This window comes from Fistularia commersonii, chromosome 3 (assembly GCF_037954325.1).
Source record: "Fistularia commersonii isolate RoL2024-O1a breed Wild chromosome 3, RoL_Fcom_v1.0, whole genome shotgun sequence".
NCBI classification, from domain to species: domain Eukaryota; kingdom Metazoa; phylum Chordata; class Actinopteri; order Syngnathiformes; family Fistulariidae; genus Fistularia; species Fistularia commersonii.
In genome coordinates, this window is record NC_141286.1 from 17,936,248 (window position 1) to 17,997,195 (window position 60,948).

At 39.0% G+C, this 60,948-nt stretch overlaps 1 protein-coding gene across 1 annotated transcript; it reads right to left on the reverse strand.

Moving 5' to 3' along the window:
* Positions 1-9,983: 9,983 nt before the first annotated feature.
* Positions 9,984-60,663, reverse strand: otog (otogelin). The gene is made up of 56 exons (XM_086143954.1): positions 60,518-60,663; positions 60,277-60,337; positions 59,520-59,574; positions 57,349-58,132; positions 56,878-56,976; positions 56,554-56,711; positions 56,218-56,339; positions 55,499-55,707; positions 53,330-53,460; positions 52,922-53,028; positions 52,707-52,816; positions 51,743-51,868; positions 51,339-51,447; positions 50,616-50,662; positions 49,709-49,854; positions 47,938-48,070; positions 47,330-47,507; positions 46,287-46,411; positions 45,722-45,934; positions 45,453-45,618; positions 44,430-44,504; positions 42,651-42,694; positions 42,219-42,384; positions 37,893-38,000; positions 37,142-37,280; positions 36,635-36,769; positions 36,321-36,467; positions 35,510-35,629; positions 34,986-35,102; positions 34,237-34,393; positions 33,962-33,988; positions 32,997-33,167; positions 29,138-29,416; positions 26,577-26,694; positions 25,865-25,944; positions 22,732-25,463; positions 22,422-22,599; positions 22,113-22,264; positions 21,938-22,027; positions 21,646-21,832; positions 20,943-21,163; positions 20,451-20,589; positions 19,488-19,676; positions 19,154-19,363; positions 18,941-19,045; positions 17,971-18,075; positions 17,774-17,875; positions 17,529-17,627; positions 17,009-17,088; positions 16,813-16,888; positions 15,317-15,495; positions 15,076-15,180; positions 14,394-14,513; positions 14,160-14,205; positions 12,259-12,338; positions 9,984-11,904 (listed from the first exon to the last, which is right to left on the reverse strand). Exons 1-56 carry the CDS (start codon positions 60,591-60,593, stop codon positions 11,704-11,706), a joined length of 10,434 nt encoding a protein of 3,477 aa, XP_086000080.1. The 5' UTR covers positions 60,594-60,663; the 3' UTR covers positions 9,984-11,703.
* Positions 60,664-60,948: the final 285 nt, after the last annotated feature.

The window sequence follows — 60,948 nt, forward strand, 5'->3', positions numbered from 1 at the left end:
ACATCCATGAAAGCTGGAATTATCCAGGAAAGTGATTCAGAAAGTGTCAGAACCTTGTGAGAGTTCAGAATTCATACTGTTCTAGCATTCTTTACTTGGAACTTGAGAGAATTGCTGCATTACATAACTAAATGCAGAGCAGAAAATGGTCCTTGAGGTTGTTTTTCACAGATTTCTTTGTTCATTTTTATTATATTTGCATGACTTGTCAGCTAGTGTTATAAAGGGGAATGACAGACATCATCTAGTCACCAACAGCTAAAGTTAAAAAATACTTTTGCCCTTGGAAATGGATTAATGATAGAGCCTTCCCAGATGATTCTGTGTCATGTATCCTCAGATTGTTTCACAGTAATTTCACCATGGTGGTCTTATTATGAGTTAATAAAAGCAACACGATTGATGCTGCTATAGTTTTTAGCTTTGTGATTCATTGCTGAACCAGTCTTGGACGCCGCTGATTAGTTGTCAAACTATGACTGGAGTCTGAGATGGACGCACTGTGACTCATGATTTAGTGTAGAAGGCAGATATTTGGCCTGGGTCTTTTGAATTGACCGTTGATAATCACTCCAACAGAGGTTGTAAAAGTAAATAAATAACATAAAGTTCCCTGTGGTTTATGACTCCTGTCTCTCTATGCATTGACTGTTCACTTGCATGCAACATGAGGCCTACTCACAGCCACTAGGTTAACACCACTTAAATTACAAATAAACAACTGCATGCCTTATAACAGCGGTAGACAGGGACCAGTTTTATGCATGAAAATATTTTTGAGGACCAATTAGAGGCGCGGGGGTTCCAATAAAAACTTTTGTCAGTTTACAGTTTTTATCTGAATACAGTGATTACACTTTATATTAGGCAATTACAATAACAAGTGTGGCAGTTAGACAAAGACAGAGACAGTCGTTTTTCAAAATAAGATCCGGAAGGTTGAATGGAAAAACTGTAATTTGAACCAAGAAAGATTTTCTTTGCACAAAATGATCCGCCTACCAGTACCGGTCTTGGGACCGGGGTTAGGTACCCTTGCCTTTTAGGATATTTTGTATTGTACTTGTATCTATTTTAAAAAGGCACTTTAATTTATCAATAGGTTGGCCACTGACTAGCAAATTTATTTTAATGTTGAAAGAGAGTTGTTTAAATATTTCCTATAACCCTCTCTGTCATTTTGTGGCAAATCTATACTCTCTGATGAAAGATGATTTCACCAACAGGAACTTAACAATGTGGGAACCAGATGATTTAAATTGGGGGAAATTAGCTGATCCCAGGTCAGTTTATAGCAGTTTATAGCTGATGTCTTTATTACACTGTTAAGCTCAGGTGTGTGCACTCCAGGCACACTCTCAATCCAGATTTGTTGTATTTAGCTTTTTTTTATTTTTTGTTAAGGGTGATATTTAAATTTTATCACATTACTGGATATTTAGATATATTTGTGTGTGTGTGTGTGTGTGTGTGTGTGTGTGTGTGTGTGTGTGTGTGTGTGTGTGTGTGTGTGTTTGAGAGTGAGAGAGAGATAGAGAGCATTTGTGTGTGTATATCTTTTTTCTTAAAACCCTTCCACATTTATTCATCTACAATTATTTGATCTCACATTTTACCTATTATTATATATGATACAAAGCTGGGATAAAATTGGTGCAGTTTGATGAAACATCATGTGAATAGTGTAGTTGCTATGGCTACAGTCACTATGATATTTTTCCTACTAATATTATCAAATGTGAGCTACTGCACAACATCCTGCTAAGGAAATCCTTTTAAGGAAATATATAAAAGCACAGTTCTGCCGGAGATGGGCGATAAGCCATCCATAAATATGTGTGAACTTTTAAGGGCTTTGTAGCTCTACTCTTATTAATATGTTTTCTTGGGTGAAGTCGTAAAATTGATATAATATAACCCTGCCCACTCTCATCAATTTTTACTTTCAGGAGTATCCACATGAAATTAAATGACAGTAAATGATCATTATTTATAAAATTGATCGAAACGCCAGAGATTTTTTTAAGGAGATCTTGATCTCCCTGTCTCCTAGCTTTGTATTCGGTTGTTTGTAGCCATAGCAGACAGAAAAACACGAGCGAAGAACTGTATGAAAGTAAGAAAACACGGCCTCAACATATTTATGTACTTCCCATGAACTGCTTCAAATCTGAAAGTACAAAATAAAATAAAAATAAGCCAACAAATTGAAAAAAAATGCATGACTTATTAAGTTGCGTTCAATACCCTTGTATTCCAGTTAAACCGCTTTAATGGTGCATTCCCAGGAAAGATTATCGTAGCACCGATGTATTCTTGTGTTATTAATGTATTACACAAATAAACCAGCCGGGAATGAGTAAGATTTGGAATTTAAATTGGAATATTCAATCCATTACCGTGATCTAGAGCTTCAACTTTTAAGCCCTACAGAAGCCTTATAGGTTTTAACTTAACAGTGGGAAAGTGTTAATCATATTCTACTATTTACTCTTTTCAAATACAGGAACTGTAAATCTTTTGGCCCGTCACCTGTCGTCAGCCACCCTGTCCAGCTCAAATGAGGAAACCATGGGAGTCATGATTCTCCGTGAGAGAACATGTTGGTACTCGCCGGTTGGACCTGGATGTGGATTCCAGATGGAGTTAGTCTCAGAGAGACAGCAGTCACCACCATTCTCGTCCTCGGTTTACGACTCCTGTTAACTGTCAGAGCAAACTGAGCACTCAGGGTTATGAGGTGTTTCACAGCCCTCATTTGTCAGCACCTTTTTTTAAGTTGAACCTTTATTCCCATTGTTTTAAAGGACATGTATTGCAATATTATCTTGTTCAACTTTAAAACTTTGATCATCTTATAGTGCCTTGTGCCTTATTTTTCATAAATCTCAGCAGCCGTTCTTCTAACCGTCCAAAGCAGACACAGAGAAACCGATGTTCAGTTGGGGAAGCAGCACCAGGCACTATTTTAATTTCTTTGTCTGTTTGTGTGTGAGCTTTGATGTCATTTTGTGACTTGACATCATTTTCCCACTTTCAAAACAATGATTAACAACATGTGTGTGCTGGAAAACCAGAAACAACAGTTCAACCCTGGTAATCTTCTGTGTACCTTTTTTTAACTACACTCACATAACGTTGCACATAAAAAGTAAATAAGTTTAAAATTTAAAAACATGGAAACACATTTGTTTGTTCCGAACTTCAAGACTAGAATTATTCTAAATCACTCTACTTAAAAAGTAACAACCGATATCATATATTTTTGTGTAGGAGTGTGAAATATGATTCTATTTAAACCGTCTTTGGTGTCATGGTCTTAGAATTTGGCACAATAGCAGCACAAATATTCAAACAAATCATATCAAATAAACTGCTGAGCATGATACAATTCGCCATGCAACATGCCTTGTTCACTACTGTTCACTACACACAACTTAAACATACCCACACACATAATGTCTTCTTTGTAAGACGTTATGGTTAATAATTCTACAAAAGTAATATTAGCAGTAGTCGCTTGCTCCCATTCCCCAAATGGTAGAAATTGGATATCTCTTACATTATCATCTTCATGGTATCACAGCTGCAAGACAATCTGCCAAACCATGTTTCTTGGCTGTTGTGGAGCAAATAAGATATAAATTCAGGGTTTATGCACGTATGTACATATATATGTATGTATGTATGTCCAGGTGCATTGCAATAAATGTCTTTAAAAATAGTTATATCCTAAAGTCAAATATGAAAAAAAATTCATAAGGACATTAACCATTCGTGAAAACTTCATCATCATTTTTATATTAATTTCTATACATTTTATAGGTGGATGGATGCATCGTTTTTTCTAATAGAATGAATGCAGAGTTGGAAAAAAATAATAAGACATGTTGGATTGTTGTCTAAAACTGACATGTACCAGCAGTGGCTGCAGGACGTACAGTTGAAACACATTTTCAAACCAGTTAAAGCAATAAGCTTTCATTCTGAAGTGTATTCAGCCCTTCAGAAAGCAATGCTGAAGCCGACAGCTGCTGGGATTTGTAGTGATGTGAAACAAGACAGCCAAGCTGAAGATGTGCAACCTGACAGGGAGAGTGATGCTACTGCTGTCTGAATTACTACTTCCTGTTGAGTGTGGTGAGGTGGTTGACCTCTGGACGCACTGGGTGGAGCGAGTGTCAAAAACTGCTGTACTGACCTGCTGAGAAGCAGCATACAAGTTGAATGATTAAATGGCCTGCATCGGTCGCTTTGTCAAAAGAAATCTGTTGAGTGCATCAGAAGATTTTATCTGCCAGTGCTCCATCTTTTTGGTGACAGATGAGAATATGATATACCAGCATTGCAGTCATAGCTATGACTCAGTGAGAGAAAAAGAGATAAATTAATTTGAAATTATGTTGCTATGTAGTTTTGTAAACTAAGTTTAAGAAACAATGACGAAGCCTCTTGGTGGACTAATTACATAATGAATACAAATTAATTCTAAAAAGAGAAATAAAAAGCAGCCTATCATTCTAAGATGTATCGCTGGAGAAAGTGAGATTTGCTTATTTTTCTTCAGATAATTATCTCCATCATTCAATATCAAAATGCATTAACACTTAATATTTGCAGTGTCATTTTTTCAATTTCAAAATATAAAAGAATGGTTTTACACAGTCAAACGTATCCATTTATCAAAGTTGAAATCCTTTCAACCGATGGCACCTAATTTTCTATATGTGCAATTTTTTTTTAGAAAATTCAGGAACAAGAGAGAGCAGTATCAATAAACTCACTTGACTAATGCACATTTGAAATACCCAAATCGATCATTTTCTGAGACAATGGAAATAAATTGTTCCTTCAGCAATGAAAATCAGTATTTCAATGAATCTATAATAGAGAGATACAAAGCTATGACTGGTGTTCCATCCGAAAAAAAACATCTCTAATGTCTGGCCTGTCTCGCTCCACTAGCTTTTGGTCTTGAGAGCAGCTCACATCCACCTCTCAGGGGTCAAAGTTTAAATCAATGCAACCTGCTCTAACTCTCTGCTCCTGCTGTGACAAAGACACCGGGTCACTTCCTGTCTTGGGGACAGATGTCCCGCACTTTCTCTCTCTTTTTGACTGGTTGTCACCTGGTCGGGGTCTGGCCTTGTCGTCAGTAGTCTCTAACATCGGGATGTTTTTCCACTCCTCCTCCTGCTCATGGATGTAAATCACAATGTCGCTGCCATGCAGTTCAAAGAGACACAAAGACAAAAGGAGCGGCGATTGAAGTGGTGAAAACGCTGACATTTTTTATGAGCTGGTGACCTGCACAGGAAGGAAGTGCTGTACCAAAATTGACTTTTCTGTCCAATATCTCATTTTCTTCAGCCAAATAAGTGTGAGTGACACATATCAGGAAAAGCAGAAGTTTGAGCCACAGACTAGACAGTAGCTCACTTCTATCCAAATCAAGGCTCTCATTGTGGTTGGTTAGTTAGTTAGTTATCAAGAATTTCGATTTTTTTTTGTTCTAATTTTCCTTTTTTTAATAATGTCATTGTCCAATTTTCTCGTGCATATTTTGGACATTTTTGGTACCTGAAAATGTGTCCATAAGAGATTATGGGTGATGAATTACGAGTTGATCAGATAATACAGGAAGAAATAGATGCATGGAGCTTCAAAATCAGTGTATTGTCTACAGGAATATATACACCAAGGAAGGGCTGGAGGTCCAAGGATCGAGGTGGAAGAGACCCCCAAAGATGATCCAGAACTTTGAAGCCAAGATCTAGTTGGACCTCCAGTTCCAGATGGATGAACTGGGAGGAGTTGCGGAAGATGTGAGGGATGACGGCAAAAGTGATCCCAGTGTGTGATCGGCTCACTCGGAGCAGTAGCTCCTAAACTGGGGGAACAGTTCCAGCAGATTCTAGGAATAGAGATCACTGTCAAGAAAAGCACTTTACTTGGAACAGCAAGAATCCCGTGCCTGAGCTGGGGTCCTGGAAGATACCATACAGCCCAGATACAGTGAGAAGTGGATTTAAAATACATTTTGAAATATATGAAAATATATATTACATTTTCGGTGAATACAGCATTTCATATAAAGGAAGGAAGATGTAATCAGTTAAGTTGTGTATTCTGAAAACACTTTCGTATTTTGAGTCTTTCTTTTTTACCACATTGGTTTTGTTTTGCTACATGACACATGCTAAACCGATCATCCTCAAAGCATTTACTTACACAACTTTCTGCTGATGACGATGATGGAAAGACAGTTTGAAGCGTCCCCCTTCCCGCACACACGCATACACACACATACACACACGCATACACACACATACACACACGCACACATACACACACATGAACACAGCCCACTTCACACCATGCTCAACTCACACACATCGACACGAGAGCAGCAAGTGTGTTTCTGCAGCTGCTCAGAGCTCGTCAAGCTGCCCATCACTTTTTCACTGACGTCACCACGGACCCAGGAGCATGCCTGGCCTAGCCAGGCCGGGCGGCGCAGCAACGGGCTCCACGGAGGATTTGAGTTTGGTAAGTGTGAGGGAAGCTGTTGTCTGCGAGTAAATCCTACTATATTTTTTATTAGCTGCATTTTTCTCATCCAACCCTGAAGGAAACAAGAGCCTTGAATCCAAAGCCCTTTGAATATGTTTTAGTGTCACCTCGACACTATTTAATGTCAAACCCAGGCACAACTCATTCTGTTTATATCTTTACCCAACACTGTGTTATTTCAGGAATGAATTAATTATACTTTCATTATTAAATTAGAATTAGAATAGCTCTCAGGAAAATATGACTCAAATGTCAATGGATAGACCTTGGTATGGCTATCAGAGGTTTCAGTTAGCGCACTGAAACAACGGAAATTGAGCCAATGGTTTGAAAGAACTGGTTTTCTACAGCGGTTCTCGAAATTATCCTACAGAAAAAAAGCAGTTAAATATCCACGAATGACTAAAAGGAACACAATCATGTCAACACGCTGGTTATGACTCTACATCCGGATCATTTATGAAGAAAGCATTTTAGTGCTGCAACATTGGCTGTTGACTTAATAAAAGCAAAGAAATAGCTGTTAAGTGATGGAGGGGGAGGGGAGTTAGATGTGCAGCTGTTGTGGCAGGATTATCTGGCAGAATGACCCCTCAAAGCCTCAAGCCCCCCACCCATAACACAATCTGGTCTTCAACACCATCGCACACAAGTGGAACATGGAAGCTTGAAATAACTTACTTTACCTGTTTTCTTGTGTGTGCGTGTATGTGTTTCAACTATTCACCTTCATAATGAAAAAGCACATTCTACTTCAGTAAACTTATACAGTCACTACAACTTCAAGAAGCGCATTGAAACTGCTCATAAAGGAATAGCTGTTACTTTTTATACACATAAAACCTGAGGGAGATTAACCCTGAGAGGGCATGACTGAGTTCTTGCTCACTGGTAGATTTTGAGTGATCCTGCACAATCAGACAAAAAACTGGCATTGCAGCCAAAGCATTACAATTTTTTGTTCTGGAGTAGAAGCACTAGATAGATAGATAGATAGATAGATAGATAGATAGATAGATAGATAGATAGATAGATAGATAGATAGATAGATAGATAGATAGATAGATAGATAGATAGACAGACAGACAGACAGACAGACAGACAGACAGACAGACAGACAGACAGACAGACAGACAGACAGACAGACACATACATACATACATACATACATACATACATACATACATACATACATAGATAGATAGATAGAATTTGTCATATATCCCTATGTTATACAACAAATGCATGAGGAATTTTTTACATTACAATATATCTTTACTAATACCTAGAAATCATGTGACTGAATGACAACAGGGAAGTCTGTTGGAATTCTGTGTTCTTTCCTTCCAGTTTTGTCCATTTTACTCTATAAATTAAATGAAAAAATATATTAAATGCCTGTTTTTTGGTATATCTTCAGAATATTCTTGTTAATTTTGATGCAGTAATTATTATTGATAATATAATTGTAATAGTGTGTGCCACTTTTCGCTGCACTGCAGTTGTCTTTGCCTTGCCCTAATGAATTCTTCTTTACATCTTTCTTTGGCCTCATGACACTCTCCATGGAGGTCAGAGAAAAGTGGTCATCAGACAATGCCACCAAAGCTGATTTATTTTTGTCTTTTGAGCTCAGCCATGTTCCACAGTTGTGACCTGTAAAGCCCGCTAACTAATGTTCCTCGATATGGAAGTCGAAAATTGCATTTAAGTTCTACATGCTGGGATTTGTATTTACAACTAACCCTTTGTAATTGAATGTGAAAACATTCCAAAGTATCTTGATCTACTGATAACTGCTATTTTGACTCCAACCAAGCAACTATTATGACTCAATTTTTTTAATACTGCCATTTTGTTGTGGACTGGCAGGTCCTCTGTCTCAGGACAGTCCCTTATATTCTATCGTGGCCAGTCTTACACAACTCCTATGAACTGTTAGTCCCAAGATTTGGTGGGTTTATAGCTGAGTATCATTTTCCCGCTTGCCCGTGCCAGCAGAATGTGGCATGTAATCTGCCCTATGCTCAAACCAGCCAGCGAGTCTGGTGTCTGAGGCTGTGAATGGCAATGCGACGGGAAGAGAAGATTTACTGGCCTTACTTCCTCTGAATATCCATCTTTACACATGTGGTTTAGCACTCGGTTGATACTGGACCCTCTGAAATTAAAGACGAGATTGTAAGGTTCACATGTGCTGTTCCAAAACTTGTTTTGGTCTCTAGTGTGAACAGAGAATAAAGTTTTTATCATCAATGCACACATGTGACCATGAAGACAGTAAATAAAAAAAAATCAGATTCAAACTTGACAGCACAATATTATTTGAAAACAAAACCTTTTCTTTCGCTAAGAGGGCAACCTCATCATACAACTGTCCTGCAAATGGCCAACATCCCACTAAGGAGAAACTTCCCATGTTATGGAACCAATCAGAAGGAACCAGACTGCCCAACCTAGGTCTAGATCTCAGCATTCCCCTGACCAATGAGTAACAATCCAAGTTTCCCAGGTGACACAAGTCCCCACATGGAAGATCCAGACTCTCCGTTGTACAAGAGTCGCTGCTCTGCTGTCCCTAGAGCTCTTTCTCTATGTCATCCTGCCGGGATTTTGTCAGTCACAGTGGCAAGCGCAGGTGAACTCACAGGAGGAGATCACTGCCTGCTCAGACAGGCCTCCACAGCATGGTACTAGCCAAACCCAGGCATGTGCGCTGGTTAGTCATCAACTCGGACCCAATTAGCATGCATGCCATAGCATTAGTAGTCGTATCTCTACCATGGTTGGCTTTCTAGATCATATGAATCATGGGTGATGACAAAGTCTGTGTCTGCGTTGAACGATTTGTAGGTGAAACTTAGATGGGAACATTTCCAGTACTCGCCTCAGTGGGCGTAAACACCATCTCGATTCAAGCAGTTTAATCAATCAGTTATTCAATGGTGGAACTTTTTCTTTGGGTCTAAAGGCACAATTTGAGGGGGGTGTACATGTGTATGGTGAAAATTTGTGTGAGTAAACTATTTCCATGAGGAGTGGTTATACATAACCCTTAAATTTTTGGAGTACCCAAAAACCACAGGTGTCATTACATTAGCATAAAGAGGTGTTGGCCCTTTTTTTTTAAATATATACAAACAAGTACTATTTCATGTAAACAGTTCACACTATGTATTCAAGTTTGAATTTTGCTTCAACCATACTTTTCACATGAGTGTATTATTTCAAAGACTTAAGATGATGAAAAAAATCTCTTCTTTTGAGGCAAACAAATTAATTAATCCCATCTCCATTTTCTAGCATTGCATTTTAAATAATTTTCAAATACACAACATTTTTTTTAAATACATTATTTGAGATATTGTCACTCAGTAAGATAACAGATTACATTTGCAAGTTGTTTTTCTTCAAGGAAATATTTATTGGATATGCAACTGTACATTTGTATCATACAAATCCTTTCAACTGTTGGAACTGTTGAGATCGGCTAACAAGTACTGTAAGTCAGTCCAAATAGACATGGATATGTTTTGCATTATGTGTGAAGCAACAGCTGATATACCCTCTCGGAATTTTCTTTTCTTTTCTCTGTTTTCACTGATGAAATCAGAACAGTGCTCTACATAATTCCAATAAATAAAGTGCACCACATACAATTGGATTTAGAACAGTTAATATACCTCATTAATATTGATTATATTAAGTTTTATTTAATCACTGAATATACATTTTAATTGATGTCTTTCTACCGGTGAAATGTCTAGCAATTTAATTTTGCAATTCATTTATAAAAAGGAAAATGTACTTATTTACAAAGAGAATGCGCAGTATGCTTATGCTGTCCTCATTGTTCCCAGGGTTATTTGCTTTTCCTTTACATCTGAACCTCTATTCCCATGTAAAAATCACTGAAATAATTCATAAAATCTCTAAGCATGTAAAGCGAGGAGCTCTCTTAAATCCAAAGTCCCTCCACTCAGCCTGAGGAGGAGGGACAGCAGTAGAGGGAGCGCTTACCGGAATGTTGGATTAGCGTTTTGATCTAGATCATGACTGAATCAGAATACCTGCAACACTGATTAACTTTAAAATGATGTCCGTGAATGAGTGCAATTAAAATAAGAAGCCTGTTACTGAGAAAAAAATCCTCTTGGGCCTGACAAAGCAAAAATGAAAAATATGATGGATTTTTGACACAAAACTGAAAGAGGAAAAACTGCTACATTAAAAGTGTTTTGAAAGTTAATGATACTCAATTATTAATACTTATGCTGGACAAATTAAGCATAAAGAGCCCTTTTTGGTTGCTTCTTAGTTTGAATTTGTATTTTATTTTAAAGCTGCACTAAATAAAACGGAAATGAAGACTGTCCATTATGTCCTTTTACAAGAATTGAAAATGCACCCATCTTTTCCGGGAGGCTGAACAACTACAAAGGCTTGTCATTCTGTACATCAAATTTTTTAAACTTCAAAAGATGCCACCAAAGAAACTTTCAGTGATTTTTTTTTTTTTTGGTCTTTTGTGACGATCCTTCAATGTATTCATTTATAGCTTGGTAAGGAATTGCTGATGCTGGGTAGCCAAGATTAATTCTGTTAAATAGGAACGTGATCTTTCAGGACCCAGTATGTACTCTCGACATATTTTGAAAGGCACGGGCAACATCATAGGTTGCTTTATGCCGTTTCACCAGATACCAAATACATGGCCTCAACAAATACATTGTTTTGGAATCATTATTTATTTTTAACTTTAGAGAAAAAGTTTTTGATTCTATGGTATAAGGCGAAACTATGCAAAACTTTAATCACACGATATTCAACCACTACCTAGTGATTTTTTTTCTCACGTTTAAATACCCATCCTCGTGACCGCAGACACCCAGGGTTAAAGGAAACTTTAAAATTGTGTTTGTGGCTGCTAATTCAGTTGTTCAGCTATATCATCTCCCTGCCAGCAGAGGTGTTTACAGTGTTCAGTATTTCCTACAAACAGAGCCCTTTACTTGCTTCATTGTTTGTGTTTTACAACATACCACATCAGCATGATTGGAGTTTGTTCTCTTCTCTCTCCCCTGTATCTGTAGATACCAGTGTGTGTGTGTGTGCCTTGCACACTGAAGACTAGGACCACTGACAAGAGCAGTCAGTGGGCTCCTGGATGGTGTAGCTGACCCAGGTTGAGTTGCTGCTGCAGTAGAGCTGCACAGCGCGACGCTGCAGCCCCAGCTCCCTGCAGCACTTGCAGAAGCGGGCATAATTGTTAATGTTGTAGTTGTAGATGCTTGCAGATGGGCACTTCCCATCACATGACACAATGTTCACCTGCAATACACAGAGAGTCAGTACTCATGGCACCAGGAAGAAAACCAGCAACTTCAAGTGAAGACTATTTTACACAAAGGAGTGTACTGTTTTAAATCCGATACAATTCAGTGAATTTTTGCCCTCCATGTGTTTAACTTGGCATTATACTGTAAATATCTGATAAAATATAAATACAAGTATGTAACTTTATAACAATAAAGTTGTATATACAATCTAGAGACAAATACAATTATACTGTACATTGTGAGAGGCAACTCTCAAAATTACACTTTACATTATTTCAAACATAATCAACAATTTGCATCTCTCTCTCTCTCACACAGGCATGACATAAAACAACTTAACACATACAGGCCTGTTGCTGCGACAGTCATTCTTCCTGATGGTCATCCTCACCGTTACCCTCTGACATGACTTTCCATCTTCTTTGCCTGTTGATACAGTACATCTCTAACCACACCAATCAGATGAAACCACACAACCTTCTCATCAAAGCAAAATGCATAGAAAACAAGAGGAAGAAGAATAAGAGGAGGGAAAAGTATTGAATTTGATCATAACAAGCAAGCCCTTTTAGTGACAAATTAATTAATCACAAGGCGGATATAAGGAAATATAGCCTAAAGGACAAAGTTAAAAAAATTAATGAGTGGATATAGTTAGAAATTAACGCCACATAAAGAATGACCTATATAAAATGTACGAAAATGCTTAGAATAAGATAATAGGTCATATTTCTCCTGTAAATAGAAAAAAGGCACTATGTGAATATCGATTGTCAAAATTAATTTAACTATTTTTCAAAATGAAAATTCCCTAAAATAAAGGCTCCTGATCAGTAGTTTTACTAAAATAGTAATAATCTACTATTAATTTAAGAGATGTGAGAATAAAAATCTTGAAAAAAAAGGGATTTATGACATGAGAACACTGTTTAAAATCTCTGAAACTCTATATGATGCAAACATGAATATCAAAAACTATAATAGTAGGTAAATGGTAATTGTAGCTGTATATAATTGGAATGCAGATGCATTGGAATACATTAAATGCAGAGACTGATGTCAGCCTTAAGTCAAAAATCTCCATTTGGAGTGGAATCACTGCAACACTAAATAACTGACCTCTTGCTGAAGTCTGACTATTTAATTAATGTTTTACTTTTATAATGTCACTTGGTATATGTATAATGTATTTAAAATTCAAAAATCCCAATTGAAAAATTGAGCCCCACAACATATTTCTAAATGTTTGACCTGCATATTGCTTCACCATGTAAATGTCTCTTAAGCAGTTACTTGTTTGGTGGAAAACACCCCCCCCCCGTCACTATCTACAATCGACACATGCAGACGTCTAAGGCCAACTACTAGGCCTCTACCAACAGCACATTGTTGGCAATCAACAATGCACTGCCCAGACAGTGCTCATTCGGGAAAATGCAGGTGATCCAAAGGGAGTCTAGGGTGAATATGTGTCGCAGTCCTCTCAGGCGCGATGTCATTATTTTTTGGCATTTTAGCAAACGATAGTTTGATTTCAAACTCTTTTTTTCACCATTTTACAGTGTTGTGGCATATCATAGAGAACTGAGGAACACTCAGCAAGTATGTTTGTCATCAAAGAATCAAAGTTACAAACAGCAGGGCTGTGCCTGCAATTTCATGAGCAGCCTGAAATAAGACAACCACTGAGAGGACTGTTCTGCTGACGAAGAGGGTTGCAGTCAGACTTTGGGGTTTCCTGTGTGTCTTGCAATATAATATGAAGGGAGTACATTGTTGAGTAACAACAATAGCACTGATGGTCTTGTTATTATTTTTGTACCTCTTTCACAGTTTGTGTTAACTGTGTCAGTCAAAGGGCTAACTGGGAAAGGGATCAGAGGAAATCCAGTACCTGGTGGGATCGGTACATGATGGTGAGCTGTACATTAACCACAAAGTCACTTGCATGTCTTCAGATGCTTTTCAGTGAGAGCTACTTCCAAGGTAATATCTGTTACTAATATTTATTTTATTTCACTGAAAAGCACACTGAGAGATTGCACTGATCTGAGATAACAGAAAACAAAAGTCAACTCTGACAGCATGGTTGAAGAATATAAACCAAAACAGACAAATTGAAGGGATCACATGTTGGAAACATGTTGAAGGCATGTTGAGCAACAGATAAATGGACTTTCCATTGTCTGTAGCCTACAGTGCGACACAAACTACTTTACTACTGTGCCACTCAGATCAGATACTCACACGTCTTGCAACATCCATCCATGTAACTTACTACAGTTCCACCAATCTGAGTGCAGACAAGGAAACAGATGTCAGATAATAAAAGAGACAAAAAATAAAAAGAGAAAAAAAAATTACATACTATATGTTTGTTTCTCCACAATATTGTCAAAGTCTATGATTGGCAGTAGTTACTACTCATGTGAATATCAAAAACACGTTTCTGTGTGTGTACGTGTAAGGCTACACACCAACCTTCATACACTCTGTTTCGTTGAAAGGGGGGCAGCTGACTCGGTAAGAAATGAGTGTGGTTCCAGAAAAAGTATTTGTGCAGCTGAACTTAATGCAGTTTGACTCCCAGGATTTTCCCGGCTGAAAAGAACAACATCATCCATTTAAACTAAGATAGAATATCAAACTGGAAGTTTTAAAAAAAAAAGTCCAAGAAACTAATAACCTATTTCAAACTTTCAAAATATTACTTCAAAATTAGCATAGCATTTCAAGATCATCTGCATAAATGTAGAACTAGGTGATAATAAAAAATAACTTGGAAAGTTTAGAATTTTAACCAAAGTTTTAATGTTTTTAACTATCCACAATATATATTTTAAATGATTATGCATGCATACTGTCAGACTATTTCAATTTTAAATGCTGCGGTTAGAAACTTTTTGCATACAAATTCAAGCAGAAATAAACTGGTCATGATGTTGGGGAGACATAATTTGTTTTTTGCCATGTTTGTGAATGTTTTTTTACGTTATGTGTATGATACATATCATGTTCTGAAGCAGGTATTGCGCATTGACTTGAAAAAATGTTCTTTCACATACTGGCCCCGGTCTATCTGATGGTAGAGCAGGTTGTCTGATCAATCCATAGCATCTTTCTCTCATTTTATACTGCTTTTCATTAAAGTTCCTTTTCCCACCTTATAGAGAACTGTTGTCCCATTGTCATGTTGAAAGAGGCAAGAGATGTTCTTACAAACACCACAACATGTTGAATGGTCCTTGGAATGGATGTACAGCTGATTCTGAAGTGCACACAAAAGTTCAAAATAAGATCAATATCTATATATTCAGACACGCAATGAAGAATCATAGACAGTACCTGCGAAGATAATATACAGTTTAGTGCAGATGTGTTAATGCATTGAGTGAGTTTCTCACTGGGTGGCAGAGTGCAGAGCAGTTGATGCTGCTGGTACGGAGCAGGTGGAAGCCACTGGATGGGTCAAGGCTGCTGCTGCACTGTCTGCTGTGGCACAAGCCTGTGTCATCATGCTCCACCAGAGTCTGACCTGGTCTCAACACACCCCGCTCACCATATACACACACAGGCTCACGCACTGCACATGTTAACAAAAAAGGTCAGAGGTCACGCAATACAATGTTATTGCTTTCGTAATAGAAAGCAAAGTAGAAAATATTCCTTACAAACTGTTCCCAATGAGCATTTAGTTAACTTGAACTGCTGTTTGTAAGGGCCCTCTTGGGACTGGAGTGTGTGTCCCAGCAACTTGGGGGATCACACTCCTCAGCCATCCAGGTGAGGTCTATTTGGGGGTGTTGGTGAAAGGGGTTCATCGGATAGTTGAACCTCGGGTTCATGAGGAACAATGTGGTTTTCCTCTTTATCACAGAAAAATGGAACAGCTCTACACCCTCAGCAGGGTTCTTGCAGGTACAGGGAGAGTTTAACCTGCCAGTCAACATGTGCTTTGTTGACATGGAGAATGCGATGGATCTGCCTCTTTAGTCTGTTGCCCCCACAATAAGCAGCAGAAGATGAGTGGATGTTCATATTATTTCAATAGAACTTCAAAATAGTCTTGTAAACACTGACATTGTAGTAATGATATGGCATTGGCTTAAATACATTCTTTTCTGGTAAACTCCTCAATTTGCCAAGAGTAATACTAATGTGTCCCCCGTGACACTTTATAAAAGTTTTTTTCCAATAGAGAGGTCATTATTTTTAAGAGCTATATTTGGCCATTCTTTATTAAAAATCAATATAATAATAATTAACAATATTAATTTGTACATCATAGGATTGTAATACCTCCAGGTAATTAGTTGGAGTGATAAACCCAGCCTCTCCATGTTACTGTGTGGGGTTTAGATGAAAAAAATCTTCATTTTCACAAATATTTGGGTATTAAGCTATTAAAAAGGGGTAGTACAAGTACGATTATTGCATTTACAAGGGTAACTAATGGAATACCTCTGATGCCATAAGATATATTTGGCAGCTGCTATGAGTCAAAAACCACTGCAGGCTTCTCTTTTGGAATTACATAAAAGTATGTCCAGGGGCATGTAATGTTAACTTTGAGCAACTTGATACTGTGGCTCATCATTCCAAACTGCATGTCCAGTGAGTCTACATCCTAAATCATTCATTCATTTGCATTCGTCATATGTAGCGTATGGTTGGGCAACCACTCAAATTGGTTTGCCTTAAAACTCAAAGCCTCATATGCTTGAAAAGGCTTTAAGTATTTTCTGTCTCAGAATGTTTTTCTATTGGGTTCAAATTTGTTGAAATAAGTACATTATTGATTTTGAAGCAGGATGTCAAAATCTCAGAATAAAAAATGTCAACTAGGATACAGAGTTGCATCTGCTTTCAGCAGACCTGTATGTTTGGTCACTGTACTCACCACACTTGTGTCTTTTGCAAGCACATTGGTTTTGTGGGTCAGACAAGAAGGCAAGGTCTAGCTGGGCTGTCTCCCCCTTCAGATGAAGAAAATTCACACAGAAATACTCAAAATCACAAAGACTGATATACAGTATATAACAATCCCACAGAACCACAGTTCTCACTTAATTACATCTAACCAAAAGTAAAATAACCATTGTCAGACACAATGAATAAAAAATATTAGAACATACCAAGCCACATTTTGGAGAAGTGATCTGCTCACAGGAACACTCTGAAAAACATTTCTGATCACTATTTGCATATCTAAATGACAAAATAAGTATTGTATTTTTCTACATCAGTAATACTGAAATATTAATGTACATTAAAAACTGTAAAAAAAAAGAACTTAAACTATACAATGTGTTTTAATAATAATTCTAATTTCATTTGTTTTGCACTTTAAATTATGGCCGTATGGACGTAGTGACAGAAAACATGAAGGAAGTTAGTTGGTGTGAGGGAAGAGGATACAGAAGATAGTTTTAGATGGAAGAGGTTGATTCGCTGTGGTGACGCCTGAAGGGAAAAGCCAAAAGAAAAAGAAGAAGAAGACTGTACTTCAATTTAGACCACCTTAAGTTATGACTTTATATGCCTACCATCAATGCCTATATGACATTAATCCTCAACATCATATTTGGAAGATTTGACTTGTTTTAAAGGTCTTACCACAGGTTTGATTGGGACAGCAGAGACCTGGAATGGGCACTGACTTTATTGACATTCCCACTGGACAACTGAGCTGTCGACATCTGTTGAGTTCACACACTGCACATTCACACACACATATATACGCACTTTTAACTTTTGATGTCTTGGAGCCTCAGTTTCCAAACAATGGCTCAGACTGAACAATTGAGAATACACTTCAAGATCATCTAATGTTGACGGAGGGATGAGTAGTGTCTGCTTACTACATCTATAGGTGGGACAGCAGCGGTCTGTGGTGTTACTGTCCACTGTTAAAACCTCCCCATCTAGGCAATGAGGAGGTTTCTCCATACAGGATGAACACACTACAAGAAACACATGTTTTCGATACGCATTTGAAAATTTAGTTCTCTGGTATTGACAAATCAAAAGATGAGTCTGAGTATTGTTTCCTACTCACTGCAGATGTGAGCTAAGCAGCAGCTCCCCTCAGCTCGTGTGGTGATCAAAGTCTGGTCACCCTTGCAGGTGGGAATATCAGACTCGCAGAGCTCTGGATCACACTCTGTAACACACACAAAGAAACACGCTATAACCAACCATCCATCATCTGCCACTTATACTGTATTCAGGCTCACGAGGGATGGTGGAGCCTACTCCAGCTGTCATTCGGCGAGATGCAGGGTACACCCTGGACGGGTTGCCAGTCAATCAAAGGGCCACATATATAGGCAGACTACCATTTACTCACTCATTCGGGGCAATTTTTCCCAAATTTTTCCCAATTAACCTATTGCATGTTTTTGCACTGTGGGAGGAAACCCACGCAGACATGGAGAGAACATGCAAACTCTACACAGAAAGGTCCCTTTGTCAGAATGAAACCAGGGTCCTTCGTGCTGTGAGGTCAGAGCGCTAACCACTGCGCCACCATGCCACCCACCCGCTAACCATTCCGCCAATATGTTTTGCGAAAGCCAGTAAGCAGTTGTGGCTAGTATGATATGTTTTGGCACTGGGAATTAAGAACTGACATTGAGGAGAAACAGCAGGCACCAAACCAGTGCAGACAGAACTATGCATAGGTTAATTGCTATAGCAGGAATATTGTAGGAGTACTGTTGATTTAAAATTCGGACTAAAAAAACACATACTGTACATTTTCAAGTACATTTTCCTTCAAAGGACTGTGATTTTGGAATTCCACATATGTAAATACTAATCTACAATGAATAAAGGTGACTGAAGATTTCCCACTCCCAATATGAACTCTCCCTTTCAGAGTGAATGCCTTAGTGACAACAACTTGCCTCCTTCACTGCAGCCCATTGCTATTATGTTATGCAGGTTTGCTTTGGGTCATAACAATCAGTGAAGTCAATGACTTAACCAATATAACTAATCAGAGAGAAATCAGTTTGAAACCTCACCACACACAAAGTCCGGGCAGCAGGAGTTCTGTCTGTAGTATGACACTAGCTTCTCTCCATATTTACACAACGGAGGGAGGAGGTCACACGCAGTCTGATTACACACTGTAGAGTGAGACATGACACCATCTCGTCATTTTTTACAATGTATACCATTTGTCGCAAACAAACATGTAGCACTGCAGTATATGTAGCACTGAACCAAAAACTTACCACAGACTTTCTGCGGGCAGCAGTTGGTGGCCTTGGTCAAACTAACAATCACCTCTCCTTCTCGGTGGCATGAGGGCACAGGCGTGCTGGAGCAGTTGTATTCCACAGGGACGATGGTGTCATTGTCACACCGATACATGCAGCAGGCATCCTTTGAGGCCTTCCACACATCACCATTTGCGCGAGGAATACCAGAGCTGTCAGTGCAGGCTTAAAGCACAAACATGCACACACACAACCAAGATTCCAAAGTAAGTGATGATGACTTCAATCAACTTTCTAAGAATGTTCCTTATTGTGGCTTTGTAGTCTGCATTATAAAATGGCTTCTTACCACACTTAGAGGGGGGGATACAAAGCGCAGAGTATGGCCGATGAAGGAGTGTTCCTTTGGGGCACACACAGCCCTCTGTAAGGCCTGAGCACTGGTCCGGATCTGAGTCAAAGTCCTGATTGGGGCAGTACTGAGATGTACACGCTGGTAGACAGGACTGATAACGAAGAGTGTCTGGACAAGTGAAGGCTGCCAGTGGAAAGACAAAACAATAAAATCTAATGATCTATTGTGTTACTCTAAAATATGATTGTTGGATGAGAGATTCAAATGTATCGCAATGTTAATGTTGGACAAATTACACATTCCATAAGTGAATAACAATGATAAAAATAAGTACAGTTCACAATTTACTCACGTTGTACATTAAGTATAATCAGTGGTTAGGTATAGTTCTGTTGCTGCCCAACATTGGATTTGGAAATATAAAACACTTAAAATCATTGCCTTGCATGAATATATCTATAATGCGTGAATGCACTTTAATGCATAAATTGTGCTCTTGGATAGAGTCTACAATAATTTGAAACACAATGGCAATATTATATCATGAGTGATTCATTAATTTTCTACGGCTTTTTGCGCATACAGCTTTGCATTAGTGCTGGAGCCAAACACTGTTAAATTCCAGTCAGTACTATGCAGTCATGGATTTAGCAAGTTTTTGAAAAAAACAAGATCAAGGCTACAGAATTTGGTGTGAGAGAAGGGTATACGGAGGATAGGGTTGGATGAGGGAGGGCAATTTGCTGTGGCAACTACTGAGAGGAACTGCCAAAAAGGGGACTGGCCTGCAATTCAGCTAACCCTAACCCTAAGTCTAACCTCTGGACAGCAATTCAAAACTGGGGCAACGAAAGCTGAATACTGTGTTTGCAGATTCACAGAACATTTTTTACTTTCGGTCTACTGACTCTGGAACTATAGGACTAGTCAAGTACAAGTAGCGGCCAGAAAACCTACGGCAGTAATCTGGAGTCCTCCATTCAATGCAGATGTTAAATTTATGGCAAGAGGCCACATATGCAGCCAGCGCCACACACTGGTTGTTGAAATACTCCTCATCTCTTATCCAGACCTCACAGAATGTGCTTGGTGGAACCTGGAAACAAATGTTTTTTAATATATATTTTAAATATACATCTAACATAGATTGTTTTTTGCAAACCTACAAGTCATTGCCGACCATGAGAAGAAAATCACCATGTCATTGTACTGGTGTTGGAACACTGAGATCCAGATCTTTTGGTTTTCTTGGGCTTCATTAAACTATTACTTAGGGATGTCATTGAGGTCTGTGCCATTTTCATAAACCATACATAAATTATTAACACAAATTATTCCAACCTGTAGTGGGCTATAATCTGAATCTGGTGTTTCAAAGAGAGCCTCTGATTATTTAAGATAAGGTAAATAAAGGATAAAAGAAGTAAGTTGGCAGACGGGTTAACGTACAAAAGCATGGCAGGAGGAGAAGGCGTGGTTCTGTAGCATGGCCAGGCACCTAGAGCAATCGCTGATGGAGCAGTTGAGTTGACGGCGACGGTTGCTGCTGATGAAGCTAGTGGTGTTGGGAACCTGCCAGCTGTCAATGAAGAGAGCCGGATCTTGGCTCCTGTCCAATATGGTGCCATTAGCCAAAGACAGGTCATTGCTGGGGTCTCCGTCACAGTAACCTTCAATACATAATTGTCATGATGAGAGACCCTTTGGCATACATTTTGTACCAGGCAGAACTAATTATGTATCTCTTTCAAATGTTGTTATAATTATGGTTAAAAGCAAATATTTTACATTAAAATGTTACACATGAATGTGAGCTCTGTGAATCTCAGTTCTCTATGAACATTCTAAATGTCATGTGTTCACCAATAGTTATAGGGAGCTATAACACATTTTTTTATCTCAATTTCTATTCCTCAAAATTTCTCCCATTATCACACCTTTTAGAAGGTTGTGCAACTACTTTCAGGTTTGACTTTCCCAAATTCAAACTTAGATAACCATGTAAATTGGAAATTAAAATTGATACTTTAACATTAATATTGCACTGTTATTTCATTCCTATGATTCAATCAAACAACACAATTTTGATAACAAATTTTCTGGACAGCAACAGTAAGACTGCTGTACACAAATAATGAAGACTTATTTGTACCACAGAGACCCATGATGGGCAACTTGTTGCCAGAGCTGTCGCTGTCAATCACCATCATTCCAGTGCTGTGATACCACTGCAGTTTGAGACCAGCTGGACTACGGATCAGGTACATATTGCCTGTGTCATAGATCTCAAAGCCATACTTTTTGAATCGAGGCCGGGCATAGCGTGAGTTGACATAGAGCTGTGGAAAGATATATTTAAATGTTTTTCATTGGTGTCACAGCTTTAATCTCCTCATGTATCAGCAACCACACGGAATAACTATCAGGGAGCAGCATTCCCCTACCCTTCTCTGCAGCCTGTTAATGATGATTTGGTTTGAATTGTGGGTGATGTTGAGTACCACCAAACACAAATTTGTGAAATTCCTTTGGAGCTGCAGAAAGGAAACTGAGTGAATTCAAACATCAGATGAGTTTTTGAAATGTAAAAGCTCTCTGCAAGAAGCCCTGTCAACTCACTGGAATATCAGGATCAGTGGAACAATCCTGAATCAAGACACTGACAGTCTCATTTGGCAGCTGGGCTACAATATATGAGGCAGCCATGAATATAGCAATGCTGTTGCCATCAAATGTGATTACATTCAGGTCTGGGAAAACAGAGCAGCGACCTGCAATATACAAGACACATTCCAATTTGAAAAATAATCATTTTTCTTGAGAAATAAAAGCAAGTCCAGACAAATCTGAGTGCACACTCCTTGTATTTAAACAGGAGACTACATTTCCAAAGGGGAAAACTGAATCTAATTATGTTGTTTTCCTCACATGGACAGTCCCACTGTGGGCAGCACTTGTCACCATTGACTAGTACGGCAAAGCCAAGCAGGCCACAGTTTGGGAGATCAGAGGTGAAGGAGCAGCTTTGGGATTTGTTGAACAAGACAAGCTGGTTGTTGACACAGATATACTTAGTGCATTCATCAATAATTTCTGCATATGGAGGCTGTAAGAAAACAAATATAAAATGGAAAACACGAGAATGACACAAACAAAAACAAATTAAACAAAAGTCATCAGAACCTTATCATTCTTATAATTCAATCAAAATTAAATGAAAATGTAAATTCAGGCTCACTGTGCACATTCTTGTGGTGGACATAACCATGGAAGTTGTGGCCTCTGGCACATGTTTGGTTGTTTTCAGTGCAGTGTAGGGAGACTGTGGTGTTGCTGCCAGACTGGTTCGGCCCCCTCTTTTGGGTCCAGTTGTTTCAAAAGTGCTGGCTGCTTGGTGCAAAGTGGTAGCAGTAACAAGAATATCAGGCGGTTGTCTATGGACAGATACGGTGGGTGGAGGTGTCATCGCTTGGGATATAGATGATGAGGCCTCGATCTCTTTTGTTTTCAGAACAGAAGTGTCAGTCACCACAGAAGATCCAATAACCGTTGATGAAGAGGGAGGCTCTAGTCTTGGGCCAACTGAAGTCATCCAGCTCGAAGCTGCCCCACTTGATTCTGCAGGTGTAGTTGTACTAATTGCCTCGGCTGGTTTTACAGATAAAGCCACAGAATGTGGTGACACAGATTTTGTGCTAGAGCTTGGCATGACAGTTGATGAGGTGAGAGTGGATGTCCTGATTGTTCCTGCTGGCTGCCTTGTTACTACAGTGACTCTTGCTGTAACTGGCCAAATAGTTGACTTCTCTGTCACTGTTGTTCTAGGTGTAACTCTAGCTGTGACATGACCTTTTTGGGTTGTTCTGACAGTGGTGGTCCTTGAAATAGTGGGAGTTGCTGGAGCTATTGTAGAGCTTGTGGTCAACAACACAGGAGTGGTAACTTTCTCTGGATGGCGTGTTTGTTTCGTAGTAGTTGGATGTGGCTTGGACAAGGAAAACAATGGTATTATTGTTGCTTTTGTTGAAACTTCTAATCTGTCAGTCACTGCGTGTGTTGTCTCTGTGCTTGGCTGGAAGGTAACAGGTCTAAGTATGGTGGTAACAACATTAGGTGGAGCACTGGTCGGGATGCTAATGAGAGGGGATTCAGGAATTCTGGGTACAGTTGGAGACTCTTGCACAACTCTTGACTTGGAGGTAGTGTCTATTGCTTTAGCAGAAGCAATTTCTTGATATGATGTGGTTTTGGTTATGGCAGCAATAGCAGTAGCTGATGTTGTAGGGGTGGTAACTGGCATTGTTGCGGGAACAGGAGGATATTCTGTTGTTGTTGCTGTGGTACTGAACACATGCTGTACAACAGATTTGAGTTCTGATGTGCTCCCCACTGTAGAGGCAGAGACCTGGGTTGAAGAGGACTGCTGGTGGGGAGGACGCCATGGCCTGGAGGTCTTTGTGGTGGATACAGGATGGGTTGAAATTACTACTGTAGGCTGTGGTACAGTCGTGTTTTCTCTGAGAAAAACAGGTGGCACAGTTGATTTTTTTGTGAAAGGAGGACCCAAGGACATGGTAGAGGTCTCAAGGACCTCTGAAGGGCTTGAGATATCGGCATGTGTGGTTATTTCTTTAGTTTGAACTCCAGCAAATGGGGAGGTTCTCTCTGTATAGCTTGCAGAAGCTGAGTCTGAAAAAACTGTGGTGCCTTTAGATTTAAGATGTGGTGGTATGATCATTGTTGTGGTAGCTGCAGGTATTTTAGTAATTGTGGTTTCAGGTACAGTCACTTTCTTACTTGTTTTTTGCCAGTCAGAGGAGGTTGAAGTATGGGCAACAGGAACAGTTGAGGTCAATGCAATTCTGGTTGGGGGTAACTCAGAAGCAGCTGTTAGTAGGGTCACTGGTTCAGTGGGGGTAGTTTGCAGAGTCCTCTCTGTGCTAATCGTGGAAACAGGTGGCACTGTATTCTGTAGAAGAGGGTATTGTGTTGTTTCTCTAGTGGTAAAAGGTGCAATCACAGTGACAGCCTGTGTAGTCTTTGCTGCAGGCGCTGTTGGCAAAGAACTTGATTTTTCAATTTGGCGTGAGGTCACCTCAGGAGATGGGACTGAGGAGACTGTGCTATGCCAATCAGTAGTGGTTGGTGTAGTTGTAGTTGTAGTTAGACGAAATCTCGTTGCTGGTACTGACATTGTGCTGGTATCTATGTATCCTGGTGAAGCAGGTCTGGCTACAGTCGTTTTGCCCGAGACTGTCTCTACACCCGAGGTTGGGGTTGGACTATAAAAGCTTTCAGTTGGCATCACTATTATTGAAGCCTCTGTTCTTTCTGTTAGCGGTGTAGTTATGGTACTCGGCTGCTGGGTAGAGCTTGTGGCTGATGCGGAGATGGTAGATGATTGCATCGTTGTTGCAATACTGGTGTAAAGTGGTGGCAGGACATTGGTGGGTGGACGAGAGGTGGAAAGCCACAGTAGGGCAGTTATAGCAAGGGCAGTGCTGCTTGGCTTGGATGTGCTAAGACTGAAGGAGCTAGCAGTAGTGCTAACTGTTTCACTGCCCCATGTAGTTTTCCCTGTTGTTGTGGGATGGGTCTCGGGAACTTTTGGAGTATAAAACGTCTCCACCATATCCGCGCTGACAGCAGGGGGTTCAGTTGAAGGTGGTGAAGTTGAAGGTGCAAGTGTTTTGGAAAGGACTAATGTTGTAGATGAAGTGGTGATGGATGGATGGGTCAACTTTTCAGAGAAAAGTGGTGCCGTAGATAAAGTTATCTCTGTGCTCACAGCACTACTGGTGCTGATCATAGTAGTAGAAGCAGTGTGCGGTGAAGCATAAGGGATAGTCGTGACGTTTAGTGGGGAGCTGGAGACAGCTGTAGTTGTGGTGGTTGTAGAAGTGACAGCTGCAGGGGTCAGCTGAGCAGTGGACGGTATGGATGGCTTTACAACAACTGGGCCCTTAATACCTGAACCCAAACAATAAAACTGTGTTAGACTGAAGCTGTGAACGTGTATGTCCCTAGAGGAGTCCTCATCAGCTACTGACTAAACTGTGATCCTTATTTTTTTATCCTTAGTACCTTGTCCTGAATTTTACACATATAAATTATGAAAACAGTAACCAAACCGCACCTTGAAAAATTTAGTCAAGGGCAACATTCTGTTTCTCTCTGGGATAGATTAACACCCCTGCAATTGGGCTGATGGAGAAGCACATACAAGCTTTTTGTGTAACAGTAAGATTATGAAAAACCTACCCTTAATTCACTCCCAGTAAGTCAATCACCGAATATATTTTAATTCTCACAAAGATCTGTTTGAAATGTGAAAAGACAGCACAAGTGAAAGCGACTAGTGTGATACTCACAGTCTTCAATATTGACACACCGACGAGTGACCTCATCCAGGACAGTGTGTGGGGGGCAGACAGGAAGGCAGCCTTCCACTCTGCAGAGCAACCCAATGATGAGTAATTTCAAAGAAATTGATCAAAAATAAATGCCATTTAATGATTGAATCATTATCAGCCAAATTAACAAAATGTTTGTTCTTTTTTTAGATTAAAGCAATTCGTCAATCTGATTGTATAAAAATAATAAGATATATTTGTTGCATTTTCAGACAAAGTAATTTAAGACTCATAGTTAGAAATTGCCCACAGCAAGTTAGTCAATGATATTTGACATTACTTACTGGCTTTGCCTGGATCAGGGTCAATATGAAGATAAATACAATATCAAAATACTGAAAAGATGATCTATTAGAAAAAAATAAATCAGTGAAAAGTGGTATTTAAAAGGGTTCAGTCCGGAGAAGTATAATGAGACAATCACTATAAAAGCTAAGACTCTTGATTCTTAAGATTCTAGCAATTGCTTGAAGTAAAAATTTGAATTCATGAAATTGAATGAAATTCATTTTTCTGACAAATATTTTTTTTCTGTCAGCTTTCTAAAGATGAAACCATCACATAAGATGTATGATCATTCAAGCCTGATTCATTGCTTCAGGTTCACTAGTGACTGAGTACAACCTGTTGGAGGTATATCATGTGTTATGGGCAGGGTCATAGGTCTCACTGTGGGATGCTGATGCAGGCTTCAGCTGATGGGTCACTACAGGTCTTGAAACAAGGAATGATGCAGGTGTCATATCTCCACTGACACCGAGGACCTGGTGGAGTGTTCTGGGCGGGTCCTGATAAAAACACAGTACGTTTATTTCTACTTCACAAGACTGCAAAATTGTTGGCTTGGTTGGCTTATTCAGTAGAATAATTCAACTTCTGTTGTACAACATAAACATTATGGGTTATTACAGATGTTTAAGTCATGAATATTGGTTTAATCTTGCATTTAATAAAAAAGATAGAACACATCTTAAAATTCAATATATGCGCTCTGAATAATTTGAGCATTGATTCTGAAATGCTCTAAATGCTTGCACAAAATGGATATGAAAAGTCTCCAGGCTCTCAGAATGCTTGCTATAAGAGCCAGCAGAGAAATGTACTTCCATTCTGCTTTGGGTGGCATAATGATGATTGTACAAATGTTTTCGTACAACATTCAAGGACTCACAAGTCCTTGAATGTTAGGTTTTTGAAAATAACAGGATCACGTGAGTCCGTGACTGTTAAGTTTTCCTAGGAGTGAATTCCTTCTTAAAAATTGCATTTACATCACTTTGTATTGAGTTTGTATCCTTTTCTGTTTAGTCAATGATTTACTATCAAATTTCTGTGGAACCGAGGTGCTTCTTCATTTCAGAACTGAATGGTTCTGAACTGAAGAAGCCTCTTGGGTGAGGGGTGAAACATCTTCAAGTGAAGAAATTCAAATCCAATTGCCACGACAAGAAGTTTTTGACCAGAGTTTACCATCAAACCTTCGCTCTGTTGGAAACGGTGTTAACAGCATGGATTAAATAAGGGGTCAAAAAAAGTCCTTCATTTTGCTTTAGAAATGATCTAATCACACCATTTAATCATTGGTGTATTTCTATCACTGTATGGATAAATAAATGCAAATATCGACTGCTGTGGCAATGATTTATAGTTCAACTAAGGCTTTGTTTTGAAATTGTAAACATTTAAACAATATCAAAATGCAATCTCTGACATGTTTTGATATATCAGAGCAGTACCTATTAATTAGTTCCTGATACGTTTCAATAAGTTTTGACGGACACATAAAGCTTCATAATTAGTGATTATGATGTACTCAAAAAGATTCCCATATTGAACTAATTTGATGAATTTAAAAAAGTGCTTTAAATGTGTACATTCACTGCAGTTAGCAGGGAAGTCAGCTGCACCTTCTCCATTAACTAAAACAAATGCTGTTCTATTTTTGGCAAAAGGGATTCTTGGATGTTCTTTGAGCTGAGTCTGCTGGCAGAAATGTGACATCTGACCCTTGGTGACCCAATGCCTGACAGAGATTTGAAAAAGGAATTTGAATCTAAATGTGGAAACTATTCAGTACTACTCTTACCAACAACCAGTCAGCTAAAAAAAGCAATAATTTTTCTAATGCTGAGTCTATCCTGCTTCTTCTGTTTATGAGTTCATTATTTAAACTTCATTCATGTGGCTACTTTTAAAACGCCTGCTGTGGATGTGTATCATCAGTTATGGCAGATCTGCAATCCTTATTGAATGCATTTATACAATTTTGTATAATTCTGTAAAATGTAAATATGAACATATAGAGTTATTCTTAATGTTTCATTATTCTTAAGATTACATTTCTGGTTCCCTGGTGAAGTCAACTGCAAAGGAGGGGTCTCTCAGTTGGTTCACTGCATCTCTGTATATTCACATCTGAATTAGAGTCGTAATGTGTATGTATGTGTATATATGTATGTACATGTACATATATGTTTTTTGCTTTTTAAACTGCTTTGCTACTTTTCTTGTTTTATTTTTATTTTCAGTTTCTTTGGATCTGTATTTTGTGTACGGTATATGTATATGTATATGTATATGTATATGTATATGTATATGTATATGTGCTGTATATGTGTATGTCTGTATCATGTCCTTGAGTGTTTAATAAGGGGCCTAAATCAAAATGTATTATTATTAGCATAATCATAATATTTTATTTATTTATTCCCCACTTATCCTGAAGTCTAGGACACAGTGGAGCTGGAGCCTATCCCAGCTGTTGTTGGGTGATAGGTGGGGTACACCCTGGACCAGTCCAGTCACCAGTCAATTACTGGGCCACATACAGAGATATACAACCATTCACACGTCGAGGCCATTTGAGGGTCTCCTGTGAACCTACTGCATTTTTTGGACTAGGGGAGCAAACCGTAGAGGAAACCCACACAGTCATGGGTAGAAAATGGAAACTCAACACAGAAAGGCCCATTTTTGCAACTGAACCATAACCTTCTTGTTGTGAGGTGGAAGATCTAATGACTACTGTCATTATTTTTTTATTTTAGAAATAATATCAACTTCAGATTATAAATCGGATTTGCCTGTTCTTTTTCTTTAGGTTTCATAAGCCTCAAACTCATTACATGACAATTATTTTCATGCTATCTTTGTCACATAAATATCCCTGGAGATAATGAAAAATAATGTGTGACCTGTTTGCAGCACACTTGTCATCTCAGCATTGCTTACCTGTCAGTCTGAATAGAGTAGCTCTGCGGAAGCTGGCAGTGTGACGGTATTTCAATAGATGTAGGCGTGGCAGGGTGAGGTGCAGGAAATAGCCTGGTCTGGCATGGGACTCAAGTGAGTCAAAGCCAGTTATCCATGTGTTCCTGTGGAGGACAAAGGTGGCTCCATCCCAGAATGCCTCACTGTCCTGCCACTTGGCAAGGGTCACCTGACCACTTGAGTTGGCATACAGAAAGTAGTTTGGTCGCTTGGCAGCTTCGAAAGATATCCGTGATGTGTCTGTAAGAGAAATCAAGATGTGGGTTCAGCATTTATTAAAAAAAAAAAAAAACAACTTACAGACATACTGTTTGTTGGCTCCAAATCAGCATGTATATCAAAGCAGGGGTTACAAAGATGATGTCCTTGATATAATTGTTTAAATGAGGTTCAATATCCATATTAAAAAACAATGAAAATAGCAAAAGCCTAATTAAAATATAAGTGCTTGTTTCAGCTAGCATGCGTTAATCAGACGACCAGACTACTGAAAAGGATTTTATCCAGCTTCATCCAAACAAAAAATCAAAAATCTGAAAGCATCGCTTTTTATGAGATAAATGATTTTGTTCATCATCATCTGATAATTTCTCATCTCCATCACCTGTGAGTGGCAATATCTCCCTTTTGTTTCTAAATGCTTGATTTCTCCCTCTAGCTATTCTCTGAGTTTGTCTGTTAATGAGAGAGAAAGACTGAAAGCAGCTACATCAGTGCCAGTGTTAAGATACAAAGTGAGAACAGTGGACCCGAGATGTTATTCATGTCACTCTACCACAGGCAATATTTGCATCTTTTCAGTAGATGTGCTCATTCTATTGTGTGGTATGTGTACTGCTGAACTGGTAAAATGCAACCTCAATATTTCCTGCCTTGCTTACTTGCTTACTTGCTAATATAAACAGTTTATATTTGAGAGCAGGGGGATACAGAGAGTGAAAGAGAGAGAAAGAGACACAGAAAGAGAGACAGAGAGAGAGAGAGAGAGAGAGAGAGAGAGAGAGAGAGAGAGAGAGAGAGAGAGAGAGAGAGAGAGAGAGAGAGAGAGAGAGAGAGAGAGAGAGAGAGAGAGAGATTTTCCCATTCCGAAATGTGTCATTCAAAAAGAATAAAGAATTTCAACCTGGCTTGGACACAGGATATGTTAACTACAAATGGAATGTCATTGTCATTTTATATCTATGTAAAGTAATTTGGCTGCCCATGCTGGACTGGCATGTCTTCAGCTGGTAAGCTGCAGTAAGGTTGGGGCTTGGAAAGGACAGGCAGGTTTCATAACAGTTTATTTTAACCATCCTCCAGAAGTGCCTATCTTGATGCACTCTGAATGTCACAGCATTGGTCCAGTTTTGCCGAGTGAGAGAAACTTTACCTGAGTAAAATTGCAGAAATCTGTCATTAAAACAAGGACTGAACCAATAATGTGCAGATTTTTTTTTTTTTTTTTGGATTTCTTCATCTTTTTCCTGGGGGGAATCACCAAAATGGCTTGACTTACAGTGAGGCAAAAAGTATCTAGTCAGCCACCAAATGTGCAAGTTTTCCCACTTAAAAAGATGAGAGGCCTGTAAATTTCATCATAGTTACACTTCAACTATGACAGACAGAATGAGAAAAAAAAAATTAGAAAAATCACACTGTCTGATTTTTAAAAAAATTATTTGCTAATTCCAGTGGAAAATAAGTATTAGGTCAGTAACAAGAGTTCATCTCAATACTTTGTTATATACGTTTTAAAGTTTTCTGTTAAGTCTTCACAAGGTTTTCCCACACTGCTGCTGGTATTTTGGCCCATTCCTCCATGTAGATCTCCTCTAGAGCAGTCATGTTTTGGGGCTGTCACTGGGCAACACAGACTTTCAATTCCTTCAAAAGATTTTCTGGACACTGGCTAAGCCACACCAGGACCTTGAAATGCTTCTTACAAAGCCACTCCTTCATTCCTTGGGCGGTGTGTTTGGGATCATTGTCATGCTGAAAGACCCAGTCACGTTTCATCTTCAATGTCCTTGATGATGGAAGGAGGCTTTCACTCAAAATCTCACTATACATGGCCACCCCCATGCTTCACAGTAGGTATGGTGTTATTTGGAGGCAACTCAGCATTCTTTCTCCTCCAAACACAAGTTGAGTTAATACCAAAAAGTTCTATTTTGGGTTCATCTGACCATAGGACATCCCAGTCCTCTTCTGGATCTTCCAAATGCTCTCCAGCAAACGTCACACGGGCTCTGGACACGTGTGGTACTGCAGGATTTGAGTACCCAGTGTGTTCCTGATGGTAGTCTTTGTTCCTTTGGTCCCAGCTCTCTGCAGGTCCTTCACTAGGTCCCCCTGTGTAGTTCTGGGATTTTTGCTCACCATTCTCGTGATCATTTTGACCCCACGGAGTGAGATCTTGTGTGGAGCCCCAGATCAAGGGGGACTATCAGTGGCCTTGTATGTCTTCCATTTTCTAATAATTGCTCACACAGTTGATTTCTTCACACCAAGCTGCTTACCTATTGCTGAGTCAGTCTTCCCAGCTTGGTGCAGGTCCACAATTTTGTGTCTGGTGTCTTTTGACAGCTCTTTGGTCTGGCCAGAGTGGAGTTTGGACAGGTGTCTTTTATACTGGTAACCAGTTCAAACAGGTGCCAGTAATGCAGGTAACATGTGGAGGACAGAGGAGCCTCTTAAAGAAGAAGTAACCAAATACTTATTTTACCAGGAAAGGTACCAATTAATTCATCATATTGTAGGATTACAAATTCTACAGTGTTATTTCCTGGATTCTTTCCCCCCGTTCTGGTTCTCATAGTTGAAGTGTATCTATGATGAAATCTCATCTTTTCAAGTGGGAGAACTTGCCCACTTGGTGGCTGACTAAATACTTTTTTGCCCAACTGTAAATACCCTGTTAAAAGTAGCCAAAGAGCAGGAGCTATTGTGACTGGGTTGTGCCGAACTGTGGTACTGGAATGCCTTTGTTTTGCCTTGTTCTCTAGCCTTTTGCCTCGGTGAGAGCTCAGGTTGCTAAATTAGTATTTGGTGTCTGATCCTTGTCCCGGTCAACAACTTAACTGTTGATTTCTTTCCTCAATGTTTTCACTAGGATGTGCAATCACGTCAAATAGGAGGAAATAATGAAAGAGGGGATCCCTGGCTATTTCTATGTCCAGTCCTGTATCAGTCAGAAACTAGAGGAGAAAAAGAATAGCTTTGGATTGAAAATGAGCAGGCAGGAAAAACAAATGCAACTTAAATTAGCCTAATTATGAATCCTTGCCTAATTTTCTGTGGATAGCTGAAGAGCGCAGCCACTCAACAGTAGCTTCTATTGAGATGTTGACTTTTTCAAAGGAGTTTCGATTTGCACAGGCATCCATGACACAAAAATGAGAAAACAAATATTCTAAAAACATTTATTCAGTACTGTTGTTGAGTAAAGTGGTTGCTCTCTTTGCAGGATCAGTGTATGACAGTGTGTGTGAAAGTATATATAGTTGAGGACTGACAAATTACGTTAATAGTGTAATTTTTCATTGAGATGAAATAACATAGGTAGTTACCTCTAATTGGGAGGGATGCCTGCACAAACGATCATCGCACAGCTGGGGTATCAGACAATACTGATCAGGGAGCATTATTAAATGCTTGTGTATGAATCATTGTTAATAGTTTTGCAGAATGAACACAACACAACCAAGTTTGCGGTGAGATCAACCTGCTCAGGACACAATTTTGCAATGAAATAAAAAAAAAAAAATGCTGAGAGTAGATTTTAAAAATAAATAAATCCTCACATGAAAATAGTTCTGCCTTGATAAAAGCAACTCACCATGTGGTCGGGCTCTACTGAGGCCCGGTGTCATCATAAACTGCAAGAGAATGTCAGCAGCATCGCTCAGGTTTGCACTTCGTACAAACACAGAGCCACTTGATCTACTTGCAGCGAGCAGCATCATTTGGTCCCTGAGTGGGAATAGCCTGAAGGGACCTTTGCCAAGTGCTGCAGACAGTTGACAAGAAGGGACTGATTTCACTCAGTGAATCAAAGGAGTTCTTCCTCCTCAAAACGAGTATCTGTAACTGATCACCATGCCATGTATAAAACTCTACTTTTCAAAAAAACAGAGCCATCCGGCTTAATTTATAGTATTCATATTTGGCTGAGACTTAAAGTAACTTAGAACCATACATGACAATAGGTGAGGAAAACAGAACTATAGTATAAATTTCCATCCAAAAATCCAACCATTACCCCATAACTTTGGATTGTCTAATTCTTTACATGTTTTTTGTTGTTTTGTTTTGTTTTACAAATAAATGTAGTAATGAACTAGACATGAATCTAAAAATGCTAACATTCAAAAAGGTTTGTTGAGAAGTCCAATAACATGCAGTAGGTTAAATTGGACACTTCTCACTCCACCGAGTTCCTGACTATTGCACATGTATTGTGTCCTGCTGTAATTTCATCTTGTTACTACACCACTTTGACTGACATTACTTTGTAAACATATTCATGACTGTACAGAAGAAGCTTAAAGAAGTAATCAGAATCTTTAGAAATTAAATCTACCCCCAAGAGCTATAACAACTATTTTTGTGCGTTACAAACAAACATAAGCATTCCAAACTCATTACTTTGTTTCCAGTTACTATTGCTGGGTAGGTTTAGTGTGCAAACTGATGAAAGAGAGCTATTGTAGAAAAAGGAATTGACATTAAATTATTTATCCTCACTGCAAAAGTGTTCTGTGTACCATAAATCCAAAGTATTTGGGCAACTAGTTATCTTACCTTTGTTGTAGAATTCACAATCATGAGCTGCAGGGAGAAGCAGAGAGAGTATTTATACTAATTTCACAATTTATTCAAGTGACAACCAAGTGTGCCATAAACTGCAGATTGAAAACCAGATAAATAAAATGTAAAAAAAAGAGAGAGAAAAAGACAAGGGGATATCAATCAGATATTCCAAAGGCTGAACCTTCTTTACACCATATGCGTTCACGTTCAGTACCCACACAATACAAAGAAGAACCCAAACGTGAGTGTAACATCCCCTATCTTACGGCAAAGAGAAGGGGTGCGCCAGTCAACAGGAACACCCTGGTGACAGCAGCGCTGGGCGTACGCTGCCACACTTGTGCAAAAACATTCACAGTCACCTCCATGATTGCAGGCACATGTGTCTGCAAGGCAGTTCATATAAAACCAGGTAACATCCACCTGGTGGATGAAAAGAAAGAAAGAAAAGAAAAATGAAAGAAAAGCACATGAGCTATTCAAAAGCAATAATCAAATTAAGTTTTAAACTTGATTCTTAAAATTCCATTCATACACTGAATTCCACTGTCTCATCAATTTACTATATCTGAATAACGGCACTTGATGACATGGTGTGAGCTGTTAATACAAAAGTTGAAATAAAAACAACTAAGGCATTACTTTATTCCTCTCTCTGTAAACATGGATTAAATGCTAATCTTTCTTTGGACTGCAGATATCATTTTCACTTGTAGTAGAATTTTCTTTTGGGATTATTTAAACAAACACTTAAATGTATTGTGTGTATAATGTGAATAATCTTTGTATTGTTACAGCACATGAAGTATACTCATGGGAAAAAAAGGATTAGAAAAGCAAATGAAATTGTTTTGTTTTATTTTATATGGATAAGGATCTGTTCTCCTAAAACTCATGTGAAAATAAGACACTGTTGATGAAAACTCTCTGAGGAGTGCAAATGTTTCTCGTTTCCCTGGCTTTCCATGTTTGTTTGATATTCCATTGGAGTGAGTTGTGCTGTACAGCCACTCACCACTGGGTGGCAGGCCTGGAAGACCTCGCTGAGCAGAACAGCACACTGCCGCTTTGCAAAAGTCTCTCTGAGTGGACTGATACTGCAGGGATGTCTGATATCTGGACTGTTTGCACACTGAGACATATGCACACATGTTACATACGCATAAAATGAATTACAATTTACAACGTTTTTGCACTTTGGATGTGAAGCAATATATTTATATTGTCAGTATCACCTCTTCCAGAAACAATGATCAGTGACAAATCACTTTTAGTGTTGTTCGTTCACAGGTAATAAAAAAAAACTACTAGACTTATACTAAACTTATACTAGACTTCTACTAATGTATTACTGGCAGACCAAGCTGAGCACTGAAAAATCCCTTTTAAGACAAAACTGGGTAATTCATTCACAGTTAACAAGAACCTACTGACTAATAGTACTTTATTACTGTTATTGCTATCAATAGATAAGTAATCATAAGCACCAATGTACATGTGTTATCTCAGATTTTAAAAAATGAATGATGCTAGACTGACTTCTGCTGTAGTCCAGCTGTTTCCAAATTCTTGTGGAGTTGCAGCATCAATGCTGTCAGGAGTGCGCATCTCATTTACTGTCTTCAGGTCAAAGTTTCCACAGAGTCCGCTCAGCTTTCCCTGTTTAACAGGATTAACATTGAACTTTAATCTAATCTCTTCTCATTTTCATTCAACCTCTAGTCTGTTCAATTTAATTAAAATTTTTACTAATATAGTGCAATAGAAAGGCACCCTAATAAATCCTAATTTCACAAGACTTTCAGTTTTACATGATGAATATTGTTCACTTTCATCGTCAAGGTTGTAATTTGTGTTTGATTAAGAGTAGTTCCTCATAATTTGTAAATTCCATGCAATTAGGATGTAAAATTGGGATGTAAAGTAACTTTCCGAAGTTTACAAAAGTACAGTTTTAAAGTTATGTGTTCTCTTTTTGCCAGAATGATTTGACAACTTTATTTTTCTTTCAATGAAATGATTCCTTTAATTTTCAAATGTGCTTTGCACTTCATTTCAGAGGTTCATTAAGAGGGGGATTGAGATACATATATAATAATAATGATATTACGAGATATCACTATAAGTCAATAAAAAGTATTTAAATTTGTTCATATCATTAATCAAAAATTAATCAAATCAAATCAAAATTAAAAGCTCTCACAGTTGCTTGTTGGGGATAAAAAAAAACACTATATCTTAAAACTGTCAAAAGATAATACAGTACTTCTACCTTAAGTAAATAATGTGATTGTTCATTGACAATGACTAAGTACTGTGTAAATCCCCTTTCAGTCAGTATTGTGCGTACCTGCCAATGAGGTCCAACCTGGATATGGAGGGTGGTCTTGCGGTCCCAGAGGATGGTGACGTCCTCCTCCGGGAAATGAATCACTGTGAAGTATCCAGCTGGCCAGATTACCATTCTCTGCTTCTCTCTAATTACACTGGATGAGTTCTACAGGGAGAGAGAAAGAGAGAGAGTTGTTTGATTTTACAATAATTTTCTCAAATTAGCCAAAAGCTCTTCAGTTGCACATATTTTTAAGACACAAAGAATTATGCACAAAATGGGATTCTTGACTCTGGAGTAAGTCCCACAGAGCATTTTTAAGTGACTCTTACTGGCTTGCCACTGTCATCATCAAAGGCGATGAAGGAGCCTGCGATGTTAATAAGCAGCGATTTCCCACAGACGACTCCACTTTCGAAACAGTGAATATTCTCAGCTGTTACACTGAGCAACTCATCAGCACTGCTCTGGAGAGGGAGGAAAAACAACTTCACAGATGGCAAAGCTAAGAGAGTTGCTGCTGCATTAACCATTTTAATGCATTTCTTCAAGTGGAAAACAGCAATGACAATTATCTGGTTTTACGTGAATGGACCTTTTCAAAATAAGCTATCATCATTTTGGTGAAATAATGTCATAAGCTGGATAACCGTGAAATATACGTGGTAACGATAAAAACAATAATCTTCAATTTAAAAGCATCTTAAATGGTTTATTTTACATTTTAAATAATTTTCATTTAAATTTTTCATGTTACGCCCTCCCCCTGGCCCACCTATCAAACTTCAGACGCTACTATAAGTTGTGGCTCTCTTATTGTAAAGAAATAATTCCCATACCTTAACAAGATGCACTTTGCAAGCGCTGATGTAGTCAAACTGCAGACCATCAAACGTTCTGTAGTGGCGATCACTATAAACCGTGCACATTGATGGACAGGGATGATACACACACTGGAACACCCCATGTTGGCAAACACTAAAAAGACAGCTGTGTGTGAGTCTTTCAGTATCCAGATCATCATCTTGTTTCCATTTAATGCTGTTTTTTTCCGTTTTCTAAAGGGCTTCTTTTGTAAATGGGCAACAGCAGGCAGACAAGTGGCCAGTGAACTGTCAAAGGCTGAATCACCACTCAAAGCGCTATTAGGCTGTCATCTGCAAAGAAATACAAGGATGGGAGAATGTCTGAAATCACTGGGAGAGTCTGTCCTTTCACCGGCAATGAACTGCCGAGGGAATCAAAGAGCTAAACAAGGGCCTGTTCTGTTTCCAGACTTGTATTTTGGCCCTGTGACATTACAAAAATTTTGGATATCAGGTAGACACTTTTGCCATGCCTCTAATCCCATCACAGCTTTGATGCAAAATTCTGTCTAAGAAAAAAATTTACCCAAATCAACAAATTTGCCAAATTTCTACTGACAATATCTACTGTCAGTCGATGCCAGGTGAAGGCAAAGAAAGTACGTCCCATTTAAGGTTGGACAAAGACACCCAGATTTTGAGATGGGACCTTAGAGTGTGGCAATTGTGTCCAAAGCCAGTCTACAGACAGTCTACAGCAAAACCTTCTAAGATGTAAACATACCACTGATGGCAAGGGGAGGAGACTTTGTCGCCTGAGTAATACTCTTTTCCTTTCCACAGACAGGGGCATGCCTCTGGTTCAAAGCACTCGTCCCTGTGTTTCAGCAAGCTTGAGATAAACAGGTTGGGTTACAACAACAAAGAAAATCACAGCTGCATATTCACAAGTAAGGAAGATTATGCAGTTTATCCAAACTATTCATGACCAGTATCCTGCATCTGCCACATGGTTTTAAATTGACTAAATACATTTTTCAATTTGACATCAACAATCAAAATCCAGAAATCCAGACAATAAGGATTCTCAGAGGTCAAGAGAGAACCAGTCTTTGTCTGGATCTCTCTTTCGGCTCATAGCTGATAAGTATCTTGTAATATCCACGGTTGAGCTATATCAATTGGCAAGAGTGCGAACAATGAAGTGACAAACTGAATGGTCCCCCCAGAACCCTCCCCCTCAGTCCATCTGAGTAGAGTTACATCCCTGATAAAATGGTGTTAACAGATTCTTTTATCCACTCGCCAAGCTGCTGTATTAATTACCATGATCAAAGATTTGACAATCACTTGCTCTCCAGAGCTGCAAGCACATTATTTGGAGCTTCTAATAAACCTAGTCTTGTTTTTCAATCAAATCAAATCAAACAATGTAAATGTCCAAAGACAGAGTTGCACTCTGGTTAGTCAGACATCTTGATTGCTTTACTGTAGAGTGAGGGTTGTTAGTGATCATACCTGCTCTGAGTTCATTTCAAACTACCCATAGGGGGGAATTGTGACACTTACACAGAGACATCAAATTGTTTTCCTTTGGTGATTTTTTAGTTTGAAATGTGAATTTCTAATGACATGTTGCTCAACATATGTACTACATTAGTAAATGTAGGAAAATGTTATTTTAATCTAAATTGAAATTCTTATGTAGGAACTACAATGATTGGGCTAAGAACGGTTGGATAAACAGGAGAAAATAAGGAGAAAATTGAAAGTTACATGGGACTCAAAATTAACATTTTCTTTTGATGTAATGTTTTCCACATTCGATAGGTATGAAAAGCTTTATTTTTGCTTGTGGACACAGAAAATACATGAGAATACTTAAAGTTGCCATAAGAGGATCAAACACAGCTGTGTGATTTATTCCCTCTTTCTTAATCAATAATTCATAATATGTTATAATGTATATCTTACAATATGTATGACAGTGCAAGCATGCTAATAAAATGGATCTAAAGATATCCCACAGGAAACATAATGAACACTTCAGAATGAGGTCAATTATTCAGGCCACAAAATATTATAATAAAACTTTTTCAAAGAAGTTTTTAGCTACAGCTACTAAAATGCTGTTAAATAAACTAGTCCCCAAATCTGGAGCAGTCTGCTGTTACCAAAGAAAGCAACATTATAAAAAAAGAAAAATAGGTGTAATAGGGCATGTAAATGACCCACATTCAGCCCCGTGTGCTATTTAGGGTGTTAAATCTGAGCTGAGCTTGAAGTATGAATGACTAAAAACTGCTGTCATCTAGCTCCGAGGAATCAAGGCTCAATTAGCTGTACTTGTAGAGATATATTACACCCCTCCATCATAGGGAATGGCTTTGTTTGTATAAAGGTCACCTTGCAGGAATCGGTGATTCATATACTTGATGTGGAAATGACAAAGAGTAAAATGAGCATGGGATGTTTCTTTACTCGAATACCAATTTCTGTCTGTCAACTTTGTTTTAATGACGCAAAGCAAAACACTTAGTGATCCTATTAATAGCCTGGTATTTATGTGATGAAGAGGAGAAGGGCCTTAATCATGAAGTAAAGCAATTCAGGGATTATAGGTACTTCAACATATGATGAGATTGATTTGAAGCAGAGCAAAATTTGTAGTTGTTAAGTTTTGCTAGAAAGTGTTGTGTGTGGAACTGGATACTTTTTCAATGTGGTTCTAAAAATAATTCTTCAAACTAATGAATTCTGTCTTGACTTCTTTTTTCTATGCTTCAAATTACTCCAAATAAATGGTCTCCACATACAGTATATAGCTTTCAACAGCTCGCGATTTTAGAGTACTTCACACTGGATCTCTTCCCTGATTCTCACACACACACACACACACACACACACACACACACACACACACACACACACACACACACACACACACACACACACACACACACACACACACACACACCGATGACAGCAGAGCTGCCATGCAAAGCTCTACCTGGACCATCCCAAGCAAAGAGGGGATTCAGTGTCTTTCCCAAGGACACTAAGGCATGCAGACAGGAGGAGCAATCTGCCAACATTCCGATTGGAAAGGTGCCCACTCTACCAACAGAGACACAGCTGTCCAAAGGGTTTTCCATAACAGAATTAACTACATGACAAAATACTTGGACAAGGAAAACGTTTTGAAGCTATGATATAAAGACAAGTGAATACGGTTTCAGAGCTTTTCCCCTGGTGTTTTTCTCCTCACAAAATGGATCGCTTCACAGCACCTTTTCTCAAATCTATTACCCATACATATTACTTATCATCTTCAGGAATTTTGCATGGTAAATATAGAATTGTTGAAAAAGGGGGAAAATAGAGTTAGAGTTAGTTAGAAGTATAACCGCTGTCAAGATATCGTGGCCAGATGAGCAAGAATGAGGATTTAGCTCAATGAAAATGTGTCATTTTACAAATATTACAACAGGTGACCATATCCAAACGAATGAGATAGTGTTCAATGTAATCTGTGCAAGCATCAGAAATTGAAATATTTAGCTTGTCACTGATCAGAAAAGATGACAATGTCACTGAGTAAAACCACTTCAACCCCTTTTCAGGCCGGCAGCAACATAGGATTACAAGGATCAAGTGACCATAATCTACCTCATGTCTGTCCACATCCATTTAAAGACTGTTGGCCCACCAATAATCTTTGATTTATCTAAAAACTCAGACGGTGGCAGTGATAAACAACAAAAAAACAGCCAAAACTGAGTTCGCTGGACTTTTTATATGGTCAAGGTGTTATTCTGACTTTGATGACCACTGCTTTCGTTGTGATGAATAACTGTATGCCTGTCTTAGCACTGTGCTATGTTTAGCTGTAACTGTATATTTGTGCTAAGTCCTGATTATAATTGTTAGACTGCTGTGTCTGTATTTGGTGAAACATGAGCAAGTGTTGCTTTGAAAAAAAGCATGCTGTGCGCATGTGTGTGTGTTTGGTTTTAAGTTTGTTTGCCCGTTGTACATCAGTGGGCACATAGATGTTGCATGCCTGCCTCCTCAAAAAAGGGTCTGTTTCACATGCCAGCATGCCAATCTCAGCACTTCACCGGATACCAACCTTTGAGGCTCTAATATGTCTCAAAACAGACCCTAATTATCTCAGCAAGAAAACGTATTATGTCCATCGGTCTAATATTGAAATGAAGAGAATATCTCTCTCTCTCTCTCTCTCTCTCTTGCTCTCTTGCTCTCTCTTGCTCTCTCTCTCTTTATATATGTATATATATGTATATATATATATATATATATATATATATATATATTTCAGTTAAGGGTACTTAACTGAAATATTACATATATACAGAACACAAACATTTGTTTATCTCTGTTTAATTGAACAGCTGGAGAAACACTCAACATTATAGCTAGAAAAAGTACCTCTGGCATTTTCTAAAAACTTAAGTGAAAATTATTACTTTATGGTGGTCAAGCAAAGGTCACCACATCACTGCACAAGGGGGCGTTTTGGGCCCTGAACCAGATTATTCCTGGCTCATATGACATTTTCAGAGTCTTTAATGAGGCCATAGCCCGGCCTCCCCCTGATCTCAGCCTCAGTGACGCAGCAGGCTTTAGGTTTCACCAAGACTACACACTCATTTAGAAGCCTTTACTTATCAAGAAAAAGGTCATGGTCTTTTGCTGCATCAACTTTAATCACTTTTTTCCAGCGAACACAACTAGTGACCATTAAAGATATTAGGACACAATTTTGTGAAATGCAGTTCATAATATTTGGTGACCACAATCAATATCAATGACAATCCACTATATATAGGACTATTTTTCTAGTTCTTCTTTCTTGCTCTGTTATGACACCTATTTATTGTAAATGAAATGCAACTTTTTCAGCATGATCTCAAACTGAAGTCGCCATGACATGGTAGTGTTGATTGATGTAACATCATCTTTACAGCTAAATCCACTATTTTCCATTTTTGGCCAGATAAGAAGTGTGCATCCACCACTCAAGAATCGAATAGTTTTTTGGCCAAACATGGTTTTCACATGTTCAGCAGAGATCATAGTAACTCACCCGTGGGGGCAAGTGCATCCACTAACACAGGGTTCATGTGTCGAGCATGTTAGGTTGAGTAGGTAGGATTCACAGGTGCGTTCGCAGGCCATCCCTCTTCCTCGCAGGATGCTGTCATCTCCACCTGAGCAGTTCCTGTACAGCTGACCATCTGGACACAGACCGTCTGTGGAAAGATGAGTGGCCATCACAAGTAATATACAGTCATGTCAAGACCATTAATGTACCTGAGTTCTAACCTTCTGGCCAGGTCCATGACTGATTCAGGAAGTAACAAGACCTATTTTTGTTATCCACCGAATTGTTGAAACACAATCCATATATATATTTTCATGAAATTATTTTTTGTGTTCCACAGACTTTCATCACATGTTATTCTGCGATTTCACAACCTTAACATTCAGCATTTGAAAAACGATGAAAGTGACTTACCACTGTTTGTTGCAAAGGCCACAAGCTTGCCATTCTGACAGAGGCTGAAAGAACAAAATACAATCTGATATGAAGAAGACTGAACTCTAGGAAGACAAAGAGCTTGATGCAGAGTGTTTTGATGAGGATCCTGTCACCAGGACAACTAATGGCTTTGATAGAGCTCATTAACAAAATTTGTGTCAACCAATCAGGATACAGGTTAAGGTTCCCATTAGTACGAAGTTCTTAGAGGCCACAGCAAATATCGATTTAAGGGGAAGGGCTGCTCCTTAATAGAGTGAAAAGTTGATGATATACATTTTCACACAGCATTTTCTTGTAACCAACTACCAAAACCCATATGTCTTTTGCCACTTTGATTAATAAATGTTTTGTTGACACTAAATACTTTGAAACAATGGGGGAGTTCCTTCAATGAAGTAAAGATGCACCACTTTTTTCTTTGTATTACTGAGGGTGCATCTTTATCCAACACCAATCTTAAAATACAAAATGATTGGCTAAGCATAATGCAGCTGCAACAAACAGAAAGTTTGATTTTAGACATGCCAGTTGATACCTGTGTCCTCATCAACTACCTGCTTACAGTAACAGATTAATCTAAAAAATTCATATATATACTTTAGTTATGTCTTCTGATACTCTGATGACCAAGATCTAATGACTAACTGGTAAAATTGCCTTTGCTACTAAGTGTATCATTGGAAAAGAGACGTGTAATGATGATGTGTGAGGTCACTAGCCTTGAGGGCAGCATAGAACAGGCTCTCGCACATCCACTGGCATGGAATACAGAGCAAAAGCTTGGTAAAACCTGAGCATATTTGACTATTTCATTAATAATGTGTCACTTGAAACTTCCTGTTTTTGGCTACGGGGACAAATGCAGATTTTGGTTATGGATGCTGGCAGGCCATTAATTGAGGTGATGATGTGGTGTTGAGTTTTCTTAATGATTTCCTCTTGTCAGCAAGAGACACTGTGAGTAGATTTCTCAATCTTTCCTGTCGACGAGTGGTAAATTTATATAGCGCTTTACACTGGATCACATTCACCCATACACTGATGTGGCAAGGTCCGAAACAAACCATCAGGAGCAATTTAGACAGGAGGAGCCAAGTATTGAACTGCCAAACATCTAACAGGAGGGACATCCGCCTTAACAATTGAGCCACAATCGTCCCCACAGGGTTCTTAAAGTGTCTTGTTTACTTGAAATGTTCATAGTAAAAAATGTTAATGTCAGAAGGATTTTTAAAACTAATTAAAGGTGGATTTGTTTAATTTTCGCTCAGAACTGAATCAAAGAGAAAAATAGAGAAACAAGATTCAGCTGTATAATGTCAAATAATCAAACTTCATCCGTCGTCAGCACACTGGAATGTAAACTGTAACTTGACTGAAGTCTCTTCTCTCCACTCACCACATGTGAAGAGAATCTAATACAGTCATTAACGGGTGGGGGGTATTTTAAACTTAGTGCATTTTGATTTTACAGCATATTTCTGTATTTATTCTAAAATTCGGGGAAAAGAGACAAATTTGCAGGCTTTTGCAAGGGTCTCATTATCAGCACCTCCGGTGTTTAATCAAGATTTGAAATCTAAAATGTTATTGATTTGGTAGAATGATAATCAATACAGTTACACCAGAGGCCTCACACTGCTTAGTTATTGGCCAATAATAAAAGAAGACAAAAAATGATAATGACTGATAAAGATGGACAGAATGTTCAAAGTATTGTGATATGGAAGACAGAGATGGACAGGATCTTACTGAACACCTGCTGATGTCATGATTACATCTCCTGCTTCATGATCTGACCCCAGGAAACTGCAGGGACACTCACTCCTATAAAATGAAAAGCAAACAGCAATGAGAGAGAACATAGAACATAAACCCTGATGAGAAATCCATGTTTGTTTTCGTGCTTAGATGCACACTGAATATGCTCAAGAAATAATTAGTTTGAAAAACCCTCAGAAACATCGAGGGTTAAACTCCTGAATTTATTGATGACAGCAAGAAACTGCAGACTTAAAGTATAATTTAGGTTTGGGCTGGGGCTTCCCCTGGCATAACGGAGCCAGGGGGTCATTGAGAGCCATATTTCCACTTTTCTTGCATGATTAGACAACAATGGTCAGAGCCAAGTCCCCCTCAATAACTTCCTTTGAATGGGAAAACTCCTTCATGCAATAATAAATGCAAACGTAAAATAGATCACTGCCTCTGTAACATATAGACCAATGCTGCACATTGGTCTCTGTACTACAAGTTCTTTCTCACTGGTTATCAGATTTTTGCGTTGTCCTCAGCCTGAATGAGAATGAAAGGTGGGTTTCACAGTGAATACCTTGATGTAACTCTATCACATAGTAAGTAAGCCAACACACTCCACTAGGATGTAAAATCCCAGGACATTTAAGAGGAATTAAGCTGTACGTCTTCTATAGCAGAGCAGCCTGAGAGGGAGTACACAATTACAGAGATCCTTCTGGCTCTGCAACAGCCACACAAAAGAAACAAGGCTGTCCACTTAATGGCTGACCTAAACTTCTAAGCAGATACAAATATCACTTTGATGGGATTTGTTCAATGGCCTGACTCCAGCAGTTTAACAAACTTCTCAACCTTCTACAAATGGCTGTGTACACACACTAAATGTTATGTAACAGTCATTTAATTTTAGTCTTAAAGTGTCTCCTTTATCTCTATGTAGGGGCTGCTTTACTCAAAAATATAAAGGAAGGTTAAACTATTTCTTCTTTCAACCTCTAGCCCTTTATACTTCCTTACCTGGGAACACAGGTGTGTGTCCTGTGATTGTAGAAGGACCCCTCAGGACAGACACAGCCCTCCTCACACTCCTCCCCACAGTGCTGCTGGTTGGAAAGGGTGGAGCAACGGCGCTGACACGAGGACACACAGGCACCGTACTGCATGGTGACGGGACAGGTAACCGCTGGAGCATCAGACATACAAAAAAGGTTAAGCTTCAGGTAATTTCAGGTGACATAAAAAATGAGGTCTGCAAACTTCCAAAGGTTAGACTAAAGTTTGCTCACCACATTCGGGTATATGTGATCGAAAGTCAATGATGATGGAGAATCGGCGGCAGTGGTGAGCATAATGAGCCAGCGCAGAGCATAGGCAGGGTGTTCCACACTTGCAAGTATCTGAGCGACACTGCTGATAAAATGGTATTGGACTGAGGTACTTGTGACAGATGGAGAACTGATTGCTGTTCAGTATGTCGCACATCTCTGTGGCATAGACAGCTGAACAGGGACAAAAGAGGTTCCCATCACATTTATGAGGACAGTGAAATAAAAGAACATTAAAACATGTCACAGTGGTGTTCCTTGTTTTAATAACAGACACTTAATTTAGCTATTTGCACCTATTGCAAAGTCCTCTACACTATGCAACCAAAATAAAACTCACACCTTTGTTCTAAGCAACAGAAGTCAAAGTTAGAGTGAAAAGTCTGTTATAGAACATTGAAAAGTTTGAATAAAATCCAGGTGAAAATCAATATTTATTCCTGATTTCTCAATATTGATTAAGTTTTGTCCAACAGGAACTGATAAAACGGAAAGGAAAAAATGGGAGGAAAAAGACTAAACTGACCAGCCTGCTGGTGTGTGTCACAGGGGTCGAGGTGAGGAGGTCTCAGGCTTGAGGAGCAACTTGAAGAGACTCTCCAGGCATTTCCAAACAGCTGAGGAGTAGTTTCTACCATTCCAGATGGTGATCTGTAAGCAGCCAAACGACCTCACCTTAACACTAGATAGGTTCAATGTTGCATGTTAATCTTTTCATGCAATCTTGTTTGATATAAAGTAAATAGCCTATGTTTTAAATTCAGTAGTTCAGCCACAGATAGTCAGCTGTTTGTCTTGAAAGGAAAGGAACAGTGTGTGATTTTGAGATTCTGACTTGAGGTCTTTTTGTGATTTGCTCACCCGCCAATCTTAATGTAGCTGTAAAAGCATTGGTCTCAAATATTCGGTACATGATTTTACTTTTTTATTTTTTACTTTTTTTACTATCAGAGATTCAACAAATTTGAGAAAGATGTAAAATGCTATCATTTCTATATGTGAACAATTATTATTGTCTTTGTATTTGTTTACCCGAATTAAGCTCAAAAGGACATGCAAAGTAACTGTTATTTTCAGACAATCTAAAGAACATCACAAAGAGAATGAGAGAATTCCTTATGCAGTACCAAACTTGGAGTAAAACAAAGCCCAAAGGTTTTAAGAAGTCCTCGCAGTCACTCCTGAATTGCTAGAGCTTTCATTTCAACTTCTTTTAAACCACTTCAGGCACTAACAGTGATGTATATCCATTTACATCTGTTGGACAACATCCGCCATTTATGGCCAGCCATTACGATATGGGACAGTGGAGCACCTATTCTCTCTAACAGTTAATTCCTTGTTGAAGTGGCTTGTCTAGTTGGTTGCTCATCTGGCTCGGCAAAAAGAGACGATCACAGAGCCAGCCAGGCTTTTGAGGGCGAGCTTGTGCCCCTTACAGAGGGGTGTAAGTGAGAGATTATTTCCTTCTCTGCTTTTGTAACAAGAGGATGCCCTCTCTTATAACAATTGAGGATGGCAGCAATAATAGGTGTTAGAAGGGTCAAAGTTCTCTTGGCACCCACTTACAGGAAGTCATCCTGCATGTTTCCATTGAAGGTACCACACAACCCCAGAGTATCATCCTTCAAAAGCTCATCCGCCTGGATATAGAGACGAAACTCCTTCCAGCTGTACTGCAGATGCAGGCCAAAAGCAGTCTTCACCTGGAGGAACATGGAGGAAAGCTCCTGGATGTGGAAGACGTCTGCAAGAATGTAATACATGAAAGCTTTCAGCTGAAGAGAGATAACAATTTTTTGTCTAATTACTCTCGAATAGATGTTAGCAACCTCATTCAGTAATGAAATAGAAACATGACCTTTTTACATGTGTACAAAAAATGGCAATCGGATAGTAGATATCACACTGTTTTAGGTGCCTTTTTCTTTTTCAATATGGTCAGAAATATCTGATTATTCACACACAGCTCAAAAGAACACAAAAGAGTGACTCAGTAAACAGAATGCCAGAGTGATAAGAACACCAGCATTCATTTATCAAAATTCGGAAACATATCTCTTTAAAAGATCAGCTGCCATTTAGTCCCTCTGTTAAATTAAACAGAGAGCTGAAAGGCAGACGAGTACAAGAGAGATACAGTGCAATGTGGGGATGCTGTGAAAGATGGATGTTACCATCAGAATAGGGCAGGGTAAGAAGGAACTGTCCAGCCATGAAGACTTCTCCAGTGTGACTCAGTGTGATCTCTGTCCTTGGATCCTCATCAATAACCAAGGCAACTGACTGGATGCAAGCCCCATCCAGATTCTGCAAGTGAGAGAAGATGGGTTAATTAAACTCCCCTCCATTTTCCTAAACTGCAGCAATTCAGATGAGAAAAGGAAAACTTCCATTATGACTTTTCAAGGGATATCTGGTAACATGTGGAAATGGAGTTTCACCGCAGTTTCAGCCACATATTAATGCTACCTAATTTTGCATTTTATAATAACTAAAGTTAGATGCCAATTTTTGCTAACCCAAACATATTGCCCATATAGGAATTACCCCTGTTCCCCCCCTGGGTTCCGATCATGATTTTGCAAATGTAAGTTGTGTGAACCATGACATGACCTCTTAGTACTGTTACCAATCATGGCCATCAGAGTGGGACCAATACTCCTCAAAGATAATGAACAACATCTGATGAGTTTTGTTCCACCGGTTGGTTGTTAAATCTCTAAATAAACTGAATAGACCAGGGCTGTTATCAATATTTGACCATTAAAAGACCTCAAACTCCCAAGGCTATAGAGACTTTGTCAATTCAGTAGAGACTGTTTGCAGAGTGTTGGTTTAGGGACACGGCAGGAACCCCAATATTCAGCTGAAATACAATGCTCCACAGACTCCTGCAGTTTTACAACTGTTTCAAAATATGCTGGAAATCTTTACAGTAAAGAATATAGGTGGCTAAACAGCCCAACAAATTAGAGGACATATATATGTGTGTCTTTTTGTAATCTCTTAACACTTAAATTAACAACCAGTCAAGTGAAAGAATAGTTTTTGTGAAGGCTAGAAATGTTTTCAGATGTAAGTAAATAAAATTCCGTGGTGCAATTATAATTGTTATGGAAAAAAGGAAGTTAGATAAACGGCAAGACATGGTATGCTGTTCCACAAACATCATAATATGATACCACACAGAGTAAATAAGTGAATAAGTAAAAGCAGATATATTTAAATATAGAAAAAAATTTGAGAAGCTGACAGTAAGTGATCTGCCTCTAGGCATTATCTCATTCATAAGTGATGGCGCTCAGGCTTGAAAGGTTTTAGCACCCACCTACCCCCCTCCCATCCTTCCTGCAATCTTCCCATCATTCACCTCCAGTTTCCACATAACCTTTCCTCTGTCCAAGTCTCCCACCCTCCAGTGCCTCTCTTCACATGCCTTTTCAATACAAAGCTGTCCACAGCTCTGTCAGTCAGCCAAGATAAGGTAATCCTGTTCACTTGGCTGTTAGAGGTCTTGGGCCTCTGCTCTGATGAGAGGGAGATCTTATATATCACCTTTTCCCCTCTGCCCCCCTTCCACCTCCCTTGTTTGCTGAGCAGTTGAAAGACTCCTGGGAAATAGAAGCTTACATAGGGCAAATGAAAAATTCTTGTCTTTTTTTTTTTTTTTTTTTATGATCATAGAAGTGTGGCCCTTGAACAGGCATAACTAGCAGCAATTACTGAGGTCTTGAAGATGTTATTACCAAAATTACAGACAAATTGAAGCATCCTGAACGCAAAACCAACAGATGCAAAATGATGCTATTATGGAGTCCCATTTCAGAGGGATAGAAAGATAACAAACAGAGGCAATATGATGCTAAGATGCAGACCCATTTCAGAGGGCTAGAAAGACAAAGGACTTTAATCTGATAGAATAAAGGCATATTAAAGATAACTTACAGCTCCACAGGGGGCATTCTGGATGGTGACGGTGAATTTTCCTGAAGTGCGACTCTTGGCGAGAACATATTGACATGTGGCTGGGAAGGTGAAGATTCGCCCATCGAAGGATTGGAAATGCATGTCACCTGTCACTGAGCATTCACCTGTAAAGAGATTTAACAGTTTTTCTTCATTTAATGCGAAAATCTCAGTGGAATAAATTGTCTCCTTTACAGAGAACACACAGCCAGCCATAGAATTTACAAAAAACACCATATTGAAAATTGAATCCCCCCATTCAAACAGAGAATGCATTCTATCAGGAAATAAGAGATGTCTTTTTTCCAGCTGTTTCACTTACAAACTGAATTATATTTGCACATCAATGCATACCTCACTGTAATATGATATATAATTTGAATATCTATTCATCTTCTCCCACTTACCCTGCACTCAGGGTCGCTGGAGCCTATAGACAAGCAACCATTCACTCACTCATTCATTCGAGGCAATTTTCCTAATTTTTTTCCAATTAAACTGCATGGTTTTGGACTGTGGGAGGAAAACAGAGAACCAGGAGGAAACCAACGCAAAAACAGGTAGAACATGCAAACTCCACACAGAAAGGCCCCCTTGTCGGAATCGAACCAAGGTCCTTCGTGCTGTGAGGCCAAAGTGCCAGCCACTGCATCACCCCGTAATTTGAATATTCAAGAAATATATAAACATAATAATTATAAGTGTATTTTTGGTTGAATCTAATTCACTATACTGTCTGTTTTTGGTATAAAGTATCAGCAAGTATATTGTTGACAGATGCTGTATAAATTACATTTTCATTAGCAACATTAGTTGGAGTGATACACAACGTTCCCCTTCACCATGCCAGTAAAAATGTAAGCAGCTACAGTCAAAAGAGACAAACCTGGGCAACTGTAGTCAGTACAGTTCCATTCTCCCCCAACACATGTGCTGAAAGAGATAGCAGAGACATCGACAGGTGGCCCTGAGAGCATGAAAGGTTTGGCTTTTCAGCAGAATTGTGCAAGTTGTCAGACAACAGTGTGCTTAAGGAGGTATCATGCTTTTATATGTGATGGTTATATAGATGTTGTTAATCAGTGGTTTATTTATCATCAAAAACAAATAATAGAACATTAAAACACAGGTCAAGTTGGAAATGTCCCCTCAGCAAAGCCACATTAGTCATACATATTGTCAGGAGTTCCCTGAGCTACCAGCGAAAGGGGGTACAAACAGCTAAACAGATATTCCAGGGATTCGAGGACTGCATTCATATTCTCTCTCTCTCAAAAAAAAAGAAAGAAATACTGTGTTAAACTGCCAAAAATGATCCAACATTAGAACTAAGAAATTACATAAAGGTACAGACAACTTTAACTTTGTACCTTTTTAAGCAACTGAAAAATACATTACATTTTTTTCAAGATGAGAAAACACTTATTCATTTCTCTTGTCATCTTTTGATGGTGAGATTACTAACACATTTCACATTTTTTCTGATTAAACATTATGTTTAAACAAGAAATATTGAATATTATTTTTTTTACATGTTACATGACAAAGGGCAATCACACTGTGTTTGTGAATGATGTGAGAAGAGACAGAGAGGTCAAGCACTGCCCACCAGTTGTTGCATTCCTCCTTCAGGGTTTGCCCAGATGCAAAGAACATGCCATGGTGCTCGCAGGGACAGTGAGAGTGAGGCACACAGCTTCCATCTTCATAGATCAAACCTGAAAAGAGGCAACAATGAAGACAGAAAAGCAGTTTGTTATTGTTAACAATACCTGTAATTGGAAACTTTAGAGTAACGACATGAGGTTTTCTAGCAATTTGATTTCATAAAATGATTTCCAGCCACCCATCTCTGTCTTAAGAGAGCCTTAGCCTCAATAATTGGAACTTCTGGATTAGATTTAAATTAGATATTGAGATTAAGTGGTGGTTTAAGAAGTTGTTTTAGACAAACAGGGATGAAAAATGCATTTGAAGAAAACAGTTTCAGACATAATCTGATTGCAAACTCACCGTCAGGACAGTAACATCCATCAAGACAAGCGAGCTTGCTATCGATACATGTTCGCTCCAAGTTACAGGTTGCTGGGCAACAGCTGATGCATTCCATGTATTGAAGACCTTGGGGACACTGCTTTGCTGATTGAAAAAATTGAACATGAAACACAAAATATTCAGCTCCAATAAAGACATTTGATATCTATGTACACACATACATAAACACATTGTAGAACAATAGATATACAATTGATACATTACATTTTACATTACAGTCATTTGGCAGTCATTTCTTCCCTCAGCCGTAGGGAATCTTCAATCTTTGTAGTTACAGTTAACAGTTAAGACAATTCATATTTCATTGTATTCTTATTCTTCTTCCTTTCAACTATTATCTATTGCTGTTATGTTTTTTACTTGAAACTCTGGCACAACAGTTTCCTTCAGGATAAATAAAGTTGTTCTCATCTCATCTCATCTCATCTCAGACCCTTTTTCCAAAGCAACTTACAAAAAGTGCAATTCAGTCGCCGAAGATCCAAAGTACCAGTAGTCAGTAGTCAGAAGTCACCCCACTACCAAATAGCCATTTCAAAACCATATACATACATACATTAATTTCTTCACTTTTTTTTTTTGGTTGTTTGTTTTGTGTGTGTGTGTGTGTGGGGGGGGCTAAGTGCAATTACTGGGGTAGTGCTCGGGTAAGAGGTAATTGGTGAAGATATGTATTAAGAGGGACAGACAGATAGACAGATAGATTATCTATGTTCTATTCCATTGTTTATCAAATCAAATATGACAGGGTTCCCTTCTGTGTGAAATTTGCAGATTCGCCCCCTGTCAGAGTTCCCCTAGCGTCTCCGGTTTCCTCTCACAGTCCAAAAATATGCAGTAGATCAATTGGAGACCCTAACGATATTGATCTCTTGAACCACATTGGCACGTTATTAAAGCAACAAGCCAGGAGGACACTTACAACACTGAGGAAAGCTGTCCCTCCACTCATGCAGGGGGTGGTCAGCATGGGCACAGGCCCGGGCGTACTCGCTGAACACTTGGCATATAGTATCACCATCAAGACCCGACCTTCGAAAAAGAAAGAACAATAAGTTGACAACAGACAAGTAGAAAGAATCCTTGGAAAATTGGTGTAGCATGGCTCAACATAAAAATCTGATTGGATCTTCTTACATGCAGAGGTCATTGGAGCAGCTAGCCATGTAGGACAGTGGGCTGACAATGTCGTGACAATTCTGAAATGGTGGGTCCAGCAGCGCTGCACAGACCTCCTCCACTTTCTGCCACCAGAGAAACAGGCAGATTACATTACTATTAAAAATAACAAAATAATGTGTCTTTTTCCTAAAAGCCTGGTAACAATATATGAACTGTACATTTCTATTTTTGGAGCCTACGAATTAGCCTCAGATGCTGTGCATTTATCAACAAATAATATGGTGTCAGTCACTTTACACTATTCACATTATGATTGTAATGTGTATCCAAAATATGTCTACTCTAAGATAAGCATTTGTTTTCTCTTAAATATAACAACAAACAACATCTGCTAGACTATTCCTGACACAACCAGGGACTCACCAGCAGAATATGAGCATCAACAGCAGAACAGGGAGATGAGAAGCCAAGGGGCACCCCAGGGCATTGGGGCTTGTGAGGCTCTGGCGCCACCCAACTGTTCCCAAAGAGTTCTAAGTCATGAGCCAGAATGCCTGAGAGATTGAGAACAGAATAATCCCTCAAAAACATATAAAACTATTAGGAGGCAGTTTCTCTCTGGAACTGTTTTAATTTTAGTATGCTCTGTGTTTTAGTCTGATTTTACTGTCCTTAGATCATTTCACACAAGACAAATCACCCATTTGCTGTTCATGTTATTCTTGCTAATACCCAATAGTTACTCAGTAGGAAAAAAATATGTATATATATTTTTTTGACCGTACTTTGCCACTTTGCTCCTGTCCCGGGATAGCAGTTTATCTATTTTTATCCTTTTATTGTTTTTTTCTCTGTTCTATTAAATGTCTCTATTTATTGTTATTATTATTGTGTCATGTCTTTTGATACCTGTCCTCTGCTCTGTGCTGCTGCAACATTGAATTTCTGCTATGAGGATCAAAAAAGTATTATCTTTTATTTTATAAATGAGGGAATACTTGTACTGTAGGCACCACTGACAAAGAACTCTACCCCCTAAAGTTCTGCTCTCAGAGAAGGATCCTCAGAAGCAGAGAAATTAAAGTAAAATGCCAAAGAATTTGAAAGATAATCTGGGCCGTAAATGGAGTCTTAGCTGGTATGCACATTAAAAAAGTAATGATGAAAAAATTGGGTTTTAATTTGAGGGAAATAGGGTATATTGAGACATGATTGAAAAGAGTCAGAGCAATAGCATTTTGGCGAACTGTATCTCCACCTAGAAACAAATGTTCAGTAGACCATCGTCTGAAGCATGAAATAAACTTTTTAGATAACTTCCTCTTCTTCTTCTTCTTCTTGTCCTTTCGGCTTTTCCCTTCAGGGTCGCCACAGCAAATCAACCTTCTCCATCTAACCCTTTTCTCTGTATCCTCCTCTCTCACACCAACTACCGTCATATCCTCTCTTACTCCGTCCGTAAAACTTCTCTTTGGTCCTCGAGACATCCTGACTGGCAGCTCCATTCCAGCATCCGTCAACCAATATATTCAATCTCCCTCCTCTGTACATGACCAAACCATCTCAGTCTGTCTTCTCTGACCTTCTATCCAAAACTTCTAACATGTGCTGTTCCTCTGATAGACTCATTCCTGATCCCATCCATCCTGCTCACTCCCAAAGAGAACCTTAGCGTCTTCATCTCTGCAGTCTCTCGCTCTGCCTCCTGTCTTTTCATTATTGTAACTGTTTCGAGGCCATACAGCATCGCTGGTCTCAACACTGTCTTGTACACCTTTCCTTTCATTCTGGCTGATAGTCTTCTATTGCATAGTACCCCTGACACCTTTCTCCACCCATTTCAACCTGCTCAAACCCGTCTCTTCACCTCTTTTCCACACTCTCCGTTCCTAAGAACTGTTGACCCCAAGTACCTGAAATCCTCCACCTTCTTGATCTCCACACCCTGTAGCCTCACCGTTCCACCCAGGGTTCCTCTCATTCACACACATATACAAATGCAGCCCCAGGGTACACACCATAATTGTTGGTACAAACCTTGACAAAATTCATGTTCATGAAATGCCAGTGAATGGCTACGAATATTTAAGACATACCCATGGAATTAAGATATCACCTTGGAATTTAAAGACATAAAAATGACAATCAACTGAAAAAATTGAAGAAAAATTGAATTAGTTACAAGTACAAGCCAAACATCTAAAAGAGAGTAAAGAACAAAACATAAAAACATTTTTTGTCACATAACAGATTTATCTGGTGGAGGTCAGTGATATTCTGAAAATGTATGTAATGGGTTCCTAATTTAGTAATGTAGAGGCAGTCCCAATCATACTGGGGAAACACACACTGCTGTTGCATGTTTGATACAAAATTTCCCAGACCTAAGCAGATGTAATTTTATAATGCAACCAAAATTAGGAGGTTCTTATTATGACATTTGAATTATGACACTTTTTCCCACTAGGCCCAGCCCTACAACTGAAAAGCTATGTTTCCACATTCCAACCTAAAACTCTGACCCAGACATTACATTTTTTTCTGATATGCAAACCATCGCATTACTGCTTGATGCTGACAAAACCGTCTCACCGTAGCTGGTCTTCAGCTCATCCTGAACATCTGCATTAAAGTTTCCACACATGCCGCAGGTTCTTCCCACAATCTCTGGGCTGAGTTTAATGTAGATTGAGCCGCTGCTTCCCTCCCAGGCCAGTGTGAAGCCCTGCTGTTGTGTCACTAGCACATACTGCGAGATCAGCTCCAATTGCAAATCATGGATGTGGTGAGGTAGCTGCAAACTGAATGCAGAGGTGGTGATAGACTTGAGCTTTTTTTGTTTAAAAAAAAAAACTATGTGAAAGAAAAATACATGTAGATAAAAATACAATGACATTAAAAATATTTGAACCATGTTGACCCTAAGGTTTATGGGGAGCCCAACATACCTATCTATGAGCACAATAATTATGTATTATTATTGTCAATGAATAATGACAATGACATTGTAAATAACAATTACAATAAAATCAATTAACCCATTCAGGCTGTATGTTTGATGAATGTTTGAAAATATCAAGAAAAATTACAAATAACATAGATTTTACAAAGGTTGAATGGAATTCTGATAATAAACCCTTTCCGTTATGTTTGCAATATAAGTCCAAGCACAAAACATTGATTTGGCCAAATGAGGGAACTGTCTGTATTTGATATACTCCTGATGATATAGAAAAGTCATAAATGAAGGGAAGATACATAAAAGAAAACAGTATAATTTTTGTAATATGATGTTTCATCTACCAGCTGACCTTTGACCTTTAAAGGTGACATTGGTGGCATACAGTCTGACCTCACCCTCCCCTGGTAGGAAAAGGCTAACAGAGCGCTGGCAGGTGTAGGTAGCTGAATTGCAGTCAGGGTCATTGTGTACCTGCAAGAACAAGGATGTGCTTTCGCCTTAAACTATTAATTGGCAATTAATGCTAAGTAACCTGTTGGCTTTCACTTATGTCAGAACAAACCTTAAGCTGGGACTAAACTCCACAGTCAAGAATGAGACTGTGCTCGGGAACTGGATGCTACTGTGTCCAAAATGGCACACACAAGGCAAGTCGGTTTATTTCATGCTGGTTCAGGTGACTCACCTGGATGTCAATACTGGCCTGTGAGGTCTCTTCACAGTCTCTCAGAAGAGTGTAACTGCATCGGCCAGGGAAGTAGTAGTATAGGCCATCAAATGTCTCATAGTTGTATTGACCCCACGTCCTGCATGTCATTTCCCTTTCAAAGCCAGGATTTGGAACTGAGGAAATTAATCAATTAAACACAGGATTTTTCACAACATTATAAATGATTGATTACTTGCTATTTGCACCTGGATTTTTTCAACCATGAATACCGTAAGAAGAAAGCCTAAATTCTGAGTTAAGGCATTACTCAAACTGACATTACTTTATTAAGTAGTTTACCAGTCTGACATCTGTGTCCAGTGGCCTGAAACAAGCTGCAGTCACATGACTCCAAGCGAACACACTGACCCCCATTCAGACATGGAAAAGAACATGGTTCTAGGGAGAGAAAACCAAGTAACAAAAAAAAAGATTGATTCCTGTTTAAGGACGAGGTTTGTTTTCCAAATGTTTATTTTGGCTTTGCATCTGTATTTGCCTGATTTGTGCCTAATACAGGCCTACTGGATTGGAGTTCACCACTTTGTTCATCTTTTTTTGATTTTCAATGGGCAGTAAAACATCCAGTTTTACAGCCACCCCTCCCCCAAGCCCCCCAACACACACACACACCACTCTGTCCACTCACCCCCCAAACCACTAGTCTGTGATTTGGGATTATTAATTTGATGAGAGTTGACTCATAATGTTGCTTTTCCACACAATGTTATATGCACATCCATTCACTAATACATTCATATGAATAATTACCTTGAGACCGGTTAAATGATGATCTCATAGCGTCTTTCACCTGTCTGGTCAGCACTGACATATTAACTGCATTGTGATTGGGCAGCAGGGCTCCTGTGTTACCTGGGAAGGCTGCACTGGGTGATAATTGATTTGATGGGTTGACTGACCTGCTCAAGGACTGGCCAGATGTTGAATTTGACAGTGATTGATGCGGAAAGTTAGGCATTTGGTCTGATGCTTTGGAGCTATTTGCAGACTGATTAGCTTTGATAAAATTGGTTGGTGTTTGGAGGTCAGATACTTGGCTAAGTGATGCTGTGGTTCTTGATGAGTGCTTGACTGGTGCTGTGCTGGTTGATGTTTGCTCTCCTGGTGCTGTGTGGGTTTCTAAGTGGCTAGATGTTGTTGTGCTGATGGATAATCGGTTGCCTGGTGCTGGACTTGATAATGATTTGTGGAGGGCTGTTTTGCTTCCTGAGAAATGGTTGGCTGTTGTTGTGGTGACTGGTGATCTGCTAGATTGTTCTATGATGGTTGTTGATTTGCTGGATGATGTAGTCCTGTCTGTTGATTGGCTGGATGGTGTCTGGATAGTTGGGAATGTTTTTGAAGGTATTTTACTTGTTGATTGGTCTGAGTTCAGCCTCCTCTGTTTGCTGAAGGAAGTCATGTTAGTCAAGATACCAGATGCCTTGTTTGATGTTCTGTAGCGCTTCATGGTAGATGGGGTAGACTGAATAACTAGTGATTGTCTAGATGATGATGTGTTGATGTTTTCAGGAGCAGCAGCTGACTGAGGGTCCTGAAGAAGGGAAAGATTGGCAATCAAACAGGAACTCCCTGTAGTAGTTGCAACATTTTTACAGACATGACCTGGGGTTACCTAGCACTATTTCTGAGTCTCATCCAACACAAGAAACTACCGAGGCATCTGCCACCACCTCGCCTCCTCTGTGTATTCCCAGTACAAATGAGCTTTTATTCTATTAGATAATTCACATTGTTAAAACGCATACAATAAATTGACACATCTCAGTATAATATTCAATCTAATAAGTTTATCGATGTTATCTTCAGTATTGTGTGGATTGAAATTCCACAGGGTTAGTTTTTAAAATCGATCAGATTTGTAAATGTTTCACAGACAAAACAAGTCAAAAGTCTGAGCAGTTTCAGGTTCATGAATACTCGTCACAACATGAGAATTCAGTCAAACACTTATACAAGTTGATTATAACAGGATACCTGAGTTCTCAAAACCAAGGCTTTCATCTAAGAGGGCTGGAACAAAGCAGATGGTAAGGGTGGAGGGTAAGAGGGTAAACAGGACTTGCGAATTATTTATCACTGATTGGAAACAGAGATAATAAGACTGAAGAGTCAAACGCAAATCCCAAAGACTGAACCATCATTGAGAAAGCAGGTGTCCAACAAGGGATCGGTCTGATCAGTATGCCGTGACCTGTGATCCCCGCTACTAATTGCTTTACAGCTTCTATAGTGAGGAATTCTCACGCCTTGCTGGGCCGAGGGGAAATGCCACAAAAGGAGCAGCAATATTCGGGTCGATAGAGGTGCTGATAGACGACAAGTGAGACAATGGAGAGATACTGTATATTCCTGCTGGGAGCGTCTCATATATCTTTGTTTAAAACAGATTGTTGCATCACAAGTTGATTCTTGAGGTTTATACTAACTTTTTTGGTACAATAAATAACTGAAAGTCATAGGACATCTACCTTAAATGTTATCTAGTACTATGTGCAGCCTCAGTATGAAAGCATGGGAATCAGAACTCAGAAAATACCAAACTGTGAATTTTCAAGCTAAGTGTATTCTACTTACATTGGGAGCTACACTCAAGCCAGGAGCAAAACTCTTGCAGATGAAAAAAATTACAGTAATTCTAGTATCTTGTTACCATACTGACAAAAAAAAATAGCACTGATGTATGTACAGCTATTTTATTGCATTGTGTGATATTTAGAAGTTATTTCAAATTACTATAATGCTTATATTTACCGAGATCCATCTACAAGGGACAAGGTTGTAAACATATTTGAACTTTCCATTGGTGTTCTAAGTATAAAGACATTTGGCTTGTCTTTCCTCTGGCGGCTGAGTTATGGTGTGAGAGTTCTCTCACTGAAGCAGCTCCATCAGCATGGATGATCAATGAAACTGCCTACCTGCCCTCCATGGGAAGTGGTATCCCATTTCTGCTGCTTTATCCTGCTGCTCCTGCTGCTGGGACAGAGAGAACAAGGAGACATTTGTTCCTGCTGATGGTTTCACTCCAACACCACAAGCCCACCAGGACTCCAACAAACAACCACAAACTATCGACCAACCAAAATATAGATAAGATGATGCAAAGCAATTTGTGATATTTACATTATAATGCAATGTAAATTAAAAACACCTCAACAGTTTACAAAAAGGCTGAAAAAAACAGTATCAAGTCAAGGTATGAGTGATTGGTTAAAAGAATAACCATGAGAATCAATGTTGATTTATGTTGATTGACTGATTGGTGTGCTCTTCAACCACAATTGAATTGATTTGAAATTGAAAAAAAAAACCTGAATGAGCAAGGCAGCACAGCAGGCTGCAAAGAATTCGTAATTCATCTAGCATTACATCATGGACATAGAATACTATGATCTCATTTTGAATCATTATAGTTTATATGAATCAAACTTCACTGGCATGACTTGGAAAGCCTCACTTACTTCGCCATTTGTCACGAGGAAGACAAAAAGCAAAACCAAACAAACCGATGTACACATCTAACAAATTTGTCCATTCCTTCCACATATTGCTGATATAGATAAAGTCAGCAAAGAAAATACCAAACCCTATACTAAATTACAAATAGACAAAAATCTAGGAATCCATTCGAAAATAATCCACATGTGATGAAAATAAGAGAGGCAATTAACTCACTTCTTGGATTCATCCTGGTTAGAAAGGTGCGCTCCCTCAACATCACCCCACGAGGGTTGTGCTGAAATCAAGAAAATGAATGAATGAGTTGATACTCAGTGCAATTCATCTTATATAGAGCTCAAAGACAAACGTGCAGGTTCCGTTCACAACATTCAAGCACATATATGATTTCTGGACTGCTCCTCAACTGCTTAGAAATGAAAAAAAAAAACATCCCCTTGAACATCATGTGACCCACCGAAATCAGTCAGAAGGAGGCAGACTGATAGCAGGTGAAACAGCGTTTTCCAGCTCGGTCTTAAATCGGGATCCATCAGTGTGTGGTCAGTCGGGTTTAGACAGCATCACCTGGTGAGACCCCTCCGGCTGAACTCCCGCGGCTCCCGGCGCTGCTCCATCCGGCTCATCCCGGGCGACAGCCGCTCGCCTCAAGAACCGCCGCACCTGCTAATTAGCATAAAATATGCACAGGTGGGATTCCTGGTGGGCGGGGCTTGAGCCGTTCAGTCGACAAACTAAGAGTACTATTTCCACTAAAACTTAATTAAATGAATAAAACTTAGATAGGCTGATAGAGTTGGAATGAGTTGTGGCATCTGTTTTTAAATAGTTTTCCTCTACTCACTGAAAGAAAGTGACGGCGAAAAAACAATGGCAAACGAAGTAAAT

What these genes read in the sequence shown, in the direction of transcription:
- otog (XM_086143954.1), bottom strand. Translation starts at nt 60,593, where the DNA reads ATGGATCCCGATTTAAGACCGAGCTGGAAAACGCTGTTTCACCTGCTA. An exon ending in TTGTGAATTCTACAACAAAG is followed by an intron (nt 33,168 to 33,961) that starts GTAAGATAACTA and finishes AACTGTCTGCAG; the next exon opens with CACTTGGCAAAGGTCCCTTC. An exon ending in GTGTGTCAATATTGAAGACT is followed by an intron (nt 25,464 to 25,864) that starts GTGAGTATCACA and finishes GTTTGGGTTCAG; the next exon opens with GTATTAAGGGCCCAGTTGTT.